Source organism: Opisthocomus hoazin, chromosome 1 (genome assembly GCF_030867145.1).
Source record: "Opisthocomus hoazin isolate bOpiHoa1 chromosome 1, bOpiHoa1.hap1, whole genome shotgun sequence".
Taxonomy (NCBI): Eukaryota; Metazoa; Chordata; class Aves; order Opisthocomiformes; family Opisthocomidae; genus Opisthocomus; species Opisthocomus hoazin.
In genome coordinates, this window is record NC_134414.1 from 140336656 (window position 1) to 140406264 (window position 69609).

The following is a 69609-nucleotide window of genomic DNA, read 5'->3' on the forward strand; positions in this document are numbered from 1 at the left end:
GATTTAACCAATTACAGTCTACAGAGGGAAGAAACTTTTAATGAGGGGACACTTCAATATGGCAGGTAAAAGGCGTTATAGGTGCAGTGACTAAACACTGGAACTGTGAAAATTAACTACAGACAAAAGTTACTTACAAGACCGTGACAGGAAAGCCTATCAGCAAAGTAACTTTCTGAAGACATAGACGGATGCTTTTTCACTGGAAGCATTACAATCCATATGATGTGCTTTTCTGAAAGGAACTCTAGCTTAAGCACAGCAACTGTCTTACAATTAGCTAGCAAAGGGAAGTAATGTTGCATATACTACACGGGATACCAGACAAAATCGAAAAAGGCCGTACAAGCTCTAGGAGCAAAAAAGTCTAAACCATTGCAGTGAAGATTACTTTGCTCTTCCTAACATCTTCGTAGCCAGATTTTTTTCCAGTATTTTTAGATTGTACACATGACTGTTATTTAAGCAAGACACCTTAAAAATTACAATCTACACCACCGTACTAACATTCTTTTTCAACAAGAGGACAATCTCTAATTCAACTGCAGGAACACACATCTCAGCTGAGAGAGAAGATGTTTGTAATTTTCTCTGCAAGCTTGTAGTAGAGGGGAACAGAGGAATTTCCAGGAGGTTCATCAATTTTAGCTGACGGTGACAATGAGATCCAGAAGTGTTTGGCTTTGGTAGGAACACTCTCGAGTCACCGAGCCTTTCTACAGCTTCCTTTCTCACCGACTTAGGTATCTACCATACCTCTCCACACTCAATGCTCTGTCTTTCTCATCTCTGTCAACCACCCATAATTCCCAGTCTTTCCCTCTGTCTTCACACTGCAGCTCTTACTCAAAATACACTTGTGCTCTCCCAGTAGGAAACCCCTGCATCCTCCCCACACACTTACTCCTTGTCCACCTGCTTCTTTCTCCTCTTGCCTAGCCTCTGTCCTCCCAACTCCTGGGCGTTTTTGCTGAAGAGCCTCAATGGAATGAGAAGAGCAGAACATCTTTGCCCAGCAATCTTTGCTCCTCTCTAACAATCTGTCTCCTCGTTCAGCTCTTCTTCCTGGCTTTTGCATCCTCCTTCCTCGCAGCATCTAGATCAGTATTCTTGCCTGTTCACTTCCAGCTTCTTTTCAGCCTTTGCAGAAAAGCCTCATTATGTTTCTTGAACGTTCTTAATTTAATTCATAAGACATTTCCTAATGACAAATGAAGCACTGCAGACATAAGGAATGAGACCCTTTGCCCCCATATCGACCCTGTATCAGCTCTGTGCTGGAGGAAACTCAGTGCAGCAAAACTTCTGAAGAACCAAGCTCCAACGTTTCCAAGCATATGCAAACAGATGCCGAGAGATTTAACTTGGCCAGGTATTCAGAAATAAGAAGACACACTGCCAGTATTACCCTGCTTCAAACACACCATCCCACCAACATGCTCGCCCATTTCTAGTGCTGACACCAGACCAGACGGAAAACGTGAAAAGAGCGCTCATCATAGAACAGGTTACCAAATCTGAACCCATTACTACGTTCTTTCAAAAACAACTCATTTCATTAGCCTACTGACTATTTTAGGAACACAGTGGCAAAAAACACACCTTCAAAGCCGTATCCCCAAAGGTCCGAGTTTGACAAAGCTGTAAGCACCTTCAAGCAGGAGGACACCACAGGAGGGCTCAGATAACGTTACCGACTCCACCAGTGTTTACAGACCCCTCCCTCGACCGGCAAAGCAGGACTGCGCTGTTAAACCCACGGCGAGGGGATCCACGGCAAAGCCCTCCCCACTCCACAGAAGTTATCTCTGGCTCGACGTCGCCAGCCTCGCAGGTCACCCGCGGAAAGCCGCTGACAGCCAAGCTGACGGTCCCCGCGGGCGGCTGGCGCGGCGCCGGGCCCCTCGGCCCCCGCGGCAGCCCCAGCCGAGCCCCGCCCCACGGCGGACGGCGCCCCCGTACCAGCGCTCCGGGCGCTGCGCCGGAGCCGCTCTCGCTGTTTCTCAGCGGCCCCGAGACGCCTGTAGGCGGCGGACGGGGCTTCTCCGCACGGCCCCGGGACGGGGCGGCGGCGGGGCCCTCGCAGCCGGGCCGGGGACAGGCGGGCGAGGCCGCCGCCCGAGAGGCTGGGGGCAGGCCGCGGGTGCCCCGGGGACCGGGCAGCCCTCGGCCCCGCCCCGAGCCGCGGCCCGCACGTGCCGGCGCGGGCTCCCGCCAGGGCGGCCCCGGCCGCGGCGCTCGGCCCCGCCCCCGGCGGCTCTTACTATCCAGGTAGTGCTCCAGGTACATCCCCGCCGCCATCTTGAGCCCCGCACACACGGGCGCTTCCGGCGGGACTCGGACGCCGGCACCTCCCACCCGGAAGCAGCTCTGCCCGGCTGCTGAAGCCGCTTCCGCCCGCCTTCCCGCGCGCTTCCGCTCCTGCCGCCATTTTGGGTTCTGCGGGGCGGCCCGGGCGCTGCCTGCGTCCCCGGAGGCGGGGGAACGGCGGCGGGCGGGGCCGCCTATTTGTCCGGCCCGGTGTCTCCTTCCCGCCCGCCGCCTCAGGGCCCAGCCGGCGGCCTTTCCGCAGCACCGGCCGCAGGGCCCTGCCGGGGGGGGCGGAGGGCGAGTGCGCTGCGGGACCAGCCGGGGCCGCCCGGTGCTGGTTGTGGGGAGGAGGCGGTGGGGGCAGCGGGCGGGCGGGCCTGGGGCGCGGGCCTGGGCGTGCCGCCGCCCGACTGCCCTGCGGTGCGGGCGGGTAAATACCTGCTGCCTTCATCTCCGCGCCGCAAGCACCGGGCTTCGTCTTTTGGGGGCTGCGGAGGTCCCTCCGGAATTCAGATAGTTTTCCGCAGCGTGGCTGGGTGCTCCCGCTGGGTAATCTGGATGAGGAAGCCCCGTTAGCTTGTTACGGCACTGTAGCTGTCCACTCACCGTAGAGTTCGCCAGCAGCAAGTAGCCGCTGCTATATTATAAACAGAGAGTTGTCTTTCCTGTAAAAGGATTGTGGTACAAACTTAACACACCTAACAAACCAAAAAAATGAAATGAAGTTAAACATGAAACCAGGCTCCCTTTCCTGACACCCCGAGTCACTTCTAGGCTGCAGCTGTTGCTGTGGAGCTCGGGAACCCTTCCCCAGGCCGCCCTTTGCTAGCCATCGCACGTGACGTGGTACGGTACTGCGCTAGGTCAAGAGGGTGAGGTCAGACATGCGATTACAAAGGAACCGAGACAAAATTATCTTACTTCTTTTGGTCCTTAGAGTTATATTGTTCAAGGTGGTTGTTTCAAGAGGTTGGCGTTAATTTAGTATCCTATGCTGTTGTGGAGGCACTGGGTTTGTCTGGCAAATGTTACGTTTCATCTGCCTTTCTCCCTCTGACTTGGGTATGTTGTTCTGTTTTTTCCCCATAGACTGTATAGTGACAGTCATTGCTCAGGACTGCTTGCTGCTAGATTCTGGCCATGAAGAGAAGTGACCAGACTTGTTTCTCCTCTTTCCTCCCAAAAATCTTCCACTGCACCATGCCCTTATTTATATGGATATACTGAGCTTAAGTCTTCCAGCAGCCTGCAACGTGAGACTGGGAGGCTGTTATAAAAATTCATTGCAGCACTTTGAACTATAAATCATCTCGCTGTTACTCGATTTGGTTAATTCAGAGATCCACTGTGTTCTGAAGATGCAGTGTTTTCCAGTCCTGTTCCTATAGTCATTTAAGTTATTTATGACGTATTTTTAATTATTCAAAACACATTTTCAGTTCCCGTGTGAAACAGCTGGCTTCAGTTAGCTGAACATTATTGTTAAGCCTCACTTTGTTTTTAAAGTACTTAAAAATGCTTGTATAAAATGCCTTACACTCAATTTTAATTAAGGAGAAGGATGTGGCTGTTATATTGAAAAAAAAGAAAATCTCTGCTCCCTATACCCTGTCACAGTACTAAACCAGAATCTCCCAAATGCATCCTGCTTGGAGCTACCAGGCTGAATGGAGCCAATGTTAAGAAATGGGCATTCTTAGACATCGCCAATGGGGTTAAGAGACCATGTGGGAATCCCATCTTATCCTCCACACCAAGGCTAGGGAGATGTCAAAATACTAGACCACTGAAACGGAAGACAAGCTCCCCCTGGCCTTGTTGCCACTTATGATACAAAAGACAGGGAAAAGAGGAGACACTTGCCTAAAATCTAAATGGTAAACCTTAGTGAAGTGTACAAATGTATCTTTAACTTAGATTAACTACTACTGTGAAGTTGGAAAACAAAAGGGAGAGGCAGTTTTGTGTACCTGTGTGGTCTCACAGCACTAGCAACTCTTCTAATCCAGCAAAAATGAGCTCCTGAACTCTGAATATAGAAAATATTTGCTGTCTATTTTTGCTTTCTTTGTAAAACTGAGGCACCGAGGTTCATGGAGAAGTGCATTGCTCCGGGTTCCAGAAGCATCCTCACCTGCAGAAGGAGTGTTACCACGGTAGATATTTGGCAGGAAGTGCAATGTTTCTAGAGTAAACACTTCTGCAAGTGAAAGTCCTGGCATGACCACAAATTATGTCACAGGAAGATGCTTCCCCAACTGGAATGTGCTCTAGAGGTACATGACTATACACAGGTACCCTCCACCCCAGCCTTGTATATTCATGACCGGGTTACTATTGTAATAACAAAGCCACATATGCTAACCACAGTGGTTATCACACACCACTCCCCCACCCTGGAGTCTGCTACTTCAATTACATCCTATTGTTAAACTGGTAAATACCTCCTAGTTAGATGAAGGCCCTGACTGATGAGTGGGTGCAATGCCCAAAAGGCCTCCGCATCTCACAAAGGGAAGCTGAACAGCCTACTGAAAGTCTAGAGTAGTGGTTCTCAACCTTTATTGATCTACAGATGCCTGTGTATTTTCCCTTGGAAACATAAACATCTGCATACCAAATTTAAGCCTCCAACTTTTCAGTTACCTTACAGACCTCTCAAATGTTGTCAAGGACCACAAGCTGAAGGCCGGTGCTTGAGCGGGATCCTTATGCATACCCCAGCAGGAGGCCTACAACTTCAGAGTCTCGTTTGCTTCCCTTTTTGTTGCAGAGGTACACATTCAGCTCTTTGCTAACATTCTCAAGTTCAGAGGTCCCTGCTCTGCATTTCCTTCTCTTCAGGAAAGACTGGATGTACCCACACTTCATTCTCATAAACATCAAACAACAATTGATCTGCAGCACTTGCCCCCAAGGTGGTTGATCAGCTTTACAAATGAAAGCGGATGCCAAAGACCCCAGATTATAGCTGTGTCCACGTTCCAAAAACATATCCTAATTTGGCAGCAAAACTAGGCATACACTAGTTCTTTGGTGTCATGATTTCTTTTCTTGCAGGTTTTTTTTTTTCATTCATTACATAGACACTACATGAAATCGAAATGTTTGTTGGACCAAGTTACTACATCTCTCTAGTACTTTGGTGTTCTACTATACAGAAACAAGAAACCATGCACACAAATTTAATCTGTTGTACCTGAAATGACGATTTTACAGGTACCTATCTTGTAGTTAAGGAAATGTACAGAGCAATTTCATTCTATGTTCTGAAACTGCACTAGTAAACTTGGGCAGCTTTCGAGTACATTACCTGCAAAATATTAGAAGAAAATCCTAAACATGATATATATCCTTTAGTTGATATAAAGATGATAAAATAATCAATAAAAATATAGAAGACAGGCAGAATCTCATAATTATATACTATATTAGGAAGAAAGTTGGATGACATAGACAAATCTGTGAAGTAATGAAATATTACTATTGCCAATGAGATTTAGGAAGATGTTTAGTTCTACCCATTAAATAAAACATCCTAGAAGTTGCATAGCTAGAAACTCACAATCAATAATTTTAAAAGAATTATCTGGCAAGCAGATGGAAGCAACGCGCTTTCTTTTCCAAACAATTTTGGAGCTCTCAACGTGTTCCAGAAGACCAGCAAATACTTTTACTTAAAAAGTATTTGAAAAGCAAATGGGATCATCCAGGTTGGTGTAAGCCAGTTAACCTAACACTGATTCGGCAAAATCACAGTGTAATGGATAAGGGTGCACTCAGCTAAGAAAAGAAATGTAATGCTATTTGTTTTAATTTAAAGAAAAAGATCTCATTAAAAGAACTATGTATCGGTTTATGGCAAAGTAAATTTGGTGGCTCAAGACAATTATCTAGGCCTAACGTACCAAGGCTTATAAAACTAAGCACTACACAGCCTGGTCATTCGTAAAGAAAAAAGAAAGGCAACAGAAAAGTACTACGTGATGGAGCCAAGCCTAATTGTGAGACACCTAAACCAGCTCAATTTAATGTAGCTGTTTGGAAAGATGAATACACTGACTTGGTCATGGTCTGTAATTCATTACAGAAGAAAAAAGACTTCTTAAAGCAGAAGACTTTAATGTACTGAACAAAGTCATAACAAGACCATATGGATTAAAAACAAAAAAGGGTAAAATAGAATGGCAGTTTTAACGGCAGTGATAACCAACAAAAAAACTCTAATAAGGGTCATGGCTGATTAACCACAAGACTTTAAATTATGAAAGTCTTAAACCTTTCTTGAAGATTTAACTGAATTATAGACCGGCAATACTATCATTAGTCATGGCTGAGATTCAGTTACTGTTTGTGGGTGACTTTTTGAAATTATTTCCAGCCTACGTGATGTTTCCTTTTAAAGCAACAATAATTTGCAAGATCCCGCTATGAACAGACAACCGAATCTGTGAAGAACTAGAAGAAAAAGTTCTTTTAAAGCAACAATAATTTGCAAGATCCAGCTACGAACCGATTCTGTGAAGAACTGGAAGAAAAAGTGCTGCTGCCTTCCAGCAAAGATACAAGATGCAACCCAACACAGAACTCCAGAGTCATTGTCAAGTCTTCCTGGGTACAGACGTACAGAAACAAATGGATTGGCGCCACAAAGACAATGCAGGGTCAAAGAATTCAGGGAGCTGAAGAGGAAGGACCATTGGAACCTGTTAGAGAGTCTTCCACTCTTGTGAGTGGGAGATAAACAACTGAACCGTTGTTGGCCTGAGTGCACAAAGCTGAAGAGCTGCAGACTGTGGAACCTGAGGCTTCATCTCAAGAGGGAAGAATTTTGTATAGCTGTTACATTTTGCATCCCACAGGTACCAACTATACTTTTTAAACCACCTGAAGCACCTTGAATATGTTAAACAGCCTCAAGAATCTGAAGAGGAAGACCTAATGCAAACTCAAATAAGTGACAAAGATAATGAGTGTAAGGTATCTTCAGTTATTTCTACATTACCAACAGGACTCTGCGGAAACAGAGAAATAAGAAATTCTCATTGATGAGATAAAAGAGAGACCTGGAATAAAGTGGCATTTCTGAAACTTGATGGGAAAGTGCCTTAGTAAAAAAATCATTAGTTTCTTCCTGGGTGACAGTAAAAGCTATAGGAGCGGTGGCAAACTGCACAAACACAAGCAATAATACCTTTGAAATAACTGATAACACAGGAATTGTACAGCCTTAAATACACATGGATCCCCACGCTAGGTAACAGGTTCCAAGAAGGGGAAGGACAGCAGACATTAGAAAACAACACATCAAACCAGGGACCAGGAAAGGCGATTTCAAGCACCTTGAACATATAAAATGAAAAACCACTGCAAGGAATTTTAACTTGTGAGATATTCCCCAGGGAATGCAACCAGCTCGCAAAACATCTTCCCAACTTTTAAAACTGTACCTTGCTTAATACAAGACACTGCACCCAAAACAAGTCAATTTTTCAGACCTCAAGGTGATGAGACAAGATAATAACTTGAGCAGGTCTCTGAGCAACGTGATGTAGCTGAAGACGTCCCTGCTCATTGCAGGGGGCTTGGACTAGATGACCTTTAAAGGTGCCTTCCAACCTAAGCCATTTTATGAAACTGGCAATTTTGTCCTGTTCACGCAGAGGAGAGCCACAAGCAGTAATAAACGTGTGCTGAGTCTGTGCTAATTCCCAAGGTCAGCAAAATTATAAACTGAATTATCCACGAGAGAAAAAAGAAATAAGGCAGAAAAGGGTGAATGAAATTCTTCTGTAAGAAAAATTTATTATGTGGCCAAAAAAAGCCCTAATTCCACAATCAAGAAAGAGGAAAACTTTTGGTAAAAGCTCATCCTGGGTTCAGTGAGAAAGTCCGTGAGCAAGAAGAAACAATTAAAAAAAACCTGAAACATAACACACAGAGAAGGGAAAGGCCAGACAGCAACTGACATAAATTAGACATTATAAAATAGAGAAAACTGGTATGGAAAGCTTTGTGGCTAGCAAAACTACTGGTAATAGGAAAGGGATTTGGGATCTTTCATTTCTTTCTTTAAATAAAAAATAAACAAGAAATCTTGCTAATAGTACTGATCCATGCTAGATGAAAATGGTGAAAATTCTACTGGCTCAGAACAGGGGAAATTAGTCAACAAATACTTCCAGTTCTGTATTCAGAAAGAAACGGGATGTGGCAACCGTACAAAAATAGCAACTTCTATTCAGTACCTTAGTATCCACGTAGGAGATTAGACAACAGCTGCTAGGGATGTATATTTTTAAGTCAGCAAAGAAACAGGAATCCTAAGAGTTCACTAACAAGCTCTCTAGCCCATTGATTGCAATTTTAATTAAACTTGGGATATTAGAGAAATACCTTAAGACATTCATGACAGTATTCCCAAAAGGCGAATAAAATGACTCAATGTCAAAATTACGGAAAAGCTGTTGAGATGAAAAATTAATGAATGAAAAATAAAACCTATAATCCAAAGGTTTTATGAAATACAGATTTTGTAGAAAAAAAAGAAAAACCCCAAACCCTAATTTCATTCTTAGATGACATCATTATACATTTGGTTTAACAAAGGGGACTGCATAGGTGCAACATACTTAAATTTTTGTAAGGCATTGACCTAGCACCATAAGTCAAAAAGATTTACTGTACATAATCACCTACTAAGAGGATTAAGAAATGCCTAGCCTGCAAGTCTCAAAAAGAAGCTAATAAAAAGTTGCACTGAATGATGCTTTTCAAGTTAGTGTAGGTCATGCAATATAGCATTTTCAACCTGGATCAAACAGTAAAAAATAATAACTGACACAGTTTGTGGGTGACACAACTGGGAAAACAGCGAGTAACCTGGACCATCAGTAAGCCAGGTCCATTCACACAAACCAGACTTGGACACAGCCTCACGTTAAGTATCTATGAAGTACGAACTCAGACCATACCTGTAGAAAGGGGGAAACGCTATCACCGAAAGCCGAGACTGCGGATGATCTAGGGGTCACACCAGGCAAGCAGCCAATGTGAGCTCCCGTGTAACGCTGCGAGAAGAGGGCAAACGCAATCCTCTGCAGACTTAAGGCAAAGGGCAGAGGGACCTTGTCCATGGCACTGGGGCTTGAACACTCAATTCTGAAATGAACACTTGCACACGCTACGGAAAAATTTGACAAGATGTAGAAAGAAAAGACAAGAATAATTCATGGGCTGCAGGAAATCCCTTACAGTAGAAGATTTAAGGAGCGGTTCCATCTATTTAGCTTGTCAAAAAGTGGATTAAGAAGTGACACTGCAGTGTTTAAATACCAGTCCAGGGGAAAAATCCCCAGTGTGCTCCAAGGTTCTCTGAATCAGTGGGATGGATATATCCAGAACTAGTTACTGGAAGCCAAAGCCAAACAGATCCAAAGGAGAAACTGGGCTTAAATATTTAAACAGCGTGAACACAAAGCCCTTGCAGCAGGCTGCCAATGGAAGGGATTCTCTATGTCCCAGCGTCTCAGAATCAAGCCAATGCATTTTGTCAACACATACTTCAAATACACGTTAGTTCTTGGGGCTCAATACAGCGTAAGTGGGTTGAGACATCACCTGTGAAACGCAGGAATCAAATCAGACAGCGAATTCTAGCCTAACTATGGATCTACAAAACACTCCAACCATTTGCAGCCAACCCTGGTGACTAAATGCAGAGGAAAAGGTTTCTGCCACAAGCTCCGCAGGCGCAGAGCACAGAGGGCAGAGCTCCTCGCTCTCCTTGTGCAAACCGCTGCCCAAAGGCAGGGATGGGCTGCCCTCACACCCACCCACACAGCCGCTCGGGCCTCGCAGCAGCAAGATGCTCGTGCAATGGTCTAGTGCAGGGGGAAGGAACACACGTCACAGGGGCAGGGTGCTCGCAGCAGCACCTCCAAGGAGCCTTTTACACCAATTTATTTCTATACAAGGTGGCTTAAAAAAAAAAAAAGCAGCCCCTATTCATACAGGAGTCTGGGATTCTATGGGCTTTGGGTGGGCGATTGATTTTAAATCCCAACAACACGTGCTTTTTCCCTTGCCTTCTCATTCTCTTCCGAGTCAGTCTCCATGACCCAAAGAAACTAACAAGTGACACACAAGACTAGTAGTCATGTGGACCAATTAAAAAAAAAAAAGGGGTGGTGGGGGAAGGAGAATTGAAGACGAAGAGAAAGGGAAAAACAAACAAAGATTGAAAATAAAAATTCGCCAGGATAATGCGTTTTATAAACACAGAGATAGAAACAGTTACAGCAAGGACAGAGCGGGCCAGGGGCGGGGAATAGATATTTATATATATATATATATATAAATTCAAGGGGCCTTCAGTTTATTCTTGTTGGCTCCCCCTTCTCATTAGATTGGTCTCTCTGCGGGGATCGACATCCCCTTCTCTCCACTGTCCACCTTTTGGGGATTCTCTCCCATGACCAGTGTCCAGAAGAGGCCACCACTGCCATGTGAGTCCAGCCCGTCTTGGCAAGAGGGAGCCTGGGAGAACGCTCTGACAGGAGGTGAGCAGGAGAAGCTAGCCTTTCCCTGCCTCCTGCCGGCTCCTTGAAAAGACTGGTCTATTCCTCCTCCTCCTCCTTCCCTTTGGGGAACTGGGGGCAGAACAGGCATGTGAGAGTCAGAACTGCTGTTGTTCCGCCTTTCAGGAAAGGGAGTAGAGAGAAGGGTGATGATTATTTTGGCAGTCTCTTACCCTCCCTCCGGTTGCTTTTTGGTTTGTTGTTGATGCCTGCAGGCTTTTCTGAGGAGGTGGGGGGGAAGCAGGAGGGAGAGGAGGAGTACAAGCTGCTAGGACATCATCCACAATGGGCAGGAAGAGCAATGAGCAGGAACCCATATTCCTACGGGGCCTTGGCCATCGTGCTGCTCAGCCAGCTGGGAGAGAGAGGCAGCAGCCAGTTCAGACAGATTCCTCTCTACTGCTCTCCACCAGCAGAGGAGAAAGAGTGCAATACTCCACAGCCCTCAGGCAGCGCAGGCACGTCTCCAGCCCAGAGAACATGCCTCATCTCTCCCTCCCCAGCACTGGTCTCACCTTCCACTGGGGAGAAGGAGGTTTCTCCCATCCAGTCCTTGGGGCAGGACGAGCGACCCCTCCTCCCTTTCACAAGCAGGAGGGACAGGAATGGATATTTCTCTCTTAGACACTCAAGGAAATCCTCAAAGAACCCCATCCAGCTGTGAACCCTGCCACATTCTTCTGTGGCCTGCTGAAAACATGTGTCCAAGCCCCTGTACGTACAAGGACCATCTCTCCATCCCATCCACCATGCACGTCTCAACACGCGCCCCCCCTTCTACGCATCCTACAGTGAGAGAGAAGGCAAAACGGGGCCTTTCTTTGGGTTTGAAAGGAGGGGCTCTTGCATGAGGAAGTGATCCCAGCACAGGAAAGGGGCTCTTGCACAAGGAAGCATCCTCCTACCAGGCAGGCTGTTGCACAGAAGGAGCACCCCCTTGAGACAGGCTGTTGTTCAAGGGGCTGCCATGAACAGGGTTACACGGCCAGAAGAGGCTGTTGCAGGAGGAGAGGCCGGAGACTGTTGCACGAGGAGGGCCGCTGCACAAGCGGTGCCCCTGGGCGCAGGCTATGCACAAGAGGCTTTCTGCTCCCTGGGTTGAGGTCTCTCTAGGAGCTGGAGAGGTGCTCCACTTGGATGGCGCTGGTGCTGACAGTGAGGCAGATGTCCTTGTGATGCTCTGAAGTCTTGTAAGGAGTCAGGTCAAAGGAGCACTGGGGGGGAGGGTTGGGTTGGTTAGTGTCTCCGGAAGGGCCCCCTGCTGCCCCCCCACCCTGCGGCTGGAAGTGCTGCTGCTGCTGCTGCGAAGCCTGGGCTTGCGCCTGAACCACCTGCTGCTGTGGGTCAGGGATGTTGTGTTTCCGCATGTGCTTCATCAGGTACGTCTCCTGCAATGGAAGAACGGCATGAGAGGAGGGCATGACGTTCGCAAAAACCCAAGCCAACAAGGAGGGACACGACAGCTCGAGGGGCTGCTGCCGTTGGACCCGGAGGAGCTGCTCCCTGGGATGAGTGCCCCCTTCGGCTACCCCCCAGGGCAGCAAACACTCACCGAGGTGTAGGCCCGGCTGCAGATGGAGCAGGTGTAGACCTTGGCGTGTTTCACCGTGTGCGTAGCCAGGTGGACCTCCAACGAGGCAGCGTCAGTGTACGCACGGTGGCAGTTGTGGCACTTGAAAGGTTTGTCTTTGTTGTGCTGCCGTCTGTGGGACTGGGGGGCGGCGGAAGGAGAAAGCAAGAGCAGGGAAGGAAGCAAGTATTAATACAGGAGAAGGCTTTCCCTCCCTTCCAGCCAGGCCCCAAGCTCCCTAGGCACCCATCTGCTGAGGGAGGTACACCTGGCTCCTAGCGTGGGGGACAGCTTCTCCCTCCAGCCCACCGCACCTTCCCTGCAGATGCCCTTTTTTCTCAGGCACACTAGGCATTTGAAGGGCAGAGTCTCCTAACTCTCCACAACCCCCATCTTCTAAGTCTCCACCCAACTCCTTCTCAGTCTTTTCCTCTCCTATTCTGCCTTACTACACACTTGCTCCCTGCATCTGTCACTGCCCTTCAGGGCAGGACCTCCTTTAACTGCTTGCAGCCATTTACAGCTCTTTGCCATTTGGCAGACTCTACAGTTCCCCTCCTCCAGGACACCGCAACAGGACTCACCACCTCTGCCTCCTAAATCCCTACTCTTATATACTCCATTTCATCGTAAAACAAACAAACAAAAATATCAGATACCCAGATCTTATTCTGTGTGACATTTAGCAAAAGTCTTGCCCCAGCTAAGCTAGGAAACTCTGCAGAACAGATGGAAGGAACTTGACCAAGGTCCCACCACTTTTGAGCCAAGCTTACAATTTCACAGGATGAAACTGTTTATGCAACTCCTTTGGGTCGCTAGTTCCACAGAAGCCAGGAGTCTTTCCCCTGTCCAGGGCTTCAACAGCTTTTCTGTATTCCTTCACTCTCCTCTCAGCTGCCCAAATTTCTCCATCTCCACCACAGGCAAGGAGCCTCTCCTCCCACTTGACAGCCATCCTTGCCGCCCCCACTGGTGAGCAGGACAAGCCCAGCTCCTTACCTGCAGGTTGGAAAGCTGGGTGAAAGCCTTTTCACACCCAGGATGAGCGCATTTGTAGGGCCGGTCCCCGGTGTGGATACTGTTGAGGAGGAAGAGCACAAATGGGAGGCAGTGAGCAGGCGGGCAGGACAGACCACCAGGGCCTGATGCTGCGATCAGATCTCACAGCCACTCAGGAGAGCAGGGAAGGGGATGATGTTGCCTCCAGATGCTGTTCTAGCTGGACAAAGAGAGCTCTGCCCAGCTCCTGTGTCCAGCTAGAAGTTAGAGAAGATAGGCAGTCAAGCAGAATTCAGAGAAGAGTGACTAGGACTGAGGAGCAAGAGCTTACAAATGCCTGGCCAGCCTGGCATGTGGGCCACCTGAAAACGGGTTGGGAAGGGGTCTGGAGGCCCAGGCTCCCTGCTCCAAGCTCAGGAGTCCCACAGGACCAAGAGCAGTCTGTTCCCTTGCTTCCACAGCACCAGGAAAACAGCTCTGTTCCTTCTCAGGACAGACACTCCAGCACTTTTCCCTCTACGTTATCAGGCCGAGATCACCTACAGCGTTCATCTGTCCCTGTCCCCCTGCAACGCCAGAAGAAGCTTCCACACACTCAGTCCAACCCCCGTGGTGCCAGGCTGGGATCCCCTACAGCCAATGCCCCTCTCTCTATCGCTCTCTCTCTCTGTGCCCCCCCCACGGTGCAAGACCAAGGATCCCCAGGGACAGCACGTGCCCACCTCAGCCCTGACGCGGTCGATGTCTCCTGCGCAGCCTCCACTCCGTCCACTCTGGTGGGCCGCCTCCTTCTGTGGGCGCAGCCTCCCCCGCCCGCCCCCCGCATGCTTGGCGCGCGTGCGTGCTCCACAGGTGCATGCCGGCGGCGCGGGGGGGCCAGGGCCAGGCCCCCAGCCTCCTCTGGCCCTTACCGTGTGTGCTGCTGCAGGTGGGAGAGCTGGCGGAAGGCCTTCTGGCAGTAGCGGCAGGTGTAGGGCTTGGCCCCCGAGTGGATGCGGAGGTGCTGGGCCAGGTAGGATGTGTTGGCGAAGCTCTTGGAACAGTGAGGACACTTGTGCGGCTTGACAATCGCTGTGTGGAGCTTGGAGTGGATCCTGCCGAAGAGGAGGAGGAGCAGCAGCAGTTGGACACGACCGCCATCTGGCTAGGGCTGATGGAATGAGGGCACAAAGGGGGTGGGACAGCACCACGCTATCTGCTACACCGAGGAACTCCAGGCTCGGTCTCAAGCCACGCTCCCCTTGGATTCAAGAGACCATGGTCTGTCCGCACCGGGGGAGGATCCAGAGAGAGGAACTATAGAGTCTGGACTGAGGGGCATTGGCAGAGCTGTGTGTGGGAAGCCCACGGCTGAAATAGCAGGGGGGGCTGCAAGCCTGGACTGAGACGTTTGACAGAACTACAACGGGGTGACAGGGAACAGTCCTCCTAAGCCCACGATACGCTCACTCTGACACAACCAGCCCTACCTTCTGTCAGCCAGCGTCACTCCATTGCAGATGCCCCGCAGGGCAAGCAGCGCTAACCTCTGTGCGCGCCCAGCCCCTCACAGCAAGTGACAAGTCTCACGTGTCGGATACCACTACTGCCGGTTTGCCGTATACGAGACCTGACCAGCCTGCGGAGAACAGCGAGGCCTCCCCCGGCAGTCACCCGCTGCGGGTGCTCACAGCATGCTGGGATGACGGCCACATGCAGTGCGGAGGGCCCCAGCCTCCTCCAGCCCTTACCGTGTGTGCTGCTGCAGGTGGGAGAGCTGGCGGAAGGCCTTCTGGCAGTAGCTGCACGTGTAGGGCTTGGCCCCTGAGTGGATGCGAATGTGCTGGGCCAGGTAGGAGCTGTTGGCGAAGCTCTTGGAGCAGTGAGGACACTTGTGTGGCTTTGTCTCCGTATGGGACTTGGAGTGGATCTGCATCTCCGACTTGGAGTAGAAGGTCAGCGAACACATCCGGCACCTGGGACCGGGGCGAGGGGAAGAGACAGCGTCACACTGGGGCAAGCCCCAATATGTATCAACTCTAACTGGAAGGGGTCTTCCACACAGCGAAGAAGGGACGTTTTTTTGCTGTGTGGTACTGGGGGGGTTCACCCAGGACACTGTGGTCAGCTGTGAGTTCTCCAGTCCCAGGGATACAAAGTTAAGCTGCGAACTGGTGGAAGAGACCAAATGATACCTTGCAGCCGGACAAGTAAAGGTCTCGGAAGAATCAAAGAAGTTAAGGAGACAGTGCAGCACTTTAGAAATTTTCCAACAGTAATCTGAAGGGGACAGGAATAATAATTCCCAGACAAAACCCACTTTGTTCATCTGTGATTTATTTCAGTCAAAAAAGCATTGGAAAACCTGAAAATCCCAGGTTAAGGTTCATCTTCGTAATAAACGTTAATTCCATGTACTGTAAAGTCTGCAGAAGCAGTTACAACCAAACCCACTTAACTCTGCTCCCATTTTTGGAGAACACACTCAAGTATTTAGAATACAAAATGCTGAAAATAACAGTGCTGCTTTCCTAGTGGGTCTCTCAAAAATACTCTAGATATCAAATGTGGTATTTCACTGGTCTAATGGGCTTTCATCATTTCTACCTTACCAACGTGACACAAAGTGTTTTGTCTGGGAGTTTGGACCCATCTGTTCCCATAATGATCAGAAACATATTTGGTAACACGCAGACTCTTTGAACAGGAAGCAGCAGTTGGCATCTATCTGCTATGGATGCTGCTGTTAAAAACTGCTCCTCCATCGTGACACCAGGCTGTTAAAAGAAGCTTGCACTGTTTTACAATTCAAGATGGTAAAAGCTTTTGTGGTTGATAATTTGACAGAGAGATGGAAGCTGCATCCAAGTTACTGGGCTTTTTTTTTTTCCCCAAATGCATGCCAACCAAGGGGCAGAGTTAAGATTTCTCTGAACTTAGTTCTTCCATTTGCAGACTTGTCAATGAAACAAGACAAAATCGAACCTGCACTTGGAACTTTCAGGGTCACATCTGAGAGGAAAAAATGCCACCCAGAAGAAGTGTGGCTAACATTCATTCAACCTTCACAGCAGGCTGACTTATGTTTTTGTCTGGGAATTCCCTCAATTTTTACAAGTGTTTATAAAACTGCTCAGTGACAGAAGTCTGTGCAGGTATTACAAGCCACAGAGAGTTGATCCTGCTCTTCCCCATATCCATCTCATCCCAGGAGCATACTTCATTACATCTACTACTGTGACTATGTTGGAGCCAGAAGCTTTATTAAGTGTGCTGTCTGATTAGCGTATGTAACGCGGGCAATATTTATCCAGCACCTACCTTAACCTCCACAGGCCCTTCCAAGCCACAGCTTGGTTTTAAGCCATTTAACTGGAAGCCATACCTGCCTAGGAAGCACTCTACCACACACCTGCCGTAACAATTTTTCTTCTCCATCACTGTTCTTTTACATTCATTATAATCTCTAACAGTTGTTCCCACATTTCCTGCCTTCATCTTTCTCTTAATCCACTTTAATTGCAAACTCTAACAGAATATGCAAGCTAAATACATCCTTACACAAATCCCCCTTCACATACACAACAATCCCTTCTGGAATCAAGAAACAGAAGCAATTTGGCTGTTTATCCCTAGCTGTATTAGAGATACGAAGAGTAAAAAGGAATATCAGAATCACCTTTTTAAAAAAATAGCTCTTGGTTTATAAATCCAATGACCTCCAAACACTTGTGACGTTTGTTCCAGACTTTCCAAAATGTTTACAGCTAGACTTGAATACAGCATATGCATTTTACAGTTATGAAGTCATACTTCCAAGATGAGGATTGTATCCTTGAAAGCAACAATGCTAGAAAGAACTTCGAGGTGAATACTGCACTGAAAAATAGCTCTGAGTCGCCAAGTCTAGTTCCCTGTTAATGCAAGCAATTACAGCACAATCCCATGCGTGACTTTTACCAAGCTCCTTCTCAGCAGATGCTTACTTCCGTTAGTCTTAGTTGAACTCCATTCCACAGTATCAGTCCTCTGATACGGAACCACTCAACTGAGAAGCAGCTCCCAGTGCCACGCTGTGCTAATACGGCTAACCAAAATAAAGGGGAATGGCAGGTATCATTTTTGTAAGCAGGAATGGTGCAACTATTCTTGCAACAGCATGTCTAATACTGAAGTCCACGTAGTCGTCAATTATTGAAAAACTCGGACAAATTCAGCAAACTTAAAGAATGACAGCATGTGGAAAATTGGCTTTACAATAAAGATTCACATAGCCCAGTCTATCTAGGTTTGGACAAAAGCTTAAAAGCTAACTTGGTCAATACACATATAAATTTATGTAGGGAGAAACATATAAATTACTAGAGGCTTGTTTTATGAGCAAAGAAAGGTATAATGAGAAACAATAACTGGCAGCAGAAGTTAAAAAATCCAAGAGGAAATAGGATCTTTCCAGCCATGAGAATAATGCATCTTTGGAACACTGCTCAGAGGCTATAATGTGGTCTCAATCACTTGGCCTCTACAATCAATATTCTGAGAATCCAGCTGCCTTTCTGAGAGAAATACCTTTCTAAAAGTTTTGCTATAGTTTAAATACAATGCTGGGCAGTAATCTCTTCTGTGCTGTACACATGACTATATATTTTAAACAGTCTATTCTGTTCTGAAAAATTCATGAACTTTACTATGTCATCAAGTCTAAGTAGTCCCATGCATTAAATTTGCAGTGCCATAAAGCCATCTACTTTATTTTCCATAACTTCTGTGCATCCTTTCCTTTACTTATTTGCTTTGTCAGGTATCTGCCTTCGGGCCAGGAATTCCATAAAATGAACTTAAATGAAGAGAAACAGACTGAATGTCCTTTTCCATTTTCAAAATAAAATTATAGAAAAGGTATGCACTTGCATAAAAACAGAAGATAAATCTGACTTAGCAAAAACAACCCCCATACCCCAAAACCAAACCCCCCTTGTCTGAATGCAGCAGCTATAGGCAATCCAGTATTGTTTTTCAAACAACATTTAGAAAGAAAGTATTGCAAGGACTCATTTTCTAATCACATAATTAGCATCAGCCCTGAGAGGGCAGAATGTTACATAGCATTAACAAATTCATGAGCCTTATGAGTTAAAAAAAAGCTCTGGAATATAGCAGAAAGCTGTGTTTCAGAGTTTTGTATTGTGTGTATCAGGCATTTTCAAGGGAGCAAATGATCCATTTAATTAAGGGCTTCGAATTCTGCCTCAGACAACATCAAATATTAAAGGGGAAGATGCAATCAGCCCTCTAGTGGGCAAATATGGATTGAAAAAATGTTAAATCTATATGGATAATGATAACATTGCACCTGACGCTAGCACCATTTCAGTGTTCTACTTCAGTGAAATTTTCCTGGCTGCAGAGAAGAAGAGTGCTCCTTGCTAAGCACCAACAAAACGCTATATGAAATAATTGATTTTTTTTCCCTCTGTTTAATATCCACGTTTAATCTTTTCTCCCCACTGTGCTTCTAAACTACCACTACTTTCACTGTGTTCCTTCTGAGAGCAAGTAACAGAAATGACTGCAGCGTTCTCACTGACAGTGTGACACAACATCCCTACAGCTGCTTGTTATGGCTCTGCAAATTTAGACAGCCTGGGAGAACATATTCTCAATAGCACAGAGGTTCATATAAACAGTTAATTTAGTACCCAGCCATATACAAAAGATCAAAAGTAACCCCTCCCAATGTTTATAATCCCCTCTTTTTATAGGGAATCTGCAGGGAAATAAAGTCAGACATTTAGAGAATGTCCATGTTAGACAGAAACACCCTCAAAAATCATGAAATGCCAGTAAAAGGTGGATGTGCAATTCTAATTCTGGTCCCATATGAAAGTCATCATGATGAGTCATAAACAAAATGATGCTTGTAGCAACTAGACTACAACTCTGTGGCACACAGTGCCATTTTTTTTTTCTCCACTTTTCATGGAATGTTCTGCCTCATTCATCAGATGCTGTTATGAGATAAAATACCATCTGAAAAATACCAGTTCATAGTAAAGCTTGCCTAACATGGATTAACAGCAATTTTCAATCAAGTGCTTAATTAATCACTATCACAGCTGTGAAAACTATGTAAACTTTTACATGGCTTTGACAATACAAATTCCTAGTATCTATTGAGATTAGTCTTAGAAATTAATTGAGCCCTTGCTCCTCCTGTTAGGCTTACAAATACAAGTTAGACCACAAGTTAAAAAAAAATCAGATCAGGAAGGTCTGAAGTTAAACTAGATGATAAGAGTACATTTAGGCTGTCAGAGTCATCAGTTCATTTAACCAGGAAAAAAATGTACTGCCTTTGCAATGCAGAGTTAATGAAGTAACTAATGCAAGCATAGCATAATAACAGATGCATAGTTCATGATAAATGCTAATTTAACCCTTGCACTCCCTGATTTTTTTTAAAGCTGAAGTTAAACATTTTCTTGCTAATGTTTCATAAGAGGCAGGGGAAAGGAGACAGAACTAATATCCAAGATACACAGCTAGAAAACTTGGTTAAAACCTAAAATAAAGCCAGTGAGTATGAAGATGCCAAATGAAAACATGAAACCTCTGCTTCCACGCTTCTACACCAGTATCAATTCCTGTTCAAAGGCTAACATTATGTTTCCATTTACCAGTTTACACTACTGGCATGCATACCAGCAAATCTACACTCAGAGATCTCAGTCAACTTATTTCCACAGTCCTTCAGTCACTCGGTAGCTCGATAAGTATACCGAAAATCACACCCTCCTGGCAAGGCAGAAAGTATTTTTAAATGCTCTCACCACACTGCACTTTTCCAATTCTCAGATTTGAGGGCATTTCTGCATTTTGTCCATTTTCCAAACGATCTTAAAAACATCCGACTCAGAATTTTGTGGTATTTCAGCACGCTTCACAAGTTGCCTCTCTTCTTTTAGTAACTCCAGCATTCACGCTTTCAACAGTTGCTTTTACCCTCACTGCCTCGTACTGGGAGCACAGTTAATTCCTAAAAGTCTTTTTCACAGTTATTGCTTTCCAGGATACTCCTTCCCCATCTCGCTTATCTTTAGATCAAAGACATTCAATAGTATCCAACATGACACTTCTGTCTGACACTGTTTTCCACTTGTGTCCAAACACCTAGGTCTCAATTCCTGACTGCTGGAGAAGTCACACAGGCTGTCCAAAAGGCTGTCTTCCACTGGGCTGTATTAAAATACACTTTGCTTTCATAGTTCCAGTTTAACAACCACATAAAGCTTCCCTATTTTTTTTTTTTGGCTATCCACCAGCATTGCTTCTATCTGTAAATTTTGAGCCCCAACTTTCTGTTTACTTCCAAATCATTGCACAACACCAGGCCTAAGACCCTGTCTACCAATTTTTGAAAGCAGTCACCATTAGCATAAAAGACCAACAAAACAATAAAACACAATAAGGTGTTTCCTAATATAGTGACAACATGCAAAAGCTAAAATTAAAAGAATACAAAAGGCCCATGAGAAGGCAATAGCAAATTTGGAAACGCCAGAATTAAGGTCATCTATGTCACCGTAATTTGGCTTCGCAATGCAGGTGCATTCTGATACAGCCTTATTGACTGCTCCCACAGAACTGCATCCTTACTGTGTTGCGCAGACAGACACTTAACAAGCAAGTGCTCGGTTTTTTTCATTACCACTCTGTGTACAGCCTCAAGCCTTGTCGACTACATGCAATTCCAACCTCATAAAGCAGAATCACTCATCTGCTGTACCCACCACGGAAGTATCAGTGCTCCACAAGCACCCATCTATCCCCACAATGTCTCTATTTTATTATTTTAAGGGAAGGGAGTGACAAGAGACAAAGGAGTGAAACACAATAAGACAGCCATACCCACTAATTCCGAGTGACCAAACTGATACCTGTGACCACTTTTGTTTTCCTTTAAAGGAAAATTCATATCATATACATTCACATCGCAGCTCCTATAGATTTCTGTGCTACAGCTGTGAGATGCAATGCTTCTGCAAAGCAAAACAGGGTCTGACATGTAACAGAGGACTATACAATAACACTTGACAAGAGATTACAGTTTTCGGAATACCAAATGTTAATTATTTCAGGGTAACTGTCTGTGGTCATTTTTAGCCCAGAGCAAATGCAAATCCACTGAAGAACAGACATAACTCATACTTGCACATGCTTCAAGGCACGATTATCTGCAGGCCTGAACCACATTGCTGTAGGACACCATAGCAAATCCGCTGCAGAGGCAAGCGTGATCTATAATTCTTCAGACTAGCAGTCAAATGCCTTCCCCGAATCATCTTTCTCAACTGTGCAACCCCTTGTCAATGTATTATATTTTTTTTTAACAGAACGCTCCTTTCAGGTTCTCCGAGTAAAACATGCAGGACTCTGAGAGGCCATCACACACAGACACAATAACTATAATCACATAATTAAGGATGGTATCAAAGTGCATTGACTCAATAGGGCCAAATTAAGGTGTGATCAAGTAAGACATGCAACAGTAGTTTCAAAGTTCTCTCTCTCCAATTGGAACTGTAACTGCCCCCCCTCATTCCCTTGCACACACTCATTCCATTGACATGTAAGTAACACGTGCTAAAATTAAAACTCAGGACTGCAGAACCTTTACTGTCAATTCCTTCTGCTTGGCACTATGATGAACTGAGAGCGTGCACACACACAGACAGTTACAACATCGCAGCAGAAGGGAGACAACTTACCATAATACAGGTTTTTACCTTATTATATCCTGAGGTGTGTGGTCAGTCTTAATTCTGACATTCTGACATTTTCTAACCTCCAAGCACAACATACATATACAAGCAAAGCTTATGTGTACAAACTGCATGTGTGTATACGGATGTGCATATGCACCTGTCATCCTTAACAGTTTTGAGATCATAAGACAATTTCAACCAAACCTGGAATAGGGGTAAGGATCTTAAAATCACCACAAGTCTCAAAAATAGGCAGGTGGGGAAAGAAGAGAGACCCTCTTGGAGCCCCCTGCTGAGGGAAAGGCTAGTAAGCTCACCCTTGATTAGACATCAGAGAATCCACACAGGAGAGAGCCGCTGGAAACCAGGCTTCATTAGTTCCGCTGCTCACGGAACTACTTGTTAAAAAAAGCAAACAGAAATTCCAACATGTGGCATCATACCGACACCCACGTCGGTCATCAGCAATCTTAAGATCCACTGCACACACCTCTCCCACTGCAGCTAGGATGACAAACTACAGCAATGGTAGTTTGTCACCATTTGCTGGCCTTAGAGGGGGATGAGCTGCTTTGCCAGAGGGGTTCCGTTCTTGTGCTGACACCAGAGACATGGCAAAATTCAGAAATATTTGGTTTAATATTTCTAGGCTTTGGAGGGAATGTGGTCAAAACGTCTGCCTGACACTTCAAGCTTAATTCCCCCTTTGCCATTAGCCTTCTAGCCTGCTGGAATCGCCTCTCCTGCACCAATACCCAGGCCCAAGCTCTTTACCTACACACCCCAGCCTCCTTATCCTCTAGCGCAGTGACTCTTCCTTATTTCATTCCCCCAATTACCGAATATTTGTCTCCTCTCCCCCACGTTTCTATTCACATCCCATGCTCTTGTCCCCACCTGTTCTGCTAAATTCTAGGTACCTCCTCATTTTCCAGCCCCTAGCATATCTGCCTCTTTCTTCCTCCCCACAGTCTTGGTCCTTCATAGCTTATCTCTGTGCCCTCTCTCCCTTGCAAATAGACTCCCCATCACATCCTCTACTGCATTCCCTAGTTTGTAGGCTCTAACCTTTTCTCCCTCCTCCTGATTCTCATCCCCGCTCTATCAGGTTTCCAGGCTTCCCGCACACAATCAGCTCCAGGCCCTGCCCATATCTCGTTCCTGTCCCTACTACATTTGAACCAAGCAGTGCCTTCTCACACCCTGCTTTTGTGCCCACCACAGGAGGGAGGTTACTGTCAACACTGGGCACAGAAGACTCCCTTCTGAAGCAGAAGGAGCAGTTGTGACTGAAGGAAAAGCATGCTTGGCCCTTCAGCACTAGTCTAGAAGATGCTTATTGCTGCAGAGAGAGTACATGTGCAGTCCAGCCTCATACAGAAACTAAGACAGGTCAGAGCGTATTTATCTCTTCTGTGGAGATAGAGAGTCTGGTCAGTGCCTGGAGTCAAGCAAGCCTCAAGAAACATCAAAGAGGATACAATCTTCGTGTATTTCAACTACCAAAGCATAAAGCATCTCAGAGCATGCTTAACAGATTTTTTTCCAAGGTTATGACTTGGCCAAATTTAACCGTATTTTCACAGATATATGTGGCTTACAAAAGCCATAGCCACCAGATTTCAAATCTATTCAAAACCATGGGAAGTTCACCAAACAGCAATGCTAAATCCAGTATAGGGCAGAGAAAAAGGCTTACAATGAGACATGTCTGAGAACATGCCAACCTGCTGTATTCCAACCACTGGCTGCCCTTGTGTCCCTAACCTCCTCACTGAAGTGGGCCTCCACCCAGCTTCTTTGCCTTCTGCAACTCAACTCTGCTTCTTGCTAAGCCTTCTGTGCTCTTTTTCACCCGGGACTCACCTCAGCAGCTTATGGTCTCCCAGACCCAATCCCCCTTCTGTTCCCACAACCTAGTGAAAGTAGGGAAACTCAGAACTAGCGGTGGGGAACAGAGAGCTTCTTGGTCACAGTATGATGGCAAGGCCCTTCTCAAGCCTACAACTTGTTGGTGTCCTAGGCTCCAAAGCACAGCTTGCAAAACCATTCCAGCCTATAAACTGGTATCTGTCCTAGCCTTTACAAACTTTATACTGGAACCAAGCAACGCCTATAAAGAGCTCTCTTCCTCTTGCAAAGAAGAAACTATTTGTAGAACTGTTTGTCAAAGACAGAGAACTGATGACCTGGCCCAGATAGGCTGAACCACTTCATCAGTCTTGTCCACTGATCACATCACACCACAAACTTCTAGAAGTGCACAGGAACTGACACCAAAACAGCACTAAGAAACAATACTACTGCCTCCAGGACCCATGCTTGCTCTCTCTTCCTCAGCATCTTTCAAAGTACTGAGAAGAAGTCATGTACTTCACACTGCCAGCATCTTACTGGAAAGACTCTTGACGCCAATCTCATTTTCCACAGATAAAGTAAATTCTACAAAGATGTCAGGAAAGATTAACAAAGAGCTGACAATGAATCCAGACAAGACTGAAGTGACATTACTCATGAAGGAAAATGCTTCACAGGACTGGGTTAGATGCTGTCCCCTGCAAGTTCAAGCATTCTTCTAACAGCACAAAGCAAAAGCACCAAGGACTCTGCCAGACTAATCCTAAGGCTAGGTGTCCAAGTTCTGCAAGGAGCACAATCATTAGCAAAAGCCTCACACCTTTTCTTACAAAGAAAAACCTAGTTACAAAGATTCTTGCACCACTTTCACAGCAGACTACTGTTTCACTTGCAGAGATGATAGAGCAGCAAAACAGCTGCCATTTGCTGAAGCAGGAATCTCTACATTCAGTAGAGAATGGGATGAGCTGCAATACAAGTATCACCTTTGTGCTCCAGTCCTTTCCAAGTCTGCCCTGCTGTGCAACCCATTCAAGGCCTTACTCCTTCCTCACCAATACACTAGGAGTCAGGAATTAGGGAAATCAGGCACCTGCCCAGGCACTCAGGACAAGAGAGCTCACAGAGCTCAAAGAAACCAAAAAATAACTGAATTTGACAAAATAATCCCAGGCTTTAGGAATTAGGTATTTTTTCAAAAAGTCATATTGATCAATATAGTACAACTCCTTTCAGGCATCCGACTAGATTGTCCTCAGACTATTATCATAAGAATCAGTGAAATCGTACAATTGTAGACATACGCATGCCACAAGCAACTCCTCCAGCCTCAGAAGGGAGCAGGAGTAGATGAACCTCACCCACAGTCTTAATTTAGCTAGGATATGTCTGCATACTAGTAGTAACAGGAACTACCCAAATCATCCTCTAGAACACAGAAGGAAGTCCTCAAAGTTTAAACTTGCAAGTCTATTCATATGCATATTACATAGAAACAATTTCACTGTATTTCACAAAAGTTTTCTCTCCCACAGCTCCAAGAAAAGATAGCATTTTCCTTAGTTTTTTCAGCAATTGTTTTTAGTTCCAAACTTGCACATAGAAAGCATCAGCCAAAGAGGAGATCCCAAGGAGGGCAGAAGTACTCCTTGGTGGTCTTCAATAAATCTCAGTTCAGCTATCTTGCACCTTAGCACTGCACAAAGGGAGGTGTGCTTGGGATGGAGGCTGGAGGAAGAGGCAGAGGTATTCACACTCGGATTGAACATAAAGGCAGGAAATGTTCCTGATTATGTGTTCCTACTTATAAACTCATTCGGGTTTTTTTTTCCTGCAAAGTCTTTTTCATAGCTGTTACACAGACTATGCGTGTTCATAAAGTTTCTGCTGAGTCACTCCACCTGGTCTTGGGCATTTTTTTCCAAACTTACAAGTAAACAAGGAGCTATAATTAAAGCCTTGGTTCAGCTTTAATTCTAACGTTCACTGCCAATTGTGTCCCCTGTAAATACATATTTAACAACCTAATTAGCAACCCAGACTGTAAGCAGTTTGAGTAGTGTGGAATTGTGGCTAAAGCCCAAAATAAATGGTGGGATTACAAATAGCAAGCTACCTAACACTCCCACCCCTCTTCACCATACGCTGATTATATTTTCAAAGTGGAAGAACTGGGACATTGGACAAGAGAATAAAAAGGCTGATCCAAGCTCTGGTTTTGTATTCATTTAACTGTATTGATTTAAAAATGTAAACACTTTTAAAATGCTATAGTTAAAAATGAAACAGTGCCTGGAGCAGATGCACTGATTCTGTGTAGATGCCTTCATATAGTTATGACTTAATTCCAGAAATGTAACTAAATCTGTACAAAAAAAGAGGATCTAGGATGATTAAAGAGAAACTGTCTGAGACATGATCATGGGCACATGGTAGGGAAGCAAGAAGAGCTAGGGACCAGCAGTGAGCCAGCAGTGTGCCCTGATTGCCAACAAGGCCAATGGCATCCTGGGGTGCATTAAGAAGAGTGAGGCCAGTAGGTTGAGGGAGGTTCTCCTCCCCCTCTACTCTGCCCTAGTGAGGCCACATCTGGAGCACTGTCTCCAGTTCTGGGCTCCCCAGTTCAAGAGAGATGAGAAGCCACTGGGAACAGTCCAGCAGAAGGCTACACAGGTGATTAGGGGACTGGAGCATCTCTCCTATGAGGAAAGGCTGAGGGAGCTGGGCTTGTTTAGCCTGAAGAAGAGAAGGCTGAGAGGAGACCTTATAAATGCCTATAAATATCTTAAGGGTGGGTGTCAAGAGGACAGGGCCAGGCTCTTTTCAGTGGTGCCCAGTGACAGGACAAGGGGTAATGGGCACAAACTGAAGCAGAGGAAGTTCCAGCTGAACATGAGGAAGAACTTCTTCCCTCGGAGGGTAACAGAGCACTGGAACAGGGTGCCCAGGGAGGTTGTGGAGTCTCCTTCTCTGGAGATATTCAAGACCCACCTGGATAAGGTCCTGTGCAGCCTGCTCTAGGTGACTCTGCTTTGGCAGGGGGGCTGGACTAGATGACCCACAGAGGTCCCTTCCAAACCCCACAATTCTGTGATTCTGTGACCATCTCCTATTTCTGTTTTCCCCGGCTACTACTCTGGCTGTTATTGATCTTAATCATCCCTCAGAAACGCCCATCGCTACATCACCCATACGTGCTCCTGCTTCCTAAGTAAGACAGACCATAACACTCCCTCCCCAGCACTCACCTGCTTCGCTCAGTTCCTACCTTTTCTAAAACACCCACACTCCTTATCCCCTGATTTAAGTTCTCCCTCCTAGTTAATCTCTCACTTTCCCACCACTCACTTGTAAACTCAAGCCACATCCCTCCAAGGTCAGAAACCCAAGCTCAGGGCTCAGAACTCTCCCCCCTCTTATATGATACCCTTAGGGCTCGGAAACACCCTTATACCTAATTCAGAAATATATTTTTTTCTGTTTTGTTGGGAATGCTGAAATAGGAGATCACAACGGGCAATGCACATAGGAGCAGACACCATTATCACGGTTCACTTCCTGCTCTGTGTGCCTCCAGTTTGTAGCCTTTACCTCGGGCAGACTGGAGTCCTAATTCGGGGTACCCCAATACACTAGGGCTCTCAACTACACCAGCAGCGCTCCAGTTGCAGCAGACAGTACCACATTCTGCAGCACACCAGGACAGACTACCCGGCTGTGGCATCAAGGATACAGTTCAGCCTCCGTAACAACCTGGTCATTAACCAACCTAGGAACATTAACATCTGTATATTCAGGAAATCAAGGCTGTCCACTAAGAAGGAGATCCTTAGTTTTGGGTCAACCCATCAGCTTGCAAACACTCCTGATTAGGACTCAACTCTTTCTACAGCTGAAAGATTCCCTACTCAGGGACTCGACAGGGAAAAGGCAGAGATCTCTTCCTCCCCATGTAACCCTCTGAAGGGTTAAACACACCCCCATCCCCATGCAATGGTACAAGGCTTAACTTAACCCCGCTCCCCACCTGTATGTCTTGCCATCCTTGTGCTGGTCCTCATCATCCTCATTTGACAGCACAAAGGGGTCGCTCATCTCTGGCAGCCCCGACTCCTGCAATCGCTTCTTCTTCCGGCCCCGGGGTGGTTTGGGGGCAACTCCCCCACCCCCGCCACCCCCACCGCCTTCGGAGAGGGTGGTTGTCCCTTTCTTGGACAGGTCAGGAACCACCTGGAGGGCTGCCTGGGAGCCAGGCGGTAGCGCAGAGACAATCATGGGAGCTGAGATGGGAAAGGTTTGGGCAGAGGAGGCTGTGGTCACCAGGGAACCTGACGGGGAAGTTATCACCAGACCAGGACCTGCAAAGAACGAAAGATGGAGGAAGTTGGTTATTACATCTCTAATTATGTCCAACCTCCTTATCCCACAGCAATGAGCTTTATACACCCACTTTTAACTACAACCCAGACAGAAGAGTAGTCTACACATTCCCAGTCTCCACTGCTGGAAGTCAAACTTCCATAAACAGGGTGGATGTACGCAGTGCCTAGAGACTCACAGTGAAACCGTGCCAAGGCAGCCCACACCATCAATAAGGCTAGGAATAATCTATAGTCCAAAAAGGATTCTCCAGGACCCACTTGACCCCCATCCCAGAGCCTCCTTCGTATGTTGCCAAAGTCTTTGGAGGCACCTACCTGCTGTCATGAGCCCAGCAGACTGCACTGGTACCACGGTGATGTTCTGAGTCACAGGGGCTTGGCTGTGTGGCGTCAGCTGCTCCGGCTTGGTGTCTGAGTCCATGGAGATACCAGTGGGTAGGGCCACAGAGGTGGGTACTGTCAGCAAGGCAGGGTAGTGGGGGGGAGCAAGGCTGCAACCCTTTTCTGTGGGCAATAGCTGCTCCTTCATCTTGTTAATAAACATGGTGTTCTCAATCTAAACGGGCAGGAAGAACAGCTTTTAGTATACTCTGTCACAGCTTCTTCCAGCAGTTGGCTGAGCAACTACTGCAACAGAAACACTTATCATGCATGAACTTCTAATGGGCAGCAAGACCAGCATAGTAGGCTGGAAGACAAAGATCTTACCTGTCCCGAGACGGTGGGCACTGCTGGCCAGAAGTACGGGGAGGAGTTGAAATGAGATTCTTCCATCCTAGCTGGGCACAGGGGGGAGGAGGAAGGGGGAAGGGAAGAGGAACGGAGGAGAAGGAAGACAGACAGACACACACACAAAAATAACATTAAACCCAAAGAGACTCCAACATGGAACTGACTCAGTCTAACGCTGGGACAGTTCCTTAATCCCCCCTTTCTTAATTGAGCAACTTCTCCCCACTTCTGAGCTATCTGCCCAAATCAAAAAATTATTTTCAGGGGAAAAAGGAGTCTTCTATTCCCACAGGCTTGGGTCCATCTCAAACACCTCTTGCCCAGTAGTCCTCCATGCAAAAAAGGACTGATTACAAACCCTGAACACCTCAAAAATTCCCCAATTATTATCTACCCAAGTACACAGCATAAATGATGATGTCTGTGCATCTGCAACCAGGCAAATACAGCTGAAAATCATTTTTCACTGTCACAGACGGTCTGACCCCACAAGCAGTGAAAATTTTGGACCTTGCCTGTCCCTCCACCCCAGCTCAGCACTAAGGACCCAGATGCAGCAAGGGGACATTAGCATTGTGTTACACAGGAAGAAAGACAGGCAGAGAGAGGGAAACAGACTTGCCCAAGATAACAGACAGCCACAGCAGACCAAGAAGTCAAACGTAGGGCTCCTAACTTCCTGCTGCCCACTGCTTTGACCACCCCAGCCCCACTCTGGGAAGAAACCCGGAAATATCACTCAATATTCCTGACAGACAAGATCCTCTGCTCTCATCCAATAGGACTAGGCAGTGGGAAAACACCCTGACTACCCTGCTCCTGAGACACCCTATTTCCAAGTGAGATCGCGTTACGGCTCTCTGTTGCCCATTTCACTCCCGCCTTTAGGACAAGATTCTGTCCCCAGTCAACTGTTCACTGCTCCACCTCAACTTTCCACGCAGTAAGAGGACCAGTTACGCACCAAAAGACAGCGCTCTGAAGACAGGGGCATAACCTCTTTAGGAACACCCGGCTGAAGAAGAATTCCAATTCTTACATTCCTCTGTGTAACAGTATTAGTGGACAAAGTTTGTTATACCCATGAAAACACTCTTCAAAAACTAAAGAAATTAACAAAGTAGTATTTCCTGAAGCAGAAGATGCACCTATTCCTGAACAAGTACGGCAAAACCAGTAGGTAAAACACATCTGATAAAAACTACACTCAGAGAACATCTGGCAGAGCAAGCTGCTTAGAGAAAGCAAGCATTTGTAGGTTTCTCATGCAGCTACCTGCAAATTGTCCCACTCCTCTTTCTGTTATGATGCGGCAGCAGTCGAATTAATGAGTAAATATTGTTTCTGAAGGGCTTATCTCAATCATTAGATATGCTGAGAAGCATGCCCCAAGTAGCATGAAACACTTCCTTTCCATAGGTATATTAAGGCAGAATAAATACATGTGGAATTGCTGCATGTGAGCCAAAATGCAAAGATAATTTTCCTCTATATACAGAAGCAGTATTTAAATGAACTAAATTACCTGATAATTTTGTTTTTATGAATTGCTCACACAACAGCAAAGCCAAGTATTCCTGCCTCGCTCACTCACTACAAATCAACCAATAAACACACTTAAGGATGAATTATTTACCTTGCATCGGTGGCATGCAGTCAGACTGCCAGCTGCCTGACTGAATTACTCTGGATTTACACTGCTGTGATTCAATCAGAATCTGATGGGGCAAGACTCTTACCTTGCTTCCTCTGCTTTCTTTTCTAAGCCAAATTAATTATTAAGTACACTGCCCACAGCAAGGCCTTACGCATGCAACGCTTAATTACATGACTTTTTTCTTTCACAGGATGGGCACACATCAAGAGATAACGCATTCTTGGCAACTGAACACCACCTGAATCCAGAGGGGGGTTTTTGTTTGGAATGTCAAGGTTGGTGTTCGGGGTTTTGTTTGGTTTTGTTTTGAAAATAAGTAAGCCCTTATTTGCTCAGCTTCCACATCAAAAACATCAAAGAGAACCTGATTCTAAGTCTCATATAGTACTCGGTTGCATTTTCCAAACAAACTTTGTAATTATCCAAGACTCCCCTGGATTCAACTGCAAACTTCAGGAGTCAAACAGAAAGATGCCAATTTAAACAAAAATCTCACAACAGCTTTCTTATCTAAAGAGTACAAGGAACGAAAGGCAACTCCATTTCCAGATTCTAAAATCCAGACTAGCACAGGCCAGAGCACTGAGTGGCTGCGCCCATCTCCATCCAGTCCCCTACCAGAACTTCCCAGAGCACCTAACTTTTGTTTGCTCAGTTTACAAAGTGTGCAAGTCAAAATAAAGCTCTTGCTGATTCTCAAAAGATGACTACATTGTTTCCGTTAAACTCCCTTCGAATTCACCTCCCCATCCAAAAATCTTCATGCTTGAGCGGTCAACAGGCCTCAAAACTTTTGGCTCGAAAGGCTGAAGTGTGATGAAGTTATAAGCGCGTGGAGGAAAAGGAGAGATGGCGTAAGAGTTGAAGCTTTCATGCAATCTCACTAGCAAGCCAGTCTTCCAAAGGGAGAAAACAGAGATAAGATTCCTCCACCAAATTACTGCCCTAGTACCCACAGCTCTCCCTCCCCTAACCCGCTTTTAGGCTGAAGGACATTTTGAAAACATGCACCCCTGTTCGCAGCCCCCACTTTAACGCTGCTCACACTTACTTTACCAGAACTCTGCACGCAACCCTTCCAATTGCTCTATAACTACCAGACATGGGCTGGAGCTTCAACCCTGTACCACAGCACGTTCCCACTGCAGTGCCTTCATCATCCCAGCTTCCACAAACAGGCCAGAGATGGAACCTTCTTCCTATTCACCAGTCTAGTATCAGACAGATGTCAACGTACCCTCCTGATATAAACCAAAAACACCTTCTATGTACAGACCACAAACGTACATGCACCAAATAAACAATCGAGTGACCCAAAAGAACTCACAAAGGACAAGGAATCTGGAATTTAGATCTCAGGGTACTTCACAGAATCACACACTTAATGTGTGCTGGACGTATACTTCTTTGCGGGTCATCACTTTTAATCATAAACACACAGATAAAAGCACCTGCAAGTACAAGGTGAGGTGGAGGCTGCATTTCTGGAAGGCATAATCAAGGCTGGACACCGGGTATTTAGAGGGTGACTTTCAATAAGGTTTTCTTTATTGTCCAGACACCTAGCTTTTATTTTCTATTCAGCGCCGAGTTTTCAGTTGACAAAAGGCCCTGAACACGACACACGGGGACGATTTACAATGTCGTTTTTATGTCTGCCCAAGATCTTTGTTCAGTGACAAGGAGCTTTTTAGGCTTAATGGCTGCAAAATGCCAGGGATGCTGCAGGCCACACGGGCCGTGAGGTCAAACGCAAGAAACGCCTCCACGCAGCTCGCCAGCGGCCGGGAAGTTCAAGCGCCGCTCCGCCTTCAGACCCAGCACACCTGGACATACATCAGGCCACCCCCCACCCCCCCAAACCATGCCGGACAACGTGCTGCTCCCCGACACCCGCCGAGCCGGCACCTGCCCGGGGACGCACCCCGCTCCCCCCCGGGCCGCCGACCCCCCCTCTCCCGCCCGCCGGCAGCTCGGGGGGCTCCAAGCCCCCAGCGCCGGGACCCCCCGGGGGCGGGGTCACTGAGGCAGCTCCGGGCCCTCCTTACCCCGCTCACTCTCCCTCCTCTTGCATCTCTCCTCCTTCCCGGGCCGTCTCTGCAAACAAACCGCCAGCGTTACCGGGGCAGCGGCCATGGGCGGGGGAGGGCGCTCCCCGCCGGGACCGGCCGCGATGGGGGGGGAGGGGGAAGGCTCGGACCCACCTCCCCCCGCGCGGCCCCGCGCGCACACGGCGGCGACGGCCGAGGACAAGGCGCGCGCCGCCCGGTTTCCCCCCTCTTCCCCTCCCCCACGCCGCGGGACGGGGCTGGCCCGGAGCGCGGCTCCCCCGCGGCGGAGCCCCCCTCCCCCCCGGACGCGCTCTGCGCCCGACACCGGGACGGCGGGGACGGGCGAGCGAGCAGACAGACAGACAGCACTCCTCCGTTTCCGCTTCCGGATTGCTTCGGCCCCGGAAGTCCCGCAGCCCCTGGCCCCCCACACCCCCACGCCCGCTACCCGGCAGATTACCGGGCACCACCCCCCAGCGGCGACCCCGACACCGACTCCAGCGGCGGCAGCGGCCTCCTCACCGGAAAGAGGAGCGGCGAGTCGCTTCCGGATCAGGGGGCGGAGCGCGCCTCAGCTCTTCCGGGGCGCCGACCGGAGCGGAACATCGTCATCGGCGCCTTCGCTTGAAAAAGAGGCGGAGCAGGGGCAGTTGCCGGCCTGGGGCAGGTTTCCCCTCAGCGGGGACGGCCGGGCCAGGCCAGAAGCGGGGGCCGGCCCCCGTGACGGCGACGGTGGGGGCAGCAGGCGGGCGCGCGCTTACCGGAAGTGCGGGGTGCCGGCGCGCGGGGAGCCCGGGCTAGAAGGAAGGGCGGAAGTGGCTGTGCCAGCGGGCGCGCGGCGTCCCCGAGCCCGGCCGCGAGACCGCTTCCGGCCGCGGCGGCCTTCCCGGCGTGACGTCGCGGTGGGGTGGGGGGAAACAGTCGCCCTTATGAATATTCATGAGCGCTCATGAATAATCCGGCCGCCGCTGCCAGGCCTCGGCCTGCGGCCCGGCCCCGCCGAGGCGGCCCGGGGCAGGTGTGAGGGGAGTCCCTGCCGCAGCGACCGCCCGGCCCGCGCTCCCTGCCCCGCCCGCCGCCTCCGGGCTGCTCCAGCGCTCCCCCTTCTCCTCGCCCCTGCTGGCCTCCCCCCGACCCGGGGCGGTTGCGGCCTGCCCCGCCGGCTCTGGCGCTTCCCGGGCCCAGCGCTGAGCAGCCCGGTCGTGCCAGCCCCACCCGACCTGAGGGGTTCTTGCCCACCGGTGGTGGGCAGGCCGTGCCGTCGTGGTTGTGCAAGCGCTGTAGGGAATGGGAGGCCAAGGCCCCCCAGGTTTTGGCTGGCAGCTCCCTGGCAGTGCCAGGCTGCGCGCGGTGAGCGGCTGCCCTGGGAGCAGCAGTCGGTCCCTTGAGCCTTGGCCGTGGTGCGAGGCCGCTCCTGGAGAAGATGACCCAGAGGCACTCCACGAGCCCGCGAAGCCCGGCTGGCTGATCACCCACCCAAGATCACCAAGCCATGCTGGCTGTTGCAGCTCTGCTCTGCCTTGGGCTCTTGGAGTTTTGGTGGAAAGACAGTTTTAGATAAATGGCCTGCTTCATCCCAGTGTCTATGGCAGGGCCAGCTTTGGCGCTGGGCCCACCTCCCAAGTCAGTTTGTGTTACCTTCCTCGCCTGTGGTGTTGCTTGCTGGGCACTTGGCTGAGGTGTTTCAGTGCCTTTGACTTGGGGGGGGGGGGGGGATTTTTTTTTCTTTTTTTAGTTGTTACTTGAGTTTTCTGCCAGCTTGGCAAGCTAGAACAGCTTTTTTAGGGCCAGCATGAGTAAGAGGGTGGGACCAGGGAGAGCACGACTGTAGCAGCCAGCGGTTAGATTGGCTCGGGTGATCACGAAACCGCAGCATCCGGAGCAGCGAGCAAAGGGAAATCTCCTGGCGGTGGGGAGGCAGCTGCAGCACCCACCTGTCCCCAGAAGGTGCTGGGGTATTGGTCATCCCAGGCAGCACAAAACTCCCTCCTGGGAGGAGCCAGGATTAGCTCTGCATTCTTCAGCTGGAGTCACATACAGGCAATTGTTGATTTATTTAAATAAAAGGAGTTGGCAGCCTAATCAGTTTGGAAATTAATTTCCTTGTTAATTTTGGGGTTTTGACTTGCTCATGAATATTCACAAATGCTCATCTCTTTTTTTTTTTTTACCTCCTCCATGTAATTTATTTTTGTAATTGTCAGATCACCTCTGAAGGTGACATTTTTCTCCTCATTCTGCAACGCAGCAAATGTATTCGATCATCTTATGCCTTGGAGCAGGAGCTCTGGCCTGGCACTGATGTCTCTTTCGTCTCCTCTTAGCCCCAGAGTCCCCGGTAGCCTCTCCGCTCTCCTTCCTCTCTGCATGCTGCCTAGAAAGAAATAAGACCAAGAGTCTCCTACAAGAACAGGGCTGGCCTAAGCTTGGTAACTGGGAGAGCTTGTCAAAACACCCTATACTGGACAAGGAGAAGTCATAACTGCCAGCTGAGGAATGGGACAAAGTGGTTAATTTTTTCTTACTGTGTCTAGAGTTCTTTGCTCCTCCTCCCACCCCGTGCTGCCAAGCACCCTTCAGTAGCACGTGAGGCAGCGTGACTAACATCTGTCACAGACACTTGATTTCTCTTATCTCCTTTCCTTAGGAGGAGGCAAAATCAGAGAAATACGGGTGTGCGTCTCCAGAGAGTACAGCTGATCTCTTCACCCTCTTTCCCAGCTCCCTCTTGCTTCGCTTTACTTATCCTGCCTGCCCTTGCTCCTTCTCTACACCAGGCAAGAGCATCCCAGCTGCCACCGCAGGTTTCTCCCTAGCGAGGTGTGCCCATATCCCACACGTTCTTCCTTGGTTCTCTCAGCGTTTCATAACGTCTGCCAGCTGGGCTCGGCTGAGGGCTGTGCTGGCTAAAAGCCCACATATGATCACCGATGCTGGGGGTGGGAGGAGCAGCAGCGGGGTGAAGAGGTGCCATCCTCACCCCGTGCTGATGCACAGGGGCAAGCTTGGCCCACCAGCATGACAGGTGTAGCAGAGACCCCCAGGACCAGTGGCTGCTTCCAGACCAGCTCATTTCTTTTGCAAACTCTGCTTTGGTACAGTCTCCATCTGTACAGCTTCTTGTCATTTGGAGTGTGCCACCTCAGGGCTTGGAGCTGTGTGAGCAGGGGCGGCCACGCTGCACCAGCCCTGGGGTTCGCCCAGCGGCACTGGTAGCTGGAAAGGGGGTGACTGAGAGAGGTTTATGATTGCGAGGCAAGAAAATAAGCCAGCAGCAACGTAATAGCGACTGCGGGAGGTAACAGCCGTGGAGGGGGTGGTAGGTGGAGGTTGGTGGGGCCTCCCTCCTGGGAGCAGAAGCATGCAAGTAGCACAGCTGGGTGCCCACCTCCCGCTGAGGGCACGAGCTCCTGACAAGCTTAGAAAAGAAAACGCGTGGAGGAAGCCAGCAGAGCCCAAAGTTACCACGGCAGTTGTGCTCCTACAACCTTTGTAACAAGCTCTTCCACACAGCTTTGACCCAGGAGAGTGGCAAATGCACACCTCCACGCTGGCTGCCTTCTCCGTCTCCCGTCCTTGTTACCTCCTCCACAGTCACATCTGACTGTCACGTTCCCACCTCAGCTCTTCCCTTCTTTTTAAGCTCGCCTGATTTCTCTGTCTCTCTCCTTCCTCGCCACCCTAACACAAGGCACCCGCCCCTGGACCCTCAACAATGACCACAGACCATCTGCTCATGTTGCCGCTGTATGTGCTGCGCTTGAACACCTTCTGTCTGCTATCTGTGGGTAAACTGCGCTGTTCACGGTGGCCGCCCCATTAATATAGGTGGTGCTTTGTGTCACGGGTTCCTGCCTGGCAGGCTCCTAGGGCTGGTAGACCTGGCCTGGAGTGTTCAGTAAGTTGCCTCTGGTGCTACCTGAGTTAGTTGGGGTACCTGAGCAGTAGGCAGAGAAGGACAGATGGACTTGCAAGGTGTGATGATGTAGTGACATGCATTTTAATGACGGAGGCTGTTCATTCTAGCCCAAATTTTCATCTGCTTGTGGGACAATATTAGGTTTATCCTGAAGCTGGTATTTTAATCTTGTGAGTACATTTTTCAGCAAGGCATGTTGGCCTCACTCTTTCGGGCAACTGACATATCTTTGGCAATCAGCTGATTAAATCCCCTGGCAGCACACAGCAGCGAGCACTTCAGCACGTCATTCCTGGCTTTTTTTCCGCTGCATGGAAATAAATTGCATCTTGCCCTGCTTGGTAACTCCTCTGGGTAGTGTTGCTTAAGGTTTGAGAAATACACGGTAACAGAGAGTTATAGTGTGCATTATCCTGCACATGCTTGCTTGCCTGAATCACTGCATTTTAGTGGCATCTACTCTCTTACGGGCACGGAGCAGAAGCCACACACCTGGGATACACTTTGGAATTAGGAGCATATACAACAACAATCCACTGTTTTTTCACTGAAAGAAGTGGGTTGCTCTGGAACTGGGGGCATGGAGGTCCCCCTTGGGCAGGGACGCAGTAACTCGGGATTGATCAGCCTTAGCTCCAGACTGAGTTCATTTGACTGCTGTAGTAAGGGCAATTAGCTACCAAACTTTCTGGCCAATATGCTACGAATACAAATCCCATAATTTGGAAGGAGAAAAAAGCATCACTGGATGTGTTAAGACAGCCAGAGGGACTGTGCCTGAGGACCTTCAGCACAGGGCGAAAATGACAGTCACATCGAAGGTGCCTGAGGGGGATGTCTCTTGCCTGGTCACAGCCGAAGCACACACAACCAAAGCAAAACCCGTTCCAGCAGGGTGAGAGCTTCTCTGTGGTGATAACCTCAACAGGCTTAAACAGAAATGAGTTTTATTAGATCACCACAAAAAGTCTCAAGAAGCGTTTTGAACATGATTCAGCAGTGAGCCCTTCAAGCAATGAAGGATCCCTGCAGCTTAGGCTGCATTAGCAAAAGTGTAGCCATCAGATCAAGGGAAATTACTATTCCCATCCACTTGAGAGTTGTGAGGCCCCACCTGGAAGATTATGCCCAGGGCTGGCTCCTCAGTACGACATAGCTGTTGACAAACCGCAGCATGGCCAGCAGAAGGGCCCCGCAGAGGAAAGCCAAAGCACACAATGTGCGAGGAGAAGGCTGGGGAGCTCAGTTTGTTCAAAAGAGAATGCCAAGGGGCCATCTAATCACTGTCTGCTCCTACCTAAAGGAAAGTTGTAGAGAAGGTGGAGCTGCTCCTGCCTAATGGAAAATTGCAGAGAAGATGGAGCCAGACTCTGAGAAGGGGACACAGAGAAAGGAAAAGAAACAATGGACACAAGTTGCAACAAGGAATATTCTGAACAAATATAAGGAAAAATTTCTTAATATGCTGAACAAATATAAGGAAAAATTTCTTCCGCTTGAGAGCAGTTCAGCAGCGGAACAGGTCCCTAGAAAGACTGGGGAATCCGCACCCTTGGAGATGTTCAGAAGGTGTGTGAGCAAAGCCCTGAGCGACCTGGTCTAGCTTTGGAGTTACCTTGCTGTGAGCAGGGGATTGGACTAGAGACTTCTGGATTGGACTAGGGACTGCTGGAGGTCCCTTCCCACCTGATTTTTTCCGTGGATCAGTGATTTTGTGCTGCTGATCTGCCAAGAGCCAGCATTCAGTGTGTTCATAATGTTGAAAGCCAGAATGGTGGTACGCTTGCTTGGCCCTGTGGAAATGCGTCTATGTTGACAGCAGCGTTAGCATCTGTAAAGCCCTGCTGCATGACCCTTTCTTCTCCAGCTGGCTTACCACCCTCTGTAGCCCTACTCAGCCCATCTTACTTCTGTTCCAAGTGCAGGTAACTCTCCTAATAGCAGGACCTGTTTGGCTGTGGGGTGACTCCCTAAGCGGTGACATCCATATTCTTCCGAACAGCAGCAGTCACCAAAATGTCATTGAAACCTACACTGCAAGATCTAGGAGTATCTTCCCCCACCACTACCTTCACCTTTTCAGAAGCAGAGGAACTTTAATAACTCCTTTACGTTCTTGGCTTAGGTGTCTGCATGTTTCTGTACAGTCAGAGAATCTGTAGTGAGTTTCACGGGTTCTCTGCTCTCATTCGAAGTTATACAGTCACTTTGCAAATTCCCCCTTGTTGAGAAACACACCAGTCTGCTAGCCTAAACTGTAGCATTTAATCCACCAGGAGAGCATTGTGGTGGGTGTCTGGCTGGTGCGCTCTACATGCCACCTTCAGAGCTCACCACGGTGCTGCTAAAGCACCTCTGGGTCTTCACAGCTGCCTCGTGTCACTTCTCAATGAGAAGGACGATGCTGAAAAGGGTGGGAGGACAGGACAGAAGAAAGGGTGGAGAACAGTGAATTACTGTATTGAGGCAGAAGCAAAACTCGAGAAGCTCTATTGCAGCAAGACTGGAGCTCACCAACTCACCTCCATATTTGTGATTTTTCAAAACTGGCTGAGGAAACTGCAGTTTTGGGAGCAAAGATTTGCAGCATATCCATCAAATTCAGAGTAAGCATGCCAGGGCTGGAAAAATGGAGCTATATTTCAGGAAGAGAGAAAACAGAGTACTCTGGGCAGCTGCAAACCCATTAGTCTAGTCTCAATAGAGCATAAGGTTAAGAACAAATTACAGAAGGAAAACAAAATTAAAGCTACAGCAGTAAGTGGAAAATGGAATCAAATACAGAATGGGTTTATCAACAAAAGCACTGTGTGCCCTTAACTTGATCCTTTTCCTTACCTCCTTTCCCTTACCTGGATAAAAAAAAAAAGAAATTGGTAAATCTAATCTATCTGGATTTCAGTAGGGCAATTGACACAGGAGAGGCTGGAAGGCAGCTAGATAAGCTAAAGTGAAAGGAATTAATAGGAGAATTTTAGGTGGATAAAATGCTGGGGAAAGGCAGATGACGTGTGGAGTCAAAAGGGAACTGCCACCATGAAGGAATGTTACTGGCCTTGGGAATAATTCTGCTTGCAGTAATGGCTCTAGCTCAGCAAAAAAGCAGCATGAAAAGGAAGTCTACTGATTAAATGCATTTAGAAGAATTACTCACAGTCTGGAGCAGAGAAGCGTGAGGTCCTGTTCCTCGCTCCTGCTAACAGGGATGTCTTTTACACACAGAGCTTCACTGGGTAGAAATGACAGAAGAAAAGACAGATCTGGGTGCATTCATCATTCACGAGATGGTTATGAAGCTCCAATGTGACGTGATCACAAAGACAACAGCCTTAAAGAGATCATTACATTGATCTTATTAAGGATGCTATATACAACTTGTCACCCCTATTCGGAAGTGGGCTCGGGGCTGGCAGCAGTGTGGGGGAGCCAGAATAACAGAGTCTGTCTGTCTCCATGCCTCCCCGTGCTCTCCGTGCGAGTGGACATGGAGAGGGGTTGGCTTCTTCAGCTTGGCGAAAGTCTGAGGTGGGTGAACTTCTCTCTCGAAATCCATTTTATACATGGGGATGTGCCCAGTGAAACGAGCCACTACAGGAGGGAAGGAGCTTGGCCCTGACTAAGTCAGGCACTCCTTTTCTCTTCAGAGTTTGGCTCTTTTTGAGGCTGCACAGATTTACCTCTCTTTGCAATTTGCTGTGCTTCCTTGGCAGGCAGAGCAGGTTAGCACGACAAGCGCAGCATTGTAAGAAAAGAGGTGCTGAGCACAGGCTCGCAAACCCACATTTTCCTGCTCCATCCCCCAAAGAGTTTTTCCTTAATGGGTAAGAGATCAGTCCAAAGCCTTGTATTTTCCATGCAGGTGACTGCTTGGTGTTTCTCCCACGTAATGCCCACTCCCATAAGCCCTTTGAGGAAGGAAATTTAAAACCCAGCATCTCAGAAAAGGCTCATTTTTTTTTTTGAGAAATACACAAAAGCCCTTCTGAACTAAATGCACTACACACGCCTGTGCAGATAGCAGAGCCAGAAGGGTTTCATCGTGCTGATTTTCAGCGTCAGGGGGATGAGTGATAGGTCCTGAACCTGTTTTACACCCAGACGGGGTTAGTGCTGGTCTGACGCCTGACTCGGGGGGACGCAGTGAGTACAGCTTGCTGCAGCTTGCTTCTGCCAATGATTTCTGAGGTTTATTTAATTTAATTGGGGGAAATTAAATTGGGACGAGACCTCAGGCAATCATCTAATACATCCTTCTGACCTAGTGACAAGATTAAGTAAGCACAACTCATCCCTGACAGATATTTGTTGAACCTGTTCTCAACAGCCTCTAGTGATAGGGCTCCCTTGGCCAACCTAGTCCAGCATTTTATTGCTCAATACTTAAAAAGCTTTTCCTACCACACAGCTTAAGCTGTCCCTGATGAAAATGAACCTGCCGATTTCCACAGCCCCGTTGGAAAGTGCCTTTCCACTCCAACGGTGCAATCACCCCAAATCAGCTGCATACACTTTTTGGCGATTGCGTGCACCTTTCGGCAATTCTGACTGTGGGGTTTTTTTCCATCGTTTGTTTACGAGAGCTTCATGCCTTTTGCTGTATCAAAAACCTGAAAGTCAAGACATATCACATCTACTACATCCCCTCCAGTCCGCTTGGCCAGTTACCCTGTCAGAGAGTGAGGTTAGATGGGCTTGACGTGATCTTCCTGATGAATTGATGCTGGAAGGTTTTTTCCAGGTTTGGAGCACACATCAGAGGGGAAGCCGGTTCATACGTGCAGCTGCTGCCTGTCAGGGATGAGGAAGGGGCTCGGGGAGAGGGGCGCAGGGCTGTGGCAGACCAAAAGGGCAAAACCAGCCAGGATAAAATGCAGTGCCGGATAAGTAGTCTGCTGTTGGGGTTCTGGGGATAACAGGGTCTGCCAGGAGCCCCTTGGGTAAGCGCCAAAAGCCTGGAAGGACAGTCTGCTGCCAGCGTTTTAACAGCCTGTAACATCAGGGATGCATCAAGCCTGTGCGCCGTGAACCCTGTTGGAATTCATTACGGACTCAGACACACCGAGGGGTTTTCAGAGTAACAGGCCTGGGCTGCATCACTCTGGGTGGCTTTTGAGGTTTCAACAGCTCTTGCCCCTTTATTGTATCCCAGAGCTTTCCCAGGGTCTGGAGCAGATCCCTTTGGGCAGGGCTCCCACGTTTCAGGTAAACATAACATTCAGGGAAGTAATTTTTCAGATGTGTTTACAACATCATCAGGCAAAACTTGCCAGCTGCCTTGCTTCCTCTCACTGTACCGCGGGACAGTCCATCTCCCAGGATTACTTCATCATCCTCCTCGTGCTGTAGTTCCCAAAGAGCAAAGCTCAGCAGCAGCAGTGTTAGCGAGTCACAGCACATCTTGCAGACTTCCCAGTGTTTCTCAACCTGTATCACATACCTGGACACTTCTTTTTCCCCAGCAGGCAAGGCGTGCAGCTGTGTGGCGGGAGGGGACAGTTCCTGATAAGAAGTGGAGCAAGGTACAGACAGTTTCCCTGCCATCACGTCCTGCTTCCCCTTACCAGCTCCAGGACCGTGTACAGACAGCTTTTGAGTATCTCCAAGGAGTGAGATTGCACAACCTCTCTGGGTGATGTGTGCCAGTGCTCGGTGACCTTCCAGTAAAAAACGGTTTCCTGGTGTTCAGAGGGAACCTGCCACAGTTCAGTTTGTGCCCACTGTCTCTGGTTCTGTCACTGGCACCGCTGAAAAGAGCCCGGCTCCATCCCCTTTGCACCCTCCCTTTGGGTGTTTATATGCATTGATAAGATCCCCCTGAGCCCTCTCTCCTCCTGGCTGAACAGTCCCAGCTCTCTCAGCCTTTGCTCATACGAGAGATGCTCCAGTACCTTAATGATCTTTGCAGCTCTTCATTGGACTCTCTCCAGTATGTCCATGTCTCTCTTGTACTGGGGAGCCCAGAGCTGGGCACAGCACTCCAGCTGTGGCCTCAACAGAGCTGAGTAGAGGGGAAGGGTCACCTCCCTTGTCCTGCTGGTAATATTTTGTCTAACTCATCCCAGGACACCATTTGTCTTCTTTGTGGCAAGGGCAACACGGCTGACTCCTGTTCAACTTGGTGTCCACCAGGACCCCCGGGTCCTTTTCTGCAAAGCTGCTTCCCAGCTGGGTGGCCCCCAGCATATATTGGTGCATGGGGCTGTTGGTCCTAGGTGCAGGACTCTGCACTTCTCCTTCTAGAACTTGATGAAGTTCCTGTCAGCTCATTTCTCGAGCTTGTTGAGGTCCCTCTGGATGGCAGCACAACCCTCTGATGTATCTGCTACTCCTCCCAGTTTGGTGTCATCAGCAGACTTGTTGAGGGTACGCTGTGCCCCATCATCCACATCATTAATGAAGATGCTGAACGGGACTAGACACAGTATTGACCCCTGGGGGTACAGGGGGTCGATACCAGGTACTGGCCTCCAGCTAGACTTTGCATCACTGATCTTCACCCTCTGGGCCCAGCCATTCAGCCAGGTTTCAACCAGCCTCACTGTCTGCCTATCCAGCCCATACAACAACAGCTTGTCTGCGAGGATCTTACAGGCAGCACCGTCAAAGGCCCTGCTGAAGTTGAGGTAAGCAATATCCACAGCTCTCCCCTTGTCTACTAGGCCAGTCATTTCATCATAGAAGGTTATCAAGTTGGTCAAGAGTGACTTCCCCTTGGTGAATCCATGCTGACTATTCCTGATTATTTGCTTGTTGTTCATGTGCCTGCAAATGGTTTCCAGGATTAGCTGCTCCGTCACTTTCCCAGGGGTCAAGGTGAGGCTGACTGACCTGTAGTTCCCTGGGTCCTTCTTGCCCTTCTTGAAGATAGGAGTGATGTTTGCTTTCCTCCAGTCTTCAGGCACTTGTGCTAGTCGCTATGATCAACGAAAGATTATCGAGAGTGGCCTCACAATGACATCTGCCAGCTCCCTCAGCACTTGTGGATGCATCCCATCAGGATTTGATGTGGTTCTTCTGTTTCGGAGGCAAGCAGGTCCAGCTGCCTGTATCTATGAGCGTGTCCTGTCTGTTTGACAGAGCACTGTCCTTTTCTCATTTTGTACACTCCATCTTTATGTTCCTCACACGCCATGGTGCAATCTGGTTCTGGGTAGTTTTCCACTATTCAAGCTGAGCACATGATAGTTGTGAACTTATGCCTGGGGCCTCTTGATAGACCCAAAAACTGAGCTCCTGGATGATTTACTGTTTCGCCAGGTGGAAGCACCTCTAACTTTAAATGTGGCTTTAGGGAACCCAGAAATTGCCAGGTTTCCCTCCCAGAGGGATGTGGGACCGTGGGGCACATATTCCCTGCCTCATTGTAAGCCCCTGGGTCAGGGCAGGTGAGTCCAGAGCTGCAGCAGGTAGCACTCGGCAGGTTTAAGTGGCTCCTTCCCAGTCAGCTGGCTGCGCTCCTCCTCCCAGGCAGGCTGCCATGATGATCTCCACATCCTCAGGGCAGTTCCCAGTCTCACCTAGATGCTCAAGAGTTCCTAGAAAATCTTTTGCATCATCGCCGGGCCTCATTTTAGCAAGGATGCTTGTGTTTTCCAGGGACTCCCTCAGCATCGCGGTCACCTGGGGCTTTGTTTCGTCCAGCCTCACAGGCAGAGTGAGCATCTGTCACAGAAGCCTTTGGCTCTGTCTGGGGAGCAGCTGCCACCTGAGAAACCGCTCCGTGCTCATTCCCTCTAACCTTTTTCTGGAGTGGAGACCTTCAGGCCTTCCAGCTGACAGCCCCAGCTTCCCCAGATCAGTTCCCATCACCTGCATGTGCTTGCCATGGCAGGCATGGCCAGCTGCCCTTCTGGGTCAGCAAGGGGGCCATTCTAAGCAGAGGGCAGGTCCTGCACACAATCCAGACGTAAAAAACTGTGGAAAGGTGATAAATTTCAGAAATGCTGCTTGACACCCCAAAACCACAGGAGATCAGAAGCCCAGCGTAAAGCCTGGCTGGACAGACGGACACTGAGCAGCCTGCCATGGGCAGGACCTGATTTGTGGCTGCACTTCATACTGAACCTCCTGTAAGGCACTGCTTAGGAAATACGTGCCCAGCAGCAAAGGCTGTAAGAAACTTTTTTAAACATTAGGAGCACTAACAGTTTAACGCGGTGGGGAAGGTGAGCTGGAATTGGCAGCAGCACGGGTAATCGGGGAGTGGTGTAGAGAGGGAGTCCCTCTTACCGTTCTTGCTTCTGTGCTTGAAGCTTCCACAATTGCCGTATATTAAAACTATCAAAATTTTTGCCCCTGACCCTTTGTGCTCTGCGTGTTTCTGTGGCCCTGCTAGCAATCCTGGCCTGAATTCTCTGCTTTTAATATGGAGAGCCCAGGATGGGGCTGAAGCTCGTGGCAACCTCCTAGTATCCTTCACCTCAGACACAGCAGCCTCCGTGGCAAAGCAGCACGACTGCAGCTGCGTGAAAGGGCGAACAGCTTGCTGCTGTCGGGCATCGCACGAGTCCTCCCCAGCCGTGGCAGAGCCGCATCTGCTGGGCTAGCTAAACTTGCTGCTGGAGATGGCTCTCCCCCACCCCAGTGACTTTGCGGTGCAGTGGGTCGGGGCGTGCTCTCGGCGAACTCCGGTGGTGTTCTTCCCCAAGGACTGATGCCACACAGCTGCATCTTTGTGAGCTCACCCCTGCCAGAAAGTTTCTCCTTTCTGTGTTGTTGCAGAGTGGAGAGTGCCTGGTGAAATCTTTACCCCAGGACGTCCTAATCACATATCATCTCCTTCCATCCTTCGAAGTGCTGCTCTGAGAGGGCCTGAGTATCCCGTGGACAGAAACACTTTGCCTTTTGCTATGTAGATGGGAGTCAGGCATGTCCCCCTGCCTGCCCCCATGGGACGGGCTCTCCGCTCCCTGCTCACCCCCCCTGCTCACCCCCTCTGGTGCTCACAGTCCTGCATCGTGTCCCAGGAAATGCTCCCTCAGGTCATCGCAGAATGCTTTGCACTTGACACAGCAAATGCAGACGGAGAGATGGCAGTCTCTCTGGCAGCTGCCAACTCAGAAGGAGCAGAAGTAAGGTTGCCTGGGCATGTACTTTAACTCTAAATGTCCTGTTTTTCCACAAGTTTGCGTTTTGATGAACATAATGTTCTGGGAAGGAATGAGCTATCATCAAGCAACATTAACTCTGTGTTAACAAAGGGTTTTGACATTGAATTCAAGCCTGAGGACAATGCTGGCGCAAGAATGAATTATCATAGGCTGCTCCATGGGTACACTGAGGTTGGAAATTAGAAGCAGCTTCCCACCTGCCAGTGCAAGGATCTGGAACAGCAGCAGTGAGGCCAGAGACTGAACTTGCTTTGGGACTGGAAGTCTCTGAGCAAGAGTATGCACTGGGGCTGCCTGCCCCAGGCCAGGAGCTCCCTGCCAATCCTCTCTTCTTACGCAATTGCAGGATATTTTCGTCACGACTTGGCTTTTAATGCAGCATAAGCCAAGCCGGGTGCCCGAGGCTCACCTGGAGATGACACTGGCTGCTTGGGGCTGTGGGGACACTGCAGACAGTGCTGTAGGGCTGTAGTTACCCAGGGAGCGCAGGATGCCCATCCCGGCTGCCTCCAGCACGCAGAGAGCTGGCATGGAGATTGGAGGGCACAGCATGTGACAGGCAGGCCAAGGACCAATTGCTTCGGGTGATGGCTGGGGTGTCTTGCAGATCTGAGGGGATTTCTGATGAGCAGAAGAGGGCCCCTCCACACTGCAGCCCAGGGGAGCGTGCACCCTTGTGAGCTGGGCATGTAGGGGCTTTGGGGCCAGCTCCCCCTCTGCCTTTGCTTATCTTCGTTAACCGAGGCTTGGTACCCAGCCCGGGCCAGGGCCCTTCATCCACCCCTTTCCTGGAGAGGGCAGGCAGTTGGGTGAGACCAGCCCGGCACAGGAGGGCAAAAGGGGACGAGAGAAGAGGATGCCCCAGGAGCAGCTGTCGAGGGGAAAGACGACAGCAGCTCCCCCAGGGCAGCCGCAGGCTGGGTGCTACAGTAGACCAGCGGCATCTGCCTTGGAGCACCTCCTGCCTCACTCCCTCCCGCCCGCAGCCCTGGACACCAGCAGCCCTGGGACACGGCACGCAGCTCCCAGCCACCCTTGCCCCTAGGCACCCATCTGCACTCCACTGCCCAGAGCAGAAATCCTTGCATGAAATACTTCACTGCCAGATCACAGTGGATTATAGGAGCCGGGGATAAAGTGGGAGTTACAGCAAACTCGGTGGTTGACTGTCTCTTCTGTTTTTTAATAGAAGATTAAGGCATTGCCGGAGTGACGTCTACATCTTCCTCAATGATGAAGGTTAGGGGTTTCAAGCCTAGCTGCTGACTCATAACCAGGCAGAAGAGAAAAGAGAAAATTAGCATGAAGAATGTTGCTGAAATGGCTTGTATGCCTTCAGAGATTAGCGTGGATATTGTATTGCTGCCTGTGTTATGGCTGGTGTGTTTAGACGTTTTAAATGGAGTCTGGTCTTTTTAAGAACACGGAGCACCTGTGTGTAGAGAATTTGCCTGTATCTGCAGATCCACTGCCATAAAGCGCAGATCTTTAAGAAACAAGCTCTTCCAGAAAGCAACTTTAATTCCTGACATTGTAAAACCAGTGCTTTCTTCTACGCCTAAATGCTTTTGGACATTTTAGTGAGCTATCGAACCGCTGGATGGCATGTCACTGCCCAGAGTCTAGCCTGGCTCCGCAGGGATTAAAAATCACTCCCCGTGAGTGCCTGTCTGCTGACCCTTCTGGGACACAAGTTTGGTGTTCCAGCTTCCCCATTAAATACTCGCTCTCTGACGGCACTGGCTGGCAAACTCAGCAGAGCCCTGGAACGTGACCTTCATCTAAGCCGTGTCACCTCCAGCGCACGTTGCCTCTGGATCAAGGCTGAGGCAGGTGGGGGAGGCTCAGGCTGCTGCTCCTGAGATAACTGGAAGGATCAGGGGAGCTGGGTGAGTGCTCAGTCTAAACAATGGCTTCAGAGTCAGAGTTGTGATCACACTCAAATTAACTTCAAATATGCACAGTAACACAAGAAGCAATTTGCATAAGACGTCACATGGAGTTGCATACAATTTCGCATATTTAAACAAAATACAATAAAGCACAGCTCGGGCGGGTACGTGAAATCATTTGTGCAGTGAACCATGCAGAGAAACGACATACAATTATCACAGAAGAAGAAAACAAATGGCAGCAACCACCCAGGATGCAAAGTCAGCTCAGAAGTTGTCAAAGACCAGCCTCTTCCTTCATCCGCCATCCTGATAGATGCTTGGACTCACATTATCATTACACGAGCCTGCACTACTTTTCCACCAGGCCCTTCTGGTGCAGAGGATGGTGCTCGCTGTGTCATGCCGCTACTCACTCCTTCACATTTGCATCCTTGGCTTCATCTTTGCAAAACACTTTCCTCATGCGTCATTCTTTCTGGGCTTTCTAGTGCATTCAGCTCTGAGTCTGAGGGACTCCTCTCTCACCATGCACCGCTCCGGGTGGTACTGTTCTTGCCCTGTGGTGGTAAAGGCTGAAATATTGGCTCTGGGAGGCCTGGGCAGACACTGACGGGCTCATTTTCAGTGGTCTCAGCGCTGTGCATGTTCAGAGTGCAATCCCTATGGCTTAGTTCTTAGTGCCCCTTTAGATCAGATGATGTGGCCTTCATCTCAGCTCCTGGAAAATGATGAACGAAGAATTAACATTTGAAAAGGAAGGTGGCAAGAAAAGGGAATAGCATCTCTTAGGTGGGAATGCATCATCCTTTAGAGGGAGCATCAGGAGGATTGAGACCTTTAACCCTGTGAAAGAGACTTTCACCCCCTGACCTACTCTCGGTGGCAATCCTGCGTCTCTGGCGCATGGGCTGGGTCCGCACTGCAGCAGTGAGGCTGAGCTCGGAGGGCCGAGCCATGTTCAGTCACCTCTGCTTCCCCTTCCTTTCCCGGGCGGCAGGCAGGGGGCAGGGGGGGCATCTGGCTGCTGCTCCTCAGGCAGCTGGAAGGATCAGGGGAGCTGGGACACAGGGATCAAGCTAAACATTCAGAGTCAGCAGCACTCTGATATGTGTGAGCTTCCAGACCCCTGCTTCACCCATCTTGTCTTCATTTACCCAGCTCTTTTAAAGCCCCCTAGCTCTATATTTCCATCCTGATCCCGTCCTCGGACCCTGCTTCCCCTTCCTGCCCCACCTTTTAATCCTAGCCACAACTTCTCATTCTGCCAACTCTCTCCTGACGCTGCCTTTTCCTGTCCTCCCTCGTGTTCCTGCTCCCTCATAACTCTCCTCTTAAAGGCCTGTGCTCGACAGCTTCAGCTCCTTGTATTTTAGTTAGGCAATTTGTTTCTCTCCGCAGGACTGCCTGAGCGTTAGCGAGGAACTGTCACCAAAACCCTGGAAGAGGCAGTGTTATGCTTAGTCACCATTTCATCCCAGCCCTCCTCTAACTTGCAGGTACCAGGGGAAAATCTGTCTTTTCCTCATTTGCTGCACTTAAGAGTTACTGCACCGTGTCATTAGCTACAAGCAAGCTGGCCAACACAAGTAGCTACAAGAAATCCCCATTTAGCCAGGGCTTTTTTGTCTTCAGTTTTGCCATGGAGGCCCTGATGCTTGGAATAAGGGAAATCTCTGCCGCCTCTTACAGCTCCTGCTGCGTACCCAGCCAACGCAGGGCAGCGCTAAGCAGAGCCTCGGACCTCGTTTGTGTGACATTCACTCGCATGCAATATGTCGCACAAGAAAGGAGTTGGCACAGCAGAAGAAGGCATGGGAGAGAAACCATTTCAGGCTTAAATAACTTATCCTGATGTCACCAAATGGGTCTGAATCAATGGAATGAGACTGGCGCAAGCGTCCACCGTAGGCACGTTTAACAGTTGCACTCGTGTTTCGGTTAAGGAACACATCCAGCCAAAGCTGTGTGTGTTCACAGCGCACTGACCTGGCTAGATTCACTCCCCTGATGCTAGCGGAGGACACCCACCACTGACCACCCCTTGGTTTAGGAAGGGTTCAAAAAGCTCCTGCTTTCTGGGTCACTTTACTGAGGCTCGGACAGTACCTGAGGCAATCATGATGCCTGTCCCAGCATCCTTCCTTAGGCAAACTAACTGGGAAACCAACCATCTCTTCAGCCAGGCCAGGCTGTAATGCAGATTTGACCAGTGCATACTGTAGACATCACACTACGTACCTCTGACATTCAGAAAATGAGTCACCCCAGGCTTGTTTGCTTGCTTGTTTGTTGAACCCTTGCGGTCTGTCCAGCCATCGACCAAGTCTGGGCTTCAAACTAGACTGGCTGCCCTGGAGCCTCTGCTCTCCTGCCACTGGAGCTCTAACTAGGAGCCACAGAGATGCAGGACAGGTCCCCGGAGCAGAGACTGGCATTTGTTTCCCTGCCAGAGCCCTTGTGGGGATTGATCTGAAGTTGAAGATGGTTTTGCTTGTATTCTGGTCACTCCCAGAGAAAACTGGGCTTTGGATCAATGTTCAATGCGTCACTGAATGGTCTATTATTCACTGAGTGCAATGTGCGCTCGGAGACACAGCAGCCCTCAGTAAAGATTCAATTCTGCCTCCGAGGATCAAAGCAGGAATGAACTGCAGGAACCACGCAGCTCCTCTACACGACACTGAATGGAGTGGTTGCTTGTTTCAGGGCGATTCTTCGTGGCGGTTTCCAGTTGTGCGTTGCTCCTAATTAAACAGCCATCTACACTTCCACATCCCCTTAGCAGGGCGCGGAGATACCTCTAACTTAAGCCATCCCTCTGCACCGAGGCTTACACTTGAGCTGGCACAGCTCGTCCACGCTGCTGTGCCCAGTCCACACCACGGCCCCGAGGAGCACAGCGATGCCCATAGCTCTGCGGGTGCTTTCCCACCACCACCCTCGTGCCCACAGCATCGAGCCAGCTCTCTCGCAGGGCTCACTTCAAAGGCACATGAAGTGGTAAAGAACCACACAGGGAGGAGAGCAGAGATGGAGCACACGGAGTCCTAACTTCCAGCCCCAACTCTGGAGAAGCTCCCTGAGCAAGCAAACGCTCCAGCTCGCTGCCAAATCTCTGCACTGACAGGCGCTTCCAGCTGATAGTTGCCTGATTTTTTATTTTTTTTTTTCCATAATGGGATAATTTATTGCAGGTTATAGAAGGCACTCAGCTGGAGGGAATCCCAGCTTTGGGAGATGTTTTCATAATGTTTTTCTGAAGTACTTTCTTTCCCAGGAAATCACAATGGTCAGCAATATCTCATGCTTGTTTTTGACCAATTGTTGGGGTGATTTTCATGTGCCTTCATGTGGTCATACAGTTTTTAGGTGTTCTTCTTTATTTTAAAGGATCACATCCATTCCTCCCATCTCTGCTGTCCTTGTTCAGCGTGCAGCTCCCCATTCTAGCTCCTCATCGGAGAGCAGGATGCTGGGAGGTGCTGAGGAAGGAGACAAGGCTGGAGACTGGGAAAGAAGGGAGGTGCTGGAGAAGGAGACAAGGCTGGAGACCAGGAAGGAAGGGAGATGCTGGGGAAGGAGGCAGGGCTGGAGACCAGACTGGAAGGTTAGGGAAGTCAACATGGGCAGGTGGGCAAGAGTGATATAGTGGGGAGTGGTGATGGGAAGCAGGGACTAGGCCATGGACTCAGCGTTTCAGAAAGCCAGAATAAAAAGAGGCAGCTCACAGAGCTTCTCCTGTGAGGCAGAGAGCGAGTCCTGGTGAAGAAAGGGAACATCTGACTGAGCGCCTGCAGCCTCAGCCTGTGCCGAGAGGGCACTGGAGAAAAAGCATCTGGCGACAGAGAAGTCAGCAGGAAGGGCTGAAGCTCTGGCTGGAAGCAGATGAGGTTTGTGCAAGACATTTCACAGCACTGATGAGTATGTAAGTCTGTAATTTCAGCACACTGAGAATCTGTCTACTCCTCAGTCAAGTCTCTCCAGCCTGCCCGGCCCCAGAGTCGCTGTATGTGTTTGACTGGGGAGGACCAGCTGGGTGGGCAGGTGGTCAGCCACCTAAAGCAACGGGGGTGAGGGATTCCCTCCTCCCACACTCGGCACAGAGGCGTAAGAGGGCATGTGTCTGCTCTCCAACGGGCCTGGGGCTGCCTCCAGCCCACAGAGACCCCATCCAGGGCACAGGGTGCCATGTGGAGGGGTCTGGCCCTGCGTCAGGAGGTGGTCCTGGGTCCTTCTGGTGGGAAGAAACCCCAGGACAGAGTCCGAGGTCAGGTCAGGGCTGGACAGCCTGCTCCTTCCTCCAACAGTAAAGCAGCGGAGCAGGGGCACCTCCAGTACCCAAAGGACTTGGATGGTGAGCAGGCAGAGGGAGCAGGGGCCGGGGACCACCCCCAGCACCCAGCAATCCTCCCACCATTGCCAGGGAGAGCCCCTTTGGAGCGGCCACTGTGTCTGGTGTGGGTCTCCAGCACCCCTCCGTGCCCACCCCAGCACCGATCACTGCCGGGGCTTGCGAAGTGGAGGAGTTGCAGGAGACAAGGATGCTTAATTACAGAGCAGCCCTGGAAACCAGCAACGGCAGCGGCACTGTGGCCAGGAGGGGAGGCAGCAGGGCTGTAAATAGAAATTGCGGAGGCAGCCGCAGGGAACAGAGTGAAGGAGGCTTCTGCGCTTGCATCGCTCCGTCTCCCTCCCTTCCTCTCAGCTTCTCTCACCTCTCCCAGCCACCCTGGCACCCAGCACAAACCGGCATGTGACAAGGAGCCCCAAAGCGTGGCCGGGAGGCAGCAGCTCCGGAGGCAAAACAGCCGCCCCAGGCAGAGAAGCGGGTGTGTGAGGCCCCAGCAGCCTCCTCCGTCAGGGGCCACCTCCCGTGGAAATGCGTGAAGAGGGTCAAAGTTCCATTTTAGCCAGTGAGGAGACTAAGGCGAGATGGATGCGGGGCCACATCGCCCCGTCTACCCTCTCCCCCCCGAGAGGAGGCTGTGGGGTGCCAGATGTCTGAGCCCCCATCCCACTGGGTTCTGCCCAGGGTGAAGCCCCTCTCGTCCCACCCTGACATCTCCATTACGGCCTCTTCCATAGCAGCAAGAGCTCTGCTTTCAGTATTTTGCAAAGGTTTATTTAAAAATGTTGAAACTAACATCCCACAAGAATTGAATATTTCACCACAAGGAGAAGAGAAATCCTACAAAAATATATATCACAGCGCACAAGGGCAGGGGAGGGGGAAGAGCGAGACTGAGCGGGGAGGGAAGGATGGGAGCTGCGGCAGAACGAGACCAAATGGCAAAGGGAGAACAAGAGGGGAGTGGGGAAAGCGAAACAGCAGGAGGGGAGAGATAACCAGGAGGGAGACCGTGGTACAGGACAGGAGTGGGAAGCAGGAAAACAGTGTGAGAGGGAAAACAACAGGAAAAAAGGAGTAGAGAGGCAGTAGCGGGTGAAGGAAGGGGGCCCCCCTCTACAGTCTTGCCAAGGTAGGGCCAGGACTACAGTGAGACATCAGTGGGGGTGCAGTCGGGGAGCTGGAGTTTGGCCCAGGGCTTTTGTGCTGCAGGGCTCGGCTCTAAGGCTGTGCCGTAGATGTGGTGTGTCGGAGCGAAAAAACCAAAACCACAGTTTAGTTCAGAACAGTCTGAAGGTGATCGTGTTTGGGAACTTGCAGGGAGTGAATGAACCACTCATTTCCAAGCACTTTTCCTTGTCAGAGGCAGGGAACAAAGGGACCAGATTTTCAAGGGCACTTCGGTGCCGTTGAGGAGGAGGTAGATAGCCCTCTCTGAAGCTGTGGGATGCTTGGCTGGATGTGAGCCCCTGGAAATTGGACCAGAGGAGCAGTGTGGAAGCACACACCGGAGGTCGGCTCCCCTGTCTACCAGTCGCAACCAACCAGATGGGAAGGCCCAAGCAGGATTTGGCCTTGTGGTCATGCCGCTCTGCTCGGTAAACAGGGAGACGCTCCAGTCCCTGCTCCAAAACAACACAGGGCAGAGGGGACAGATTCTCCCCCAGACCTTCCCTCCTTCCCACTGCACTCACAGAGAGACCACCCTCGCGTTACAGAAGCCAGGACCCTCTGGGGGGGCTCAGTGGAGACACGGTTCCTTCAGCTCACCCAGCCCACTTGGGTGTTCCCGTTTAATTGTGCAGAAATGTTGGGCAGGCTCAGCCCAATGCTGCCAACGTTTTCAGTCAGTTTCCCCGCACACTTTTCCTCTCTGTAAAATTTCCACTGGAAAAAATTGATCCAGATCTTTCTGCTCCAGCCACCTAGAAGACAGGGAAACCTGATGGGCTGTGACTGAGAAGGGACTGGCCTCTGCCCTGGCTTGATACTTGGTGCTGTCAACCTGTCTGTGTGCACATCTCACAAAATATTAGCTCGGGCCAGGGAAGAGACTGCAGGCATGCTCTGGCTCCGGTCTGTGTAGGGGAAGATGGTTTATAAGGCTCCATCCACAGAGAAAACAGATCCAGTGAGATGGTTTGTTGACTGGAAGAAGCTTATGTGTCCACACATGTTTTGAATGTTTTGTTCTAGGGACAAAATGTAGCAACGAAAATTTGGGCAGGGCAATGAAGCTGCTTCCCGTATCTAACCTGTTTTGTGTGAAAGAATGAATGACTGTCATAAAAACATATTTGGCTAGAAAAATTGGTCTTGGAAAAGACATTCAGCAGATCTAAGCTTCTGTCATTGTGTGAGTTTTCTCTGCTGCATTCCCCAGCTGCTCCCTTACCACAGCATCTGTGAAAGGTTTCACTCCCTGGAGATACTTTTAATAGAAACACAGACACGTTAAAGGGAGGAGAAAAACAAAACCCAAACTGCTGAAATTTGATTTGTTTGCAGAGTTTACAAAAGCCTGGCCAGCAGAGAGCAGGGCTTCCCCGCATCAAGAGTTGGAAAATGTTTTCACTACGCCTCCTGCGGTGCCCTGCCACTTTCTTACAGACCTTCTCTCCTCGCAGCGTGTGGAAGGGAAGGTCCAAGGACAGCCCTTGAAGTGGTAGAGTCGAAACTCCGGCCCTGTTTCAACCAGCACGATTGACCAAAGAGCAATGTAATTAATCTGGTCTGGAAGATTACCTAGACTGGTTGAAGGCATTGTATCGTGAACTGCCAGCAGTGAGCAGCGCAGCCCCTTGCCCAGATGTCCTGCTCCAGCGCTGGTGTGCTGGCGAGAGGGGGAACAGCCCCGAGCTGCCCTCGGCTGGTGGGGGCCCTGGGGAGCGGGGCAGCGGGCAGGACCAGCCGTCTGCCTCCTTCTCTGCCCATCCGCAGCTTGAGCGTCCACCAAAGCCTTGAACGGAGCCAGAATATAGAAAAGGCTCGGTAATAGATCGACCTACGGGAAAGCAATAATATCCTCTGCTGTAAGCGGAGACTCAACCTGTGCTTAGGCTAGGGACCTCCAGAGTCCTTTTCCACTTACACCTTTCAGTGATTTTGTGGTTTTAATAAGCTAGTAATTTTATTTGACCTGTCATTTTCTCCAAATCTCTACTGTTTTTTGCGAAGCCTATTGCAATTTACACTCTCATTTCAATGTCCTTCATGGTGAGTCAAATGGGACCCGAGATCACCTGATAGTTCAGCTGGGTAAATGGGCAGAACCAGCCCTCTTCTGACACTCCCTGTGCTTTGTCCTGTAATGAATAGGCTTTTACTGCAGAGATAAAGGATGAAAGGGCCATTTCCTTTCCTCCAAGATAACAGATAACTTTTTGTCAGAGACCTTGTATGGTGCATTAGGGCCTTCAAATTACCGCTGAGTTTCCTGGCTCCGCCCACATCAGTTCAGCAGCTGCAGGTGTTTGTACAAGATAGGGGCAACCTTACCCAAACCTGCACCATTTCAGCTCAGTGGCTGCCAAAGGGGGGGTCTATGAATTGCTTTGGAGGTGTCCACGAAAACCAAGGCAAGAGCAACTACTGTCATTAAGCAGAAATTTGCCATTTCACACTTCCTCAAAGTGAGTGGGTCCACACAGAGGAAGAGCTTGAGACATGCTGGTCTTGCTCACACAAGTAACTGAGAGTGTGGCTGCCTGCCCTACAGCCCACCACAGCCCCAAAGTACATGCTCTGGCAACCGGTTTGCACCAATACCCGTGCCATTGGTTTCGGTCCCCAACCAGCTGGGGCAATACATCGATGAAGGTTGCCACCCCGGGCATCCCTTCTCTCATGCTCTTGGTGAGCATTGCCTCATGAGTCTCCAGTCCCCTTGCGTTCCAGAAGAGACCTACCAGCAGTACATGGCAACCCTCCAAATCTTCCTAAGGTCAACTCTAGATGGCTCTTTGTCATCCCAGGCACACAGAGTCACGTCTGCTGCTTGGTGCCTGCAGCATGAGTGTCTGAAAGCAATTCCCTGCCTCAGCCCGGCAAAACTCAAGTTCCTCGTGCCCAGGTATATCTGCATACCACACTTTAGCTGCTTCGGCAGGATCACAAGGTACAGGACACTTGCTAAATAACATGATGGGCAGAGGGCTTTGCCTTGGGTTTTCTGAAGAACATCACCATAGGCTGATGTTCTTCAGAAAAACCTTGCTGAAGGAGGCTGAGGGGGTAGAGGGGGACAGCAAGGAGGCTTCCAAGAGATCAAAACATTTGGAAAGCTAAAGGAACCTTTTCCAACTTTAAATGGCAAGAGAAGTGGCGGGAGGACGAACTGAGAGAAAAAAACTGGGGACAGAGAGATAAAGAAAGATACAAGTGAAGAGAAAAAACAGAGGAGTGTTAGGCAGAAAGAAAATGGAAAGATGCATCTTCCATCTAGCGGGGAGGTAATATTTCCTTTAAAGAGATGGGTTCCTGAGGGGGCCCGGGTGCTGTGTGAGCTTCTACTGCCCAAGCTTCACCCACCCTTGGGACCCTCCCGAGAGCCAAGGCCTCGGGAACAGAAGAACCTGCCAATACTTGAGCCCCGGCTCAGGGGAGACCGAGCCCCGACAGGCAATCCTGCAGCCACTGAACTCCAGATGTTCACTTCAAAGCACACAACATGGGCAGGGACACACAGAGGGGTTAGGGTCCACGGGGACAGGGGTACGCTTTTCCACCTCGCCTACCCCCGATGTTAGGCATGCACTGGCGAGGGAGTCATGGAGATCCAAGTAAGTGTGTGTGTGTGTGTGTGCTAGGAGAGGGGCCGGGGAGGGCAAGATTTTGCACCACCACCAGCCGTCTTCCCTCCCACCATCCTGCTCTGTCATCACCCTGTCCCGCATGGGCGGGGGGGCGTGGGGAGTGTCCCCAAACTTCCCCCTGGCGGGAGGCGAAGGAGGCCCAGCTCGTGCGTTTGCCCAGGCACGTCCTGCTGGAGTTAGTTAATAATGGTGGTGGCGGGCCGTGGCACAAGGAGGTTGTTTTTTCCTGGGGTGGCAGAGGCGGCGGGAGTCTGCGCTCGCCGGCTGTGGCAGGAGGGTGGGGGGAGCCAGCTCTGCTTCTCCTGCGAGCGTCACAGGTTCACCAGCGGGATTCTGGGGGGAAAAGGGAATCGGAAATCAATTAGCAACGGGGGGCTTACACTGCCCTGCTGCCCCCACTAACTGACCGGCACCTTTGCCCTGCCTCAGCTTGCCTGTCCCCCCGTCCCCCTGCTGCCCCGGCTCACCAGCCGCTCACCGGTTGAGCTGGAAGGCCGTGCTCTTCCCATGGCCCCCCAGTTTCTCCACACCCTCCTGGCCCTGCCTGGACTCCTCCGCCTCGGGCGTGGGGGCCAGGGGGTCACCGTAGGGCCCCAGGATGCTGACGGTGGTGGGGGAGAGGTCCGTGAGGGGCTGCTGGCTCTCCTGCTGCCGCCCGCCGCTCTGCTGCCCCGAGTGACGCCGGCGTTTCTGGTTACGGTCCCAGCTTCGGAGAGAGACAAGGGGTGAGGTGAGGAGCGTCGCCTCAGACGAGCCCCAGCCCTCGACGACAGAGGGGCTCGTGGACCCTGCTACGCCCCGCGTCAGAGCCCTGCTCGGCCAGGTGCCAAACCTCGCCAGGGCTGGCAGCACCAGGTCCACACCCTGGGGACAAGCAGCTCCCAAGCCCATGGTCCCCCTGCCCACCCACCCGCAGATGCCAGCGTGCTGACGGCCCCCGTCGGCCCACACCCCACTCACCAGAACTTGAATATGATCCCGGTGGCGACCAGGACGATGATGATGGAGATGGTGATGGTGACGTACAGCTGGGGGTCCACACCTGCGAGACGGAGGGGGAGAGGGGGTGTGATGGCCACCCTCGCCGGGCCCCAGGGAGCAGCAGTGCAATGGGCAGATCCTGCCGGGGCCCTCGTGGGTTTTGCAGCAGGAGCTGCTCCGGCAGGGTGAAAGAAGCGACCGGCAGGTTTACCTTCCCCCCGGGGCCCAAACAAGAAGGGCCGCAGGGTGGCGGGGGTCTCGCGCAGGTTGAGCCCGGTGTTGTGCAGGAGCGAGTGGGAGTTGGGCTGCGCCGTCGCCATCCCGTGCGGTGAGACGAAGGTGTATCCCAGTGGCGGGAAGCCTGGGTTGGCCGAGTTGGCGTCCCCTCCGTCCTCGTCCGACACCGTGGGGCCCCACACGATGGCCCAGGGGTACTGGGAGGAGGGCATGCCGTCCTCAAACCCGGAGGGGGTGGCGGGGCGGGCGCCCACCGCCTGCCGCCTCAGCCGGACCGCGATGTGCCGCAGCTCCGCGCCCCGGGGCGGCGGGGCCTGCGGCCGCGGCGGCACGGCCGAGCGGGAAGCCCTCTCTGGCAGCGAGGTCCTGTCCCAGGCGCAGATGGTCCGCGGGGCCGAGGGGCTGCGGCGGGCGCAGAGAGGCCGAGTGGCCATGGGGCCCCGGGAACGAAGAGCCCAGACGCCGGGAGGAGGGACGGCCGAGACCAGGAGGAGGAGATGCCACAGCTGCAGGGAGTGGATGCAGGAGAGGAGCGGAGGCATCCTGCTGCGGGGCCGGCGGGGAGGAAGAAGAAGAGAGCCTTATCTGAAACATCCCTCCTGTCGAAAGGCCGAGGAGCCCGGAGCAGCCGGGAGCAGCCCGCCACCCACGCTCCCGCCGCCTTCCCGCACCGCCGGCGGACGTGGGAAGCTGCGAACCTACCAGGCACTGGGCTCCATCTCAGATGCGACAGCGTCTCCGCTCAGCGAGGATCCTGGCTCATCTTCTTCACTGGGAACCGAAAGGGAGAGGCATCAGCGCGTCCTCACCCAGCGGCGACCGCTCCGCTCCCTCCCTGGAGGCAGGGCAGCGGGGTGCCTGTGCACCCACACATGCCCACACCTCTGCGGCCGTGGCCGCCATGCCCGCGTGCCCTCCCACACGGGGTGCATCATCCCACCGACCCCGGCCCCGCACAGCAACGCACGCGTTAGCGTATGCACGCTGGAGCGAACTCTGGAGCACACGTGCAGAGGCACATGCGTGGCTTCCCTGGGGACTCTCCTGTCTGAGGGCTGAGAGGGGGTTCGGCATCTTTGTTTGCTTATCGCTGGAACAAGTTGGAATCTTAATTCCTGTGTTTATTTATAGTGTAGAGTGTGTAATCCATTTATTAAAAAAGAGCCTCTTCATTGTGTGCCAGAGTGAGGGAGCGAGAGGGGAAGCAAGAGAGCGATAAACCAAGAAGGCTGAGAGAGTGAATCAGCGAGAAAAGTCCAGCCTCACTGAAGAATTTAAGAGCAAAAATATGCCTATCAAGTATTTAGTATTTGCTTTCCTCTTAGCTAACATGGAATTACCTTCCCACAATCCTTGTCCTAGTGTCCGCTGCGCTGTCCCATCCCTGTCTTTCTCCCCCATTCCTCCCGTCTCTCCCACGCCCGAGCAGCCCCAGGCAGCAGCAGGCACACAGATAAGGGCTGTTCTCTGCACCGGCCGCACGCTTCCCTCTGGCACCGGCCGGGCCATAGCACGGCTGCCCTTCATGCCGTCCGCCCCATCCCTCGGCTGGGCACAGCGCAGTGCCGGCCCGTCCCCGGTGAGCTGTTACGCACCTGACCCAGGATCCTCTCCACACAAAGACCACAGGAGAGCACGCACACACACACACACACACACACACAGAAAAATCATTTAAGATACTCAGCTCGCTCTTTCATCGTGAAGGGGAAAGCACAGATGTCAACAACCCATGGTCATGCCCTTCTGCAGCTGCCAGGATGGAGGAATGGGGGTGCTTGCCCGATGGAGTCAATACAGAGGCCGGGCGCCCTGCGCCTCCAGCCCAGACTCCCAAAGGGTCACTGCCAGCCCCTCCCACCCCCCCCCAGCTCAGCCCATGCCCTGCACTACAACTGCAGCCCCTCCTGAACCAGGGGAGAGCCCGGTGCCTGCCATGGGTAAGGGGACTCTCGCCTCGTGAGGTACACCTGAGGAGAGGGGCTGGGAAGAAGGGCACCCAAGAGTAAGTAGCTGTCTAGCTCCTGCTGCATTAACTGGGGATATTTTTAGTTTCCTTCTGTTAAATATTTAAACAAAGTTCACATGAAAAAAGGAATTGTTGGCTAATGTGCCCTGCCCTTCCCTGCGGAGCAAGATCAGTCTCTGGAGGGGTCCTGAGTTGAAGATGAGGAGAAAAGAGCAGCTATTCTCAGCATTTCTTTGTACTTTGCTCCTGAACCTCTAAGCCTCGGAGGGGACTCAGTATTAAAATGCAGCTCTGCAGAGAGGCAGCAGAACAGAGCAAGTTTCTTCCGAAGCCAGAGGCTGGTGAGATCTTGGCCATCTGGATTATGATCACGATGCCGTGGAAGATCACGTCTGGCAACAAAAATCCATGACAGAATTTCTTTTGGACTTCAGAAAGGGAATTCCAAGGGTCGGGGACCTCCCCTTGTGAGTCCCCAGGCACACAAGCCACCCAAGTGGTTTCAAGGTGGCCTGGAACACCTGGGGCCGTGCATGGACTTCCAACGAGACAGTCATTCCCTGGGGTGAAGACTCCGCTCTGCTTGTGGCACAGCGTTATCTGTTACAGCTCTGGCCTTCAGGGGCTCGCGCTCCTCCTAACACAGACAGCACAGACGTGCCTGGGTGTAGGTGCACAGCGTGGGTCACCCAGCCCACTGCGCTCTTCTTGCTTGTTGAGATGTCTTATAGCAGAGACCTCGCCGTACTTCTGCGCTGAGATTGTGAGCTCCAGCAACAGCACCCCAGACTAGGGATTCCCAGGGTCTAAAACCTGGGCATAAGAAACCCCAGATAGGTTTCACACCCAGCAGTCTGAATTTCAGCCCTAGGGAGCAGGTAATGGCTGTAACTGGAGCTGAGGGGAAGGAGTGAGCCACAGCACTGGCCTCCTCCAACACACGTACTGCTGTGGAAGCGACAGCCCGGACATGCGGTGTAAGCCTCTGACCGGAGACGCTGCCGTGCACAGGTCCTGCTGCCAACAGCAAAGAGCAGGTGACTTCTGGTGCCCCGACCCCAAAGGCGGCTCCAGGTGAGTGCAGGGATGAGGCAACTTCAGTCGGTGTCAGCCAACAGGTTCTGGTTTACTAATCGTGCCATGGCCGGAGACTGAGAGCGTGTCCTGCACTAGCACACCCAGACGTGGTTGTGGCAGAGCTGGGAGAAGCACGGAGGTGTCTCCCGTAGCATGAATGCCGCGAGAGCAAAGGAAGGTTTCAGGCGGAAATGCCAGCCAGAGAGGGCTGGACTCACTGTGCGTGGAGCGCTCACGTCCAAAACAGAGCACGGATGCCCCCGTGGCTTATCGACAAAGCAGCAGACGTAGCGTGGCTGGGGCACTCTGCAGTTAGCCACCGGCAGCGGGGATTGTGTCCTGGGCACAGGCCCTGCTGGGTCAGAGCGCAAGTGTAACAAATGCCCTTCATGCAGCTCTGCGTGCAGCTCCTGGTGTGGATGCTGAATAAACAGGTAGATATGCGGAGAGGAGGAGAAGGAGGGGACACCAATGCTCCTACTACCTGGAGGTATAAATGCCAGTATCCACGCACCTTATACCGTTCAAGAAGCCTCTGAGTGCCAGGGCAGAGAGACTGGATTTCTGCACCTGTGCCACATGGCATGGCTCTTGCTTTCAGATCTGTTTCCCAGGTCTAATTGTGATAAAAACAGACAGGGCTACTCCCAGGGTCCAATGACGGACCTGTGTATTTCCACTCTAGGTACAGAGCCTTCATCGCAGTGTTCCAGTCCTGTGATGCACAGATGACAGAGTGTGAATGACAAAGCTATTTCCCCAGGGCACTTCATTGAGCTCAGTTTGTGATTCTTGGTGCTGGGAAGCAGTGAGTAAGAATTACACAGCTCTTTGGTACTGCATATGGACCCCACTACTAGTCCAGGCTAGAGATCCCTGGGGCTAATTTATGAGGAGCTGCTCTCGTTGCGTTTGCAGGATGGAAGCACAAATCCTGCTGCTGTTGCCCAGCATCAGGGACCCAGCTGTGCCTCCTCCTTCTTTGGAAGCCTCCTGCCACACAGACCCGCTGCTGCCGGGACGTGAGAGAGCAGACCCCGGCAGCCATGCCCCAAAGCATATATCCCAGTTTACCGAGGGGGCTGGGGATTTATGTCCTAACTAATGCCTAGGAGCAAATCTGGCCGCACTCCTGCTCTGAGCAGGGAGCGCAGACTAAGCCCTGAATGTGACACCCGGAGCTCCAGAGTACAGATGCTACCGCGCCCCGGGGAAGCCCTAGGATTCGCTGCCAGTAACTCCTTCTCCATGTCCAGGACTCCCGTATACCGTGGTCCCAGAGATAAATCCTATCCAAATATAAAAGCCGCCACAGGAATAAAAGAGCCAAGGTGCCAGCGTGTGCAGGCAATGCCCGTGCTGTAGCTCCCTCACATCAAATGCAATCTGTCACCTTCTGTTACAAAATGCTGAAGTTTGACAAATTCAAATGAGGGACAACACTATCAATACAGAGGGTCACACACTAGCACAATTCGCCTGGGCAGGTGGTGTATTCCCTACCGCCCGGAGCCTTCGCGTGGCCGTGTTTCTGAAAGAGACGCTACAGTTCAATCAGAAGTTACGGGCCTGACGCAGGAGATGAAATTGGTGAGAATTCTCCAGCCGGTGCTCTGCTGTAGGTCAGACTCGATGATCAAAATGGTCCCTCTGGCCTTAAAATCTGAGAATCTCACAGCTTTCTCAGTGCCTAGCCGAGATCGGCTCTGACTGGAGAGCAACTGGATGAAGCCAAGCACACACAAGCCGTGTTAGCGAGAAGTGGGTAGAGTCTCCTTCCATCCGGGAATGGGAAAAGAGTTGCACCCGATTCTGTCTGCCTCGGCTGGCAGATGATGATCTAGCTGTATTTTTGTAACATCTCGAGCTTGACTGCTGTGATACTGTGCCTCTAGGAACGAAACCGTCTGCTCTCAGAGCGCTCCAGCTAGTTCAGAATGCAGCAGTCTGTTTGCTCGGCGACTCAAGCTGCCGGGAATGCATCACCGTGCCCCTCTGCACCCCACATCGCCTTGCCTCTGAGCGCAAAGTCCGGTTCAAGGTCCCCAACCCAGCATTCAAAGCCCAGCATGGGACAGGCCCCAGTGACCTAAGCAATCAATCACCTCTCCTTATGCAGCGATGACCTCACATGACGGATATATTCCACTGGAACAATGGAATTGCCGACCAGTTTGGGGAGCGGGGGAAGGGGTGGGAGAAGGGGAAAGAGGCTCATAACCCTGAGGAACAGAACATTCACAGGAGCTGGGCCAAGATTATGAAACTTACTGCCGGATGAAATAACGCTCGCCATTAGCAACCCTGCAGCACTAAGAGCTTCATGCAAATCCTTTCTTTGCCCAGCTCCCCCACGGCAACAATCCCACTCAAAATAGTGATAAAAAATCAAAACAAACCTGAGGAGGACCCAGCCCTCCTGGTAGAGGAAGAACACTAGGTTGGCTGTCATTTTTTAACTCCTGGTCAGCATTCAGGGCTACAGTGACAGCTACCGAGACAAGGCTGCGATCTGGGACCGTGGAACCTAGCAGCTATCTCCAAGCATCGAGCAGAGCGAGTTTGGGCACTGGCAGTGAGACCCTCCACACGCTGCCCGGTGCCCCAGGCACCCCATGCCTCTGCTTTGCTCAGTGCCCACAAGCATTGCAGAGTTCACGGTCCAAGAAGCAGAGACACAGTCATTGCTGGTGTGGTAGCAGGAAGCGTGAACCCCGGTGCTGGTGAGAATGGGTTATTGATACGTCCCGCTGTATTCGGCTGGGTGAGGACAGGGAAAGGGAGGAATCCCGGAGCAGCTGCCCCCAGGAGGTAATTCTGCTGCACTCGGAGGAGTTTCGGCAGCTGGGAGTGTGAATCCGGGTGCTGGTACCCTGGGGTGGGAGATGCCAAGCCCACCTGGGGAAGGAGCTCCCGCTGCGCGCGGGGCCAGGGGCGACAGCTTGCAGAGCGGGCTGAATTCAGCAGCTGGCAGTCCAGACGCGGTGCCACACATCAGGCTGCTCTACCTGGTGTCTGAGACCGAGAGGGCTGGTGGCAGCGCCCAGGAGGGTCCAGCGGGACCGTGGAGGGGCTGGCACCGCTCGCCTGGTGTCAGTGCGGGTCCTGCAGCATTCTGTGACCCCTGGGGGTAATTCCTCGCCGGGGTACCGGGGTGAGCACTCGGGGGCCAGGTATGGAAAGCCTAGGCTGGGGCAGAATGCGGGGCTGGAAGGTGGCAGCGTGTTTGGACATTTTGGTAGCTACGGAATAGGCGTGTGAAGCCCATCCATGGTCCTCTGAGCTCAGGTCTCCCTGCATTTGGGAACTGTAAGTGTGGCCCCATTCCAAGCAGCACTCTAGGATGCCGGTCCCCTGCCATCTAGTGCCTGCCCGCAATACATGTCATGAGTCTGCCCATCTTCTGCCTCCCAGTTTCCCACTGTTCCCGGGCATCCGAGTGCTCCAGGTGCTGAGTCTCCACATCCGAATCGCTCTCTCTTGCATGCTGCACCCTTGGCCAGGCAGGAGGAGGGACTGACCCCTCTCTTTCCTTTCTCCAGCTGCGCCAATTTGGCTGAAGTCGCCTTCCTCGGCGCAGGCTCCGGCGCTCCAGCACAACAGGTCTGTGATGGAGCCCAGAGCTGGAGGGCAAGAGGCAGCGATGCCTCGGCTGTGCCCCCTCCCTCCCAGCCCCTCGGGCACCCCCCGCCCCGGACTGAGAGAGGAGAAGAAGGGGGGAGGGGGAGAGAAAGGAGACAGCCAGCTAGGAGATAGAGCACCTAGATGGGGAGAGGGAAAAGCAAAAGGGGGAGAAAGGACACGGGGAAGGAGACGGGGAGAGATGACTTGGAGACGGGCACACGCATCCCCCCCCCCCCCGCCCCTCGCCCCTGCAGCCCCATGCCCACACCGTGCCCCCAGCCCGGGCTGGGAGGGTGCGCTTACCTTGCGGGGAGACGAGCGGGGCGCAGCCGGGGCGGCGGAGCGGGGGGCCGTGGGAGCACAGCTGCCGCTGCCGGTGCCTCTCATGGCCAGGACGAAGGAAGGAGAGCAGGAGGAGGAGGAGGAGGAGGAGGAGGAAGGTTTGATGAGGCTGAGCCGCGGCTGAGGGAGAGGGAGCGAGAGATGCCTTGAAATAAACAGCTGCCGAGGACTGGTCCAGCCCCTCTTCTCTCTCTCCGTCTCTGTCTGCCTCGCTCGCTGCCTCCCGTTAACCCCATGGCTGCTGGCACCGCCGCCGCCGCCCCCGCCGCAGCCGGAGGGACGCGCCGGGGGACCCCGCGGGGGGCAGCGGCCAGGCGGGGGGCTCTGCCCCCCCCCCCGACCCCCCCCCCCCGGCCCCGGAGCCCCCTGCCCCAGCGGCCGGGCGCGAAGTGTCGTCCCGCTCCCCGCCCGCCCGCGGCCCCGCCGTCCGCCCGCCGGACCTGCCCCCGGCGCCCGCCGCCTCCCCGCCGCCGCTGCCCGCTCCGCTCCGCTCCGCTCCCCCAGCTCGTCGGTTATTTCGGGATCTTCACAGGAAGCGATTAGGTTGCCATGGAGAGAGGTGTCTCCAAGGGACCCGGCGCTCCAGCTCGCTCCGGCGAATGCCACCCCCGGACGGGTCCGTCCTCGGGGCGCGGAGCCCCCCCTCTCCAGCCCCCCGGGCTCACCCCCGCCGCCCCCCGCAGCCGTCCCCTCGGGGAGATGCCGCCCCTCGCCGCCGCGCCGCTCCCGGTCCCGCCCCCCCCCCCCCCCCCCCCCCCCGCATCCATCGGCGCCGGGCGGGACACACGGGTGCTGTGGGAGCATGGGGGGGGTCTCCGTCCAGGGTGGGTGTCCCAGCTGAGGGATCCCCCCCGCCCCGGTCGCCTGAGCGTTTCTGGCGGGGCCCGACGGGATGCGCCTGGGAACGGCGGGACGTGACAGCACAATTAAAGGCAGCAGCTGAGGTGCCTGTGAGGGGCCGGGTGTCCACGGTGAAAATCCCCCCACCACCATCAACCCCGAACAGAAAGCGCCGTCCAAATCAGAGGGGAGCAGCCGAGCAGCCAGCGGGCGAGAGAAGAAAGTCGACGACAGAAAGGCAGTTTCCACTCCAGGGTCTGAAATGCGAGGAAGGGAGAAAGTGATTTCCTCAGATCCTCAGAAACAATCAAACTTTTCATCATCAAGTGATGAGGAAAGACTGTGGCTGAAAAAAGAAAACCAGAAAGGAATAGTAGAGACAGCACCGAGGCGCAAAGCAACCTGCCGTCACGTCGGGAATGGACACAGCTGACAAACGAACACACAGTACCGAACCTGAGCGCGGCAGGATGCCCGGAGCAGGTCATGCCAACGTTGGGCGGACACCTGAGGGGGCTGAGCCCATTGCTCTTTGTCAGGCCTCCCGCGAGCTCCCACGCTAACGAACCAGGCTGATCCGAGCTTTCCAGGACGTTTGAGTCACATTTTGTGAGCGTGTTTGGGAGGATCAACAGGTTTTTTTGCGTCTCTGGGGGTAACGTCCGTGTGCTTTCGGACGCATCAGCACGGGGACGCGGTTGCGTTGAGGCCTGAGGTCAGCGGAAGGTCGCGATGCAGGAGGACGGCGCTGCCGGGGGAGATGTCACGGTCTGGGTTCGCATGGGACGCAGCGCTGTTGTGTGCCAACAGCCGTGCACAGGGCCGAGCCCCCCGGCTTTTGTCCCCCTCGCACAGATGGGGCTTTGCGTCGGAGATTATCCAGGCTCCCGGCGCGTTCTCCAGCCTTCCCATCCCCAACGAATGATCTGTGCAAACCCCAGTGAGCGAGCCCTCGCACGCCTGCCCCAAGCAACCACCTGCACGGACGCGGCCGGGGACACGGCGGTGCGGCACGGCTCTCTGTGCTTCTCCTCCTGCCTTCCCACCTGGGGGTAGCGGAGGGCAGAAAGCTCTGGAAGGGGCTGCATCAGCCACACGGGCTCTTTCTGACCTTTTCAAACCCTGACGAATGTGTTTAGTGTAATTGGGAAGCACAAAATGGACGAGAAAATTCAGCTGGGGAAAGGTCAGTTAAAGGGCGAAAATCCAAATGATGCAAACACTGAAAATCCCCCTGAAGAGCAAAACTACAGACGGCAGCAAAAGGAGCCAGAGGTATGAGAGGGAACAAGGAGGAGGATGTTGTAGGGACCGAGGAAACCCCTGGGAGGTGTGGGGGGGAGTCAGGAAAGCCACCACGGTGGTGGGAACAGCGAGCGCAAGGGCTGATGCCACTCTTACATCACTCTTGTGTGATACACAGGGAATGGCTGGTTTGGTTCGGAGCGCAGGTCTAGGCAAGCAGAGTGGCAGCTGGAGGTACCTTGGATGGGGTGGGCTCAAAGGAGAGCTAACGTGAAATTGCAGGGAAATTGGAGAGGAGAGGTGGAGTCAGGCGGGCTGTGGGAAGAGGATACAAGAGTGACGCTAAGTATGGAGTATTGCTCTGAAGGTGTTAAAGTGAGGGTGATGTGGTGATGGAAGGAAGGTGGAGATGTAAAAATCATCTCTGTTTGGTCAGGATTTGGACCAGGATCGGTGTACGTCGTGTGAGAACAACGGAGCACCTCCCTGCCCGGCCATACCAGGGAAGGGCATGAGGCTGTTCTTTCTGTCTGGCAGAGTCACTTAAATCATCATGTATGGATCATTTACAGCCAAGAGTCCTTAGGCCAAGCAGCCCACCACTGCTGTTTTCAGAGTTGTTTCCTCAGGGCAGCAAGACCCAACGTGGCTGCCCTGCTCTCTGCAGAAGTTTGTCTGTCCATCTGTCTGCCAGCTGCCACAGGTTTGACGAAAGAACCAGAGTCTAGAAGGTAAACATGCTCCAATAATGTGAAAACCAGCAGCCTGACAGAGCAGAGAGGTGCCTGTGCTGGAAGAGAGCCCTGAGCCATGCTGCTGGGCAAAAACCCCACAGGTCGGAGCAGTCCAGCCAGCAGGCCGAAAGAATTAAGTGAAAAATACTGGGAAAGCTGGATATGTTAGAGAGGGGTGGAGGAGGAGCCCGGCCACGCAGACTATAGACTATAGACCTCGCAGGTGTGGCAGACTGTGGAAAGGGTGTCATCAAGATACCCTGGCTGAAGGTATGGTAGTGGGAAGTACAGAACATAGAGGAAAGAAATCCATAGAGAACCCAGTGTTGTCGGCCCCGCTGCTCACCGAACAGCTGGTTAATAAGCTCTGGAATATCCGAGCCATCCCAGCAGACTGAAAGAGGGCTGTGCCCTGGCAGTATTTGTAAAGAGCAAACAGAAGACCTGGAAGTTTCTAGGCAAAGCAACGAAGAGCTGATACGAGATTCTCCAGTTAATGCCAATCAGCCTGATTTGGACGAAACCGATCTTGCTGCATAAACTTGTTTTGTTCTTGTCAGTCTTTGATGTAACTGCAGGTTTGTTTGGAAAAGGTGACGCCTTAGATCTATCCAGGCTTCTTGAAGCGTTAATATCCCAAAGCACGCCGGGGAGCAAAAAATAGCATTATGCAATATTAACAGAGGAGGAGGTTAAGTGAGCTGCTTAACTCCATTTAACGACCTGCAGATGCAAAGGAGGTCGTCCCTGGAAGCCCACCGTTGAGTGGCAGTGTTGCTTGTGTGGATGCCTAAGAAGGAGTCTTGGGTCTGGTATGACTCACCATTTTATTCAGTGTTTGGTGAGCAGATATAGTTCATTCTGACACAATTTACTGAGGACACAAATACTGCTGGAGTGTTGAAAATAATGAGGATGGACCAGCACAGAATGACCTACTGCTCTCAGCAAGGTGGTCATTCTCATAAAACTTCTTAAAAGATAGCTGAGAGCAAATTGTACAGCCATCAACAGGGAAAAAGAAGGTCCATGTTTACAGAGAACAACTTCCAGTCCTGAAAAGAGGTGATCTGAAAAAGATTTAGGGATCGTAGCAGGCAGAAAACCTAACACAAGGCCAGTGGGCCAGGCTGCAGCAATGGATCTGAAATGATCCCTGGCTGTGCAAAGACAGAAATAAGGAACAGCAACGAGGAGACGATTAAAGCTCTCTCTGTGCCTGGGTAAGTCCCATGCTGGAAAGCTGTATGCTGCTTCACGGTCCGTATTTTAAAAATAACTTTGAATCAAAGGTGATCCAAAGGCTGGAGATCTCAGCAATATGCACAGGTCAACCCGTTTAATGTATCAAAAGGCAGAACGAGACATGACTTGCTTGCAGTATCCCTTCCTTCCTGGGGAAAATTCTACCAGGTGTTCTGGCAGAGAATAACAAGAGCCAGTCACTGGAGAGTGATTAATCACAGAAACAAACTACCAAGTGAAGTGCAGGCTCCTCTCTTTTCTGGAGTCTTGAATCACGACTGGAGGCCTGTCTGGAAGCCAGTTCCTGATCTGCAAAATCCTGAGGGCTGCGAGAGCAGATGAGAG

General features: G+C 50.9%; 3 protein-coding genes across 21 annotated transcripts in view; all 3 read right to left on the reverse strand.

Moving 5' to 3' along the window:
- ING4 (inhibitor of growth family member 4) overlaps positions 1–2813 on the reverse strand; it is a 15851-nt gene extending 13038 nt beyond the window's left edge. For 2 of the 4 annotated variants that reach the window (XM_075438180.1, XM_075438170.1), the window contains exon 1: positions 1603–1899. Coding sequence is in view for 2 of the 4 variants with exons in the window: in XM_075438146.1 (XP_075294261.1) it covers positions 2265–2301 (37 nt within the window). In the remaining 2 variants the exon portion in view is untranslated. Of the gene's footprint in view, positions 1–1602; positions 1900–2264; positions 2345–2748 lie in introns of those variants that run through there. The other 2 variants (XM_075438155.1, XM_075438146.1) reach the window with 2 other exon arrangements.
- Positions 2814–10549: 7736 nt separating this feature from the next.
- ZNF384 (zinc finger protein 384) lies at positions 10550–33730 on the reverse strand. Of its 13 annotated transcripts, XM_075438214.1 has the most exons (12): positions 33646–33717; positions 33407–33507; positions 32882–32930; positions 31885–32074; positions 29153–29219; positions 28760–29000; positions 28090–28420; positions 15192–15416; positions 14373–14555; positions 13462–13540; positions 12442–12600; positions 10550–12277 (listed from the first exon to the last, which is right to left on the reverse strand). In XM_075438214.1, exons 4-12 carry the CDS (start codon positions 31935–31937, stop codon positions 11999–12001), a joined length of 1617 nt encoding a protein of 538 aa, XP_075294329.1. In that variant the 5' UTR covers positions 31938–32074; positions 32882–32930; positions 33407–33507; positions 33646–33717; the 3' UTR covers positions 10550–11998. The 13 variants fall into 13 exon arrangements, with proteins under 13 accessions (XP_075294329.1, XP_075294319.1, XP_075294360.1 ...); XM_075438204.1 differs by having other exon boundaries at positions 33407–33730; XM_075438245.1 differs by having other exon boundaries at positions 29153–29223; positions 33407–33730.
- Positions 33731–52914: 19184 nt separating this feature from the next.
- Positions 52915–65907, reverse strand: PIANP (PILR alpha associated neural protein). Of its 4 annotated transcripts, none has more exons than XM_075438314.1 (7): positions 65866–65907; positions 65162–65320; positions 58891–58959; positions 58163–58734; positions 57931–58012; positions 57449–57676; positions 52915–57303 (listed from the first exon to the last, which is right to left on the reverse strand). In XM_075438314.1, exons 3-7 carry the CDS (start codon positions 58905–58907, stop codon positions 57282–57284), a joined length of 921 nt encoding a protein of 306 aa, XP_075294429.1. In that variant the 5' UTR covers positions 58908–58959; positions 65162–65320; positions 65866–65907; the 3' UTR covers positions 52915–57281. The 4 variants fall into 4 exon arrangements, with proteins under 4 accessions (XP_075294429.1, XP_075294438.1, XP_075294447.1 ...); XM_075438323.1 differs by lacking the exon at positions 65866–65907 and adding an exon at positions 65641–65831 and having other exon boundaries at positions 58163–58731; XM_075438332.1 differs by lacking the exon at positions 65866–65907 and adding an exon at positions 65641–65831 and having other exon boundaries at positions 57438–57676.
- Positions 65908–69609: the final 3702 nt, after the last annotated feature.

Bases quoted from the DNA above. Each gene is read 5' to 3' on its own strand.
- ZNF384 (XM_075438193.1), bottom strand. From the start codon at position 32,969: ATGGCCGCTGCCCCGGTAACGCTGGCGGTTTGTTTGCAGAGACGGCCC. The intron at 28,421-28,759 runs GTAGGTGCCTCC...CGTTCTTTGCAG, and splicing joins TGCTGGGCTCATGACAGCAG to GTCCTGGTCTGGTGATAACT. The intron at 15,417-28,089 runs GTGGGGAGCGGG...CCCCGGTCCCAG, and splicing joins AAGGATGGCAAGACATACAG to GTGCCGGATGTGTTCGCTGA.
- PIANP (XM_075438314.1), bottom strand. The intron at 58,013-58,162 runs GTAAACCTGCCG...TCCGTCTCGCAG, and splicing joins GTTTGGGCCCCGGGGGGAAG to GTGTGGACCCCCAGCTGTAC. The intron at 57,677-57,930 runs GTGAGTGGGGTG...CTCTCTCCGAAG, and splicing joins GGGATCATATTCAAGTTCTG to CTGGGACCGTAACCAGAAAC.